This window comes from Elephas maximus, chromosome 15 (assembly GCF_024166365.1).
Source record: "Elephas maximus indicus isolate mEleMax1 chromosome 15, mEleMax1 primary haplotype, whole genome shotgun sequence".
Classification (NCBI taxonomy): Eukaryota; Metazoa; Chordata; class Mammalia; order Proboscidea; family Elephantidae; genus Elephas; species Elephas maximus.
This window is the reverse complement of record NC_064833.1, coordinates 25,354,875-25,426,963: the sequence shown is the minus strand read 5'-3', so window position 1 is coordinate 25,426,963 and position 72,089 is coordinate 25,354,875. Positions and strand designations below refer to the sequence as shown.

Here is a 72,089-nt window from a genome sequence, read left to right as displayed (position 1 = left end):
CTTTGAATTGTGCAATCATTCTCACCCTCCTTTACTGAGTCGTTCCTCCCCCATTAACATAAACCCACTGCTCCCTAAGTTGCTTATGTAATCTTTTGAGTTGCTGCTGTCAATTTGACCCTATAAGGATAGATCTTTAAAGAGCACAATGCTCAGACCCATACTTTCTGATTAAAAGTTTTCCTTAAGTTTACTCTGCCATGGTATAACATGGCTCTCTGCTTCTATTTGTCTGTAGTAAAAACACCTACCTCATGTTCTAATGGACTTCTTTTGAATAAGATAAATGAGTTGCCTAAATAATTTACTATTCCATAGCCTTTCATTACATAATTTATCTCTTTTTTATTCTTTCTGGTTTACAAAAGATCTAATGTTTTTAGTCTGTTTTTGTATAGCAGTTTCTCCCTATCACCCTGGTTACTTGGGATACTTTTCTCTATTCCTTCCTCATTTCCAGCTTCTTGTTATTTTTTGTCTTCAAGCTGATTCCAACTGATAGCTACTATTTATGGTATAGTATAATGGCCCCATAGGTAGGGTTTCCTAGGCTGTAATCTTTACTGGAGCAGGTCTTTTCTCCCATGGGGTCACTGATGGGTTCACACTACCAATCTTTTGGTTAGCAGGTAAGTGCTTAACCATTTCACCACCAGGGTTCCTTATTTCCAGTTGACCTCTCCTAAATCGCATAGAGCAGAACTATACGTGGCAGTCCAGGTGTGGTTTCAGCAAGATTATAATAATGGAATAGGGTTTTATTTTCATTTTTCATATGCATGCATCCTTTTTTTCAGTTGTTGGGCTTTGTTGGGTTTGTATTGGTTTTATTCATTCTCTCGTTCATTCATTTCACAAACATTTATAGAATACCTGTTATGATCAGTAGGCTCTAGGGGATGGAAATTCGTTTTTACAAATCAGTGTTTTCTGTAATGATGGAAATGTTCTAGAATCTGTGCTAATACAGTAGCAACTAGCACATCTGGCTGTTGAACACTTGAAGTATAGCTAGTGTGACTGAGGAACTTAATTCTAATTTTTATTTAATTTTAATTAATTTAGATTCAAATTAAAATACCCAAATGTGGCTTGTGCCTATTGTATTGGACAATGTAGTTCTAAATTACTGGGTTTATTTTATTAAGATCCAGGGACAAATTGTGTTCTGATCACTGCTTCGGAGGATGTCAGAGTAAGAAGGGACTTGAGGGGTCATTTGGTCAACCTCCTTTCCTAACGAGAAATCGGAGTTCAGATGAGTTTCAGAAGCTCAGAACTTGTGTAATAGCAGCTCAGGACCTAGAACTTGAATCAACTGACTATCGATTCAGTGCTTAGTCCCCTACACTGTACTGCCTCCCCATCAAATTAGGTTTGATTTTCTACTTGGAAAATATAATCCACTTGGATGATAAGTAACAAATGCCTGTAAAAGTGGAATTTGACCATGCACATAGTTTCAGAATGATTACATCTTCCCTGTACCATGGGAGAATGATCTGGCATTTTCTCTTTAAGAAGCCAGTTGGCTTGTGATACACCTATCCCCTCTGCAATGACACTAATGGGATGTTTTCTCCAGCCAAGTATGGCCCCATATGCTTTACTGGAGAAAGAAAACCATTTTATTTGCATAACACTTAGTCGTCAGTATTTCCTTGGAGGAAAATGCCACTTGGCCCACATGATGCAATTTTTGCCATAGCATCTTTCTGCATAGATTGCTAGGTGACAGACAGAGAGTGAGCAGAGCATTCTAAGACTTTCTCATAGGGCCATTGATCTACCTTCTTGCATTATGAATCTTTATTTGTTCATTTGCACTGTACAAAATAAACAGCTTTTTACTACCAGGGCACCTTTGCTAGGGCACTGTCCTTGTTAAAATGAATGTGAAGCCACTTCGCACTACACCAGAAACCAGATGTCATATTGACTGCGCATTTAATTTACTATCGAAGGATAAAATATAGACTGTGAAGCACTCAGAGGAAAGTGTGCCTTTGCTCTTTTTAGATAAAGTAACTTTAAAGAATAATGGCAATTGGTTGCTGAGTGGAATGGACCTGCATCTTGTTATGTGTGCTGGGCTTGAGGAGCAGAGGGAAAGTGTCTCTGAGATGAGAAAGATTGAATAACATAATTTTAAACATGGTTTGCCAACAACAGGTTTTCTGTCACACTGATCAATTATTGAAGATGAAATTCTTATTCCAGCTAGAAATGGAACTTATTATTTAAGGGAGGGAGATGATACCATCTCTTGCACAGAGTTTTATTATTTGGGGCCAGATGTCCAAACCACTATCTGTGATTGACACAATGATCCAAGTTCCATCATTCTTATGAGGGGTGGTGAGTCATCCATCCTTTGCTATCAGAAGCCCAAATTTAGATTGGACGTCTGAGCCATAAGCCCAACTCCTCCAAATCTGCTGAGCTAAAAAAACAGCATTAACCAACACTGAAAAGTCTGTGGAATAAATATAAACCATTACAAAATCAACTATAATTCAAAGATAGTGATTTGATGGTAGGAAAATTGTTTTTGCTCTGGAAAATCTCTAAGTTATAGTAAGTGCAGCAAAAACAAGCGAAGCCAAATGACCTCTCTTTCACTCTCATTATCTTAACCACCGCATTATAAACCAGCTTGTTCTAAGGTATATAATTAATGAGTATATGGTACAGGGTCCTTGGGGCGGTGGTGGGTTCAGTGGTAGAAATTTCACCTTCCATGCAGGAGACTGAGTTCCAGTCCTGGCCAGAGCACCTCATGCAGAGCCAGTGCCTGTCTGTCAGTGGAGGTTTGTACACAGCTATAATGCTGAACAGGGTCCAGGGAAGCTTCCAGACTAAGGGAGAAAGGCCTGGGGATCTCCTTCTGAAAATTAGCCCGTGAAAACCCTGTAGATCACAACAGTTCGATTCCCAAGCTATCATGGGGATGGTGCAGGACTGGGCAGTGTTTCGTTTTGTTGTGCATGGTGTCTCCACAAGTCAGGGGCCAGCTTGAAAGTAGCTAACAACAAGGCCCTTAGCATCAATTTTTTAGGAAAAAAAGTTGTAGGGGAGTTTATTGTTCAATATTTATTAGTATCATTTATATTTGTATAATGCTTTATTTTGATTAATAAAATTGTGTTTTTCCTGTAACCAGCCTTGGGGTACCAGTGGGGCAATTAAAACATTAAAAATCATCAGCAGCAGTATGAATAAAATATCAGTGGTCTCCTAACAGTATTTCTTGTTTAAAACTTTCATGAAAGTAAATGGAAGTTTTGCCTGAACAAGGACTACTGGGTGGGAAATCTAGAGACGAAGTCAATGTTTAAATGGGTAAGTTAAAACCAGATGTTCCTAGATGACAAGAATAAGCAGAATGGTGTTTAGAGAAATATGTAGTGATAACCACAGCAGGCCTAACATGCTATATTCAGACTTTTCCAATTTTATTTGCAGAGTTTCTGTCCAGAAATGGCCTTAAATAGAGAATTTCAGTGCTACTTTAGCAGGGTTATATCCTTTCATCATACTTATTCAACCTGTATGCTGAGTAAATAATCCGAGAAACTAGACTACATGAAGAAGAATGGGGCATCAGGGTTGGCGGGAGACTCATTACCAAGCTGCAATATGCAGATGACACAATCTTGTTGCTGAAAGCGAAGAGGACTTGAAGCACTGACTGATGAAGACCAGAGACTAAAGCCTTCAATATGAATTACACCTCAATATAAAGAAAACCAAAATCCTCACAACTGGACCAATAAGTAATACGATAAATGGAGAAAAGATTGAAGTTGTCAAGGATTTCATTTTACTTGGATCCACAATCAGTGCCCACGGAAGCAGCAGTCAAGAAACTGAACTGTGTATTGTGTTGGGCAAATCTGCTGCAAAAGACATCTTTAAAGTGTTAAAAAGCAAAGATGTTACTTTGAGGACTAAAGTGTGCCTGACCCAAGCCATGGTATTTTCAATCAGCTCATATACATGTGAAAGCTGGGCAATGAATAAGGAAGACTGAAGAAGACTCGATACCTTTGAATTATGGCATTGGTGAAGAATATTAATATACCATGGACTGTCAGGAGAATGACTAAATCTGTCCTAGAAGAAGTACGGACAGAACGCCCCTTAGAAGCAAGAATGGCGAGACTTTTGCCTCATGTACCTTAGAGATGTTATCAGGAGGGACAGTTCCTGGAGAAGGACATCTTGCTTGGTAAAGTAGAGGGTCAATAAAAAAGAGGAAGACTCTCAATGAGATGGACTGAAACAGCAATGGTATTACCTAGCGATGATTGTGAGGATGGCGCAGGACTGGCCAAGGTTTTGTTCTGTTGTACATAGGGTAGGTAAGAGTTGGAACTGACTTGGTAGCACCTAACAACAACAGCAATAGCAGGAAAAGGAAGGAATAATGATGGGCAGGGGAATCCCTGAATGGTATGGAGGGTTAACTGAAAGGATGGAGGTTCAAGTCCACTGGGGGTGCCTCAGAAGAAAGGCCAGGCAATCTAATTCTGAAAAATCCGCCCTTGAAAACCCTATGGATCACAGTTCTGCTTGCACACATATGAATTGGAATCGATACCACAGTAACTGGTTTGTTTTAATGATGGGCAGAACAAAGCAACAACTATCTTCAACAGATAAGTTAAAACGACCTCCATTTCACGAATGAGAACACCGAGGCTCAGAAAGGTTAAGCAGCTTGACTAAGGAAAGGGCGGTGATGAACAGTAGGGATGAAATTCTTAGCCCCTAAGCCAAAACCCATTGCTGTCGTGTGGCTTCTGACTCATAGCGACCCTGCAGGATAGAGTAGAACTCCCCTACAGGGTTTCCAAGGCTGTAATCTATGGAAGAGTCTGCCACATCTTTCTCCTATGGAGCGGCTGGTGGGTTCGAACCCACCGATCTTTTGGTTAGCAGCCAAGTGCTTTAGCCACTGCGCCACCACGGCTCCTCCTTAATACCTTGTTCCTGAGAAAAATCTTCCTAGACATCTATCACATCTTTGGTCCCTGAGGCCAGGAAAAAGTGTCCCATTTGCCTTTCAAATCCATCCACTGCGAATAGCAAAATATGAGAGAAATAACCAGGCAGATTTTATAAACTCCCCAGAGCCCAGAGTATATTTTGGCTGAAAAGTTGTTTGCTCACTTGTGTTTAATGAATGGCCCTTTATCTGACAATCCTGAAACACACATTTAAACTACAACATCTGTATTTATATGTGCTGAAGACACACTGTTATTAAGTTGAAAAATTGCCATCTCAACAGGCTCACGTGTTTTTCAACTTTGTCTACCAAGGTAAGAAGTCTTTAATAAAAAGCCTTAGTGCTCTTAAGGACAAATACAGGGAACTAAAAGAAGAAATCCTTTTGAGGGGATGATCTAAGAGAAATTACCACCTGGATACCAATCGGGAAATGGTTTCGTGCTAGAGCCAACTCAGCATTTACAGTGATTAAAATGCTTAGAGTTACCCTTTCTTTATTGACTTTTCCATGCCCCTCTCTTTTAAACAAACTGAAGTGAAGTGCAAAGCATTTTGTTCATGTAAAGTAGAATTTCTGAATTCCTTTTATATCCCCATTAGTCCTTATCAGACAGATATTCTTGGTAAGATTATTAAAATAAAAATATGTTGATTTAAAAAGCTCTCCCTCAGAAGATGACAAGAAGCCCTGATGGCACCATAGTTAAGTTCAAATAGTTGGCAGTTTGAACCCACTCAGTGGCTCTATGGGAGAAAGACCTGGAGATCTGCTCCCATAAAGATTGTTGTGTTGTTGTTAGGTGCTGTCCAATTGGTTCTGACACATACCAACCCAATGTACAATGGAACCATAAGAGCCTAGAAAACCCTATGGAGCAGTTCTACTCTGTCACATGGGGTTGCTATGAGTCAAAAATTGATCTGACGGCACCTAACAACAGCCAGATGACAGAAGATGTGGCTGCTATTTATATTTGGGGTGGGCTCCAGAGAGAAACATGGAGGCTTGTTCAAATTCTTTTCACTCCTCTGAGTTTTATAGGGACTCAGCAACAGTAGTTAAAAAAAAAAAAAAGGCATCATGTAGGTGGACGTTGTAGTCTAATGCTGCATTCTGTCACTTACTTTCCTGACTGTCAGAGCTGAGAACTTCTTTCCAGTCCTGTGGGTATATTTGCTGAAAAATGAAAAGAGTAAAAGCAATGACACAAGGTCACTACATGTCATGGTGTACTGGGTGGGGAACTGTGACACAGAGAATGACAAGATGTTCCCCCAGAGGTGGCCATCAGACTTGCAGAGCAGGATGGCAAAAAACTGAAAATGAGGTGTCTGCTGAGGTCGCCGGATACCAGGACATGCATGAGGCAGACAATGAAGCTTCTTAGACAGACTAGGAAGAAAGACCTGGCAGTAGAGTTCTGAAAAAAAATTGGTCATTGTAAACGTTATGAATACCAACGAAACATTGTCTGGTATAGTGCCAGAAGATGAGCCCCTCGGTTTGGAAGACACTCAAAATACAACTGGGGAAGAGCTGCCTCTCCAAAGTAGGGTTGACCTTAATGATGTGGATGGAGTAAAGCCTTCCAGACCTTCAATGGCTGATGTGGTATGACTCAAAATGAGAAGAAACAGCTGTTAACATCCATTAATCATCAGAATGTGGAATGTAAGAAGTGTGAATCTAGGAAAATTGAAAGTCGTCAAAAATGAAATGGGACGTATAAAAATCAGTATCCTAATCATTCAAAAAAAAAACCCAGAGCTGTTGCTGTCGAGTCAGTTCCGACTCATAGCAACCCTATAGAACAGAGTAGAACTGCCCCATAAGGTTTTCAAGGAGTAACTGGTAGATTTGACCTGCTGACTTTTTGGTTAACAGCTAAGTTCTTTTTTTTTTTTGTGCTTTAGATGAAAGGTTTAGAGAAAAAACTAGTTTCTCATCAAACAGTCAGTGCACACGTTGTTCTATGACACTGGTTAACAACCCCATGACATGTCAACCTTCTCCCTTCTCAACCTTTGGTCCCCTATTACTAGCTTTCCTGTTCCCTCCTGCCTCCTAGTCCCTGCCCCTAGGCAGGTGTGCCCCTTTAGTCTTGTTTTGTTTTATGGGTCTGTCCAATCTTTGGCTGAAGGGTGAACCTCAGGAGTGACTTCATTACTGAGCTGGAACATTGTCCGAGGGCCATACTCTCAGGGTTTCTCCAGTCTCTGTCAGGCCAGCAAGTCTGGTCTTTCTTTTTGAGTTAGAATTTTGTTTTACATTTTTCTCCAGCTCTGTCCAGGACCCTCTATTGTGATCCTTGTCAGAGCAGTTTCAGTGGTGGCCAGGCACCATCTCGTTGTACTGGACTCAGTCTGGTGGAGGTGGTGGTAGATGTGGTCCATTAGTCCTTTGAACTAATCTTTCTCTTATGTCTTTAGCTTTCCTCATTTTTCCTTGCTCCTGAAGGGGTGAAACCAGTGGAGTATCCTACATGGCCAGGCAGTACTCACCAAAGTAGAATGTAGAACGCTTTCTTTATAAACTATGTTATGCCAATTGAGCTAGATGTTTCCCAAAACCATGGTCCCTACAGCCCTCAGCCCAGCAATTCAGTCCCTCAGGGAGTTGGGATGTGTCTATGGATCTTCCATGGCCTTGCCTTGAACAAGTTATGCTGGCTTCCGCAGTAATGTGTATTGTCTTACCCTTCACCAAAGCAACCACTTATCTACTGTCTATTTAGTGTTTTTCCAACCCCACCCCTCCCCACCCTCGTAACCATCAAAGATTGTTTCTTTTTATGTATAACCTTCTCATGAGTTTTTACAGTAATGGTCTCATGTAATAATAGTTCTTTTGTGGTTGACTTATTTTCCTTAGGATAATGTCCTCCAGATTCATCCATGTTATAAGATTCTTCACAGATTCATCATTGTTCTTTATCATTGTATAATACTCCATTGTGTATATGTACCACAGTTTGATTATCCATTCATGTTGATGGGCATCTAGGTTGTTTCAAAAAAAAACAGCACATTTCTTCAGGATAGATCCTGAAGTATAATGCTGTCAGTGATAGGATATACCCACATGCCTACAAGAAACACCAGTTAATACGACTATTATTCAGATTTACTAATGCCAAACAAGAAGAAATTTAAGATTTTTAACCAACTTCTGTAGTCTGAAATTGATCAAACATGCAAACATGATGCATTGATAGTTACTGGTGATTGGAATGTGAAAGTTGGAAACAAGGAAGAGGGCTGAGTAATTGGAAAATATGACCTTGGTGATAGAAATGATGCCAGAGATCGAAGGATAGAATTTTGTAAGACCAATGACCTATTCATTGTAAATACTTTTTTTTCAACAACATATATGGCGACTATACACATGGACCTCTTAAGATGGAATACACAGGAACCAAATTGATATACATCTGTGGAAAGAGACTATGGAGAAACTCAACATCATCAGTCAGAACAAGGCCAGGGGCTGACTGTAGAACAGATCATCAATTGCTCATATGCAAGTTCAAGTTGAAGCTGCAGAAAATTAGAGCAAGCCCATGATAGTCAAAATATGACCTTGAGTATATCCTACCTGAATTTAGAGACCATCTCAAGAATAGATTTGATGCATTGAACACTAATGACTGAAGACAAGATGAGCTATGGAATGACACCAAGGATGTCATACACGAAGAGAGCAAAAGACGGGAATGAAATAAAAGACCAAAATGGATGTCAGAAGAGACTCCAAAACTTGTTCTTGAACACGGAGTAGCTAAAGTGCACAGAAGAAATGATGAAGTTAAAGAGCCGAACAGGAGATTTCAAAGGGTGGCTTAAGAAGACAATGTGTTATAACGACATGTGGAAAGACCTAGAGTTAGAAAACCAAAAAGGAAGAACACACTCGGTATTTGTCAAGCTGAAAGAAGTGAATAAAAAATTCAGGCCTCAAGTTGTATTATTGAAGGATTCTATGGAGAAAATACTGACTGACACAGGGAGCATGGAAAGAAGATGGAAGAAATACACAGGGCCACCGCAGCAAAAAGAATTGGTCGATGTTCAACCATTTCAGGAAGTAGCATATGATCAAGTAGCATATGATGGTACTGAAGGAAGAAGTCCAAGCTGTGCTGAAGTGAATGGTGAAAAACAAGGCTCCAACTGATGGTTCAACAAAACTGATGCAGCAGTGGAGGTGCTCTCTCGTCTGTGTCAAGGAATTTGAAAGGCAGCTTTCTGGCCATCTGACTGGAGGAGATCTATTTTGTGCTCATTCCAAAGAAAGGTGATCCAACAGAATGTGGAAATTATCAAACAATATCATTAATATCACACGGAAGTAAAATTTTGCTGAAGATCATTCAAAAGTGGTTGCAGCAGTACATCGACAGAGAACTCCCAGAAGTTCAAGCTGGTTTCAGAAGAGGATGTGGAACCAGAGATATAATTGCTGACGTCAGATGGATATTCGCTGAAAGTGGAGAATACCAGAAAGACGTGTACCTGTGTTTTATTGACTATACAAAGGCATTTGACTGTGTGAATCATAACAAATTATGGATAACACTTGGAAGAATGAGAATTCCAGAACACTTAATTGTGCTCATGAGGAAACTGTACATAGACCAAGAGGTAGTTGTTCGAACAGAACAAGGGCATACTGCATGATTTAAAGTCAGGAAAAGTGTGTGCCTGGGTTGCATTCTTTCACCATACTTATTCAATCTGCACCCTGAGCAAATAATCCAAGAAGCTGGACTATATGAAGAAGCATGTGGCATCAGGATTGGTGTAAGACTCATTGCTGTGATGTTAAGTGACATCGAGTCGGTTTTGACTCATAGAGACCTTATTTATAATAGAACTAAACACTGTCCAGTCCAGCGCCATCCTCACAATTGTTATGCTTAAGCCTATTGAGGGTCTTCCTCTTTTTTGCTGACCCTCTACTTTACCAAGCATGATGTCTTCTCCAGGGACTGATTCCTCCCGACAATATGTCCAAAGTATGTAAGACTCAATCTTGCCATCTTTGCATTTGGGTCAATTCTTGGTAACCTTCCTGAACACAATAATAACAACAGCTGCTTGTTATTGTTGTTGTTAGGTGTCATCCAGTGGGTCTTGACTCATAGCAATCCTTTGTACGACAGAACTAAACACTACCCAGGTCCTGCGCCATCCTCACAATCCTTGCTATGCTTGAGCCCATTGTAGCAGCCACTGTATCAGTCCATCTCGTTGAGGGTCATCTTCTTTGTCGTTAACCCTCTACCAAGAATGATGTCCTTCTGCAGGAACTGATGTCTCCTGACAACATGTCCCAGCATGTGAAATGAACTCTAGGCATCCTTGTTTCTAAGGAGCATTCTGGCTGTACTTCTTCCAAGACAGATTTGTTTGCTCTTCTGGGGAGTCCATGGTATATTCAGTATTCTTCACCAACATTGTAATTCAAAGTCATCAATTCTTTTTGGTCTTCCTTATTCATTGCCCAGCTTTCATATGCATACGAGGCGATTGAAACTACCATGGCTTAGGTCAGGCACACTTCAGTTCTCGAAGTGACATCTTTGTTTTTTAATATTTTAAAGATGTCTTTTGCAGCAGATTTGCCCAATGGAATATGCGGTTTGATTTCTCGACTGCTGCTTCCATGTGTCAGAGTAGAACTGTGCTCTGTAGGGTTTTTTATGGCTGATTTTTCAGACGTAGATTGCCAGGCCTTTCTTCTGAGATGCCTAGAGAGCCATTTATCAGAAATGAGGTTCAAGTTAGGGACTGGGTTTATCAGAGCCTATCAAAAACCTACTTATCAGAATTTAGACGAAATGTAAGACAATGCATTACTAGTAGGCTTCTCTTATTTGCCTATTTACCATCCCTTCATTGCTCTTTCAGTAACAGCTCCCCAAGTTTTCTTTGTGGAACTAATCCTTCTACAAATCTTCAGTGGGGTTCCACTCCCCCATGCAGGAGGGGGACTCAACCAGGCCTGGCTGTTTATAGCACCACACTCCCTGGTTATTACAATGGGTTTAGCAATGGCCAAGTAGACTAATCTAATTTAATTGGAGTGAATCCTGGGGCTTTTGTGGGAACTACTAGTGAGGTAATCACTAGAGTGAATTACCTCATCACAGGTTAAGCTGACCCCTGTCAGCTTTAAATGCCTACCCATTGCTTTTGAGTAGATTCTCTCATTCATAGTGATCCTATGAGACAGAGTAGAACTGCCCCGTAGGGTTTCCTAGGCTGTAGCCTTTAAAGAAACAGACTGCCACATCTTTCTCCTGCAGAGCTGCTGGTGCGTTCAGACTACTGACCTTTTGACTAGCAGCCAAGCGCTTAACCACTAAGCCACCAGGGTTCCATCTGAGATCCCTAGCTATCCTATAGGGTTGCTATGAGTCGGAATCGACTCAACAGCACTGGATCTGGGTAGCCCTCCTGTTACACAGTGTTTCATTTTCAAAAGTGAATTATTTAAGAAGTACAGCTGCTAACCAAAAGATCAGCAGTTCGAATCCATCAGCCGCTCCTTGGAAACCCTATGGGGCAGTTCTACTCTGTCCTATGGGGTTGCTATGAGTGAGAAAGATGACAATGGGTTTGGTTTTTTTGGTTTTTAGTGAGCTAGGCTGGCAATTTCTACTCCTCCTTTCCCAGCCGAGTCGCAATTACATGAGACTTAGAGATTAGGAGTTACTGAGAGAACAAGTCAGGGGTGTGATAGTCTTTTTTTTGGTAGGTTAAGTTTCCTTGGCTGTATGATATTCCATTTAAAAATAAAAAAAGTTGCCACATCAAGTTGACTCCGACTCCTGGCGACCCCACATGAATGTCAGAGTAGAACTGTGTGCTCCATAGAGTTTTTATTTTATTTTTTCTGATTTTTTTCCTTGTACTTTAGATGAAAGGTTTATAGAAAAACTAGTTTCTCATCAAAGTCGGTGCACACATTTTTCTATGACGTTGGTTAATAACCCCACGACATGTCAATACTCTCCCTTCTCAACCCTGGGTTCCCTGTTACCAGGTTTCCTGTTCCCTTCTGCCTTCCAGTCCCTGCCTAGGGCTGGTGTGCCCCTTTAGTCCTGTTTTGTTCCATGGGCCTCTTCAATCTTTGGCTGAAGGGTGAACCTCAGGAGTGACCTCATTACTGAGCTGAAAGAGTGTCCAGGGTCCATACTCTCAGGGTTTCTCCAGTCTTTGTTAGGCCAGCAAGTCTGGTCTTTCTTTTTAAGTTAGAATTTTGTTTTACATTTTTCTCCAGCTCCGTCCGGGACCCTCTGTTGTGATCCCTGTCAGAGCAGTCAGTGGTGGTAGCTGTGCACCATCTCAGTGTGCTGGACTCAGTCGGATGGAGGCCATGGTAGATGTGGTCCATTAGTCCTTTGGATTAATCTTTCCCTTATATCTTTAGTTTTCTTCATTGCTCCCGAAGGGGCGAGACCAGTGGAGTATCCTAGATGGCCACTCACAGGTTTTATGACCTCAGATGCTATTCATCAAAGTAGAATGTAGAACATTTTCTTTATAAACTATGTTATGCCCATTGAGCTAGATGTTCCCTGATTCCATGGTCCCCACAGCCTCCACAGGGTTTTTAATGGCCGTTTTTCAGAAATAGATAGCCAGGCCTTGTTTCTGAGGTGCCTCTTGGTAGACTTGAGCCTCCAAACTTTTGTCTAGCAGATGAGCACATTCACTGTTTGCAGCACCCAGGGGCTTCAGGGTATTCCACAGCTATGTGAAAATGGCCAAGTTAGCTCTCCAGAATGACTGCAGAGAAGTGGGGGCAGCCTCAGAAATGAGAATGTGGGGATCTGAATTATATTTCAAACTCTACAAGATAATCACCTTTTTTTTCTCCAAATGGAAAACCAGCAAAAGGAATTGATCAAGTTAATATGTGATGCAAGCAATATTGTGAATAGCTGGAGGTTATCTTTGCCAAGTACCATCCCTGTCTGCCATTCTGCCCATCTCTTCTCCCATCAACCTTCTGTTCCAATTCTCTTTGTTTCTTTTTGCGGTGCTTACTTCTTCCTTTGGTGCCCTCCATCCTGGCTCCCCTTGACCATGCCCCCAATCCCTTCACCAGGTTTGCATTGTTTTTTAATTGCAGTAAGTATTGTAGTTACATTCATTCTTTCATTTATCATTTCACTTAATGAGCAGACATTGAGTGCCTGCTATGTGTTAGTCAGAAGACAATGCAATAGTTCTTACATGTATTATTTTCTGTGTTCCAGGCACTGTTCTGAGCACTGTACTTGTATTAACTCATTTAATCCTTGCAACAACCTTGTATGGTGGATACTGTTGCATCCCATTTTGTGAATGAAAAAACAAAGGCACTTATGCTAAATTCACACAATCTTGTACATACATGGATACTCTGGAAACTCTGAATATGTGACGCTGCCTCAATAAGAGCTTCAACCATGGAGTCAGATCCCAGATGACAGGATCTGTTAATCACTAAACTCATTTCTGCAGAGTGTGCCAAAGGCTTCCACTGTTGGGGAGGAGAATGCCTTATCAAGAAAATTTATTCTTGCTAGAGAGTGTAATAAAGCTATGGAGAGGTTTTCAACTTTTAATTATTAAACACTGAAATAGAATTGCAGATGAGCCCCTCAGATGTAATTTATATTGTAATGTTTTATATTGCTTTATGTACAGATGTCAGGAAAGATGGTTCTAAATGAATTTTACAGGACTAAAGGGAGGGCTCGTGGCCCCAGCTCCAGAGATGAAGGTCTGCCTTGTTCAATAGGGATCCTCAAGCTTCATGAGAACCGTGACAAGGAACCTGGCATTGAATCCAGAAAGTTCCGAGATAAGAAGCCTTTTCAGACTAAATATTTGGCTTACAAGGTAAAATTGCAGGTTAATGCTAACACCTGGTCCTGTCTCTTCTTTTTCCTCTTTTATTACATTTGCTTTTTCCTTAACCAAAAAAGAAAAAAAACCCAAACCCATTGCAGTCAAGTGACCCTATAGGACAGAGTAGAACTGCCCCACAGGGTTTCCAAGGAAAGCCTGGTGAATTTGAATTGCCGACCTTTTGGGTAGCAACTGTAGCTCTTAACCACTATGCCACCAGGGTTAAGGACATGCCCAAGAATCCATTTCTTAGAGGTCGTAAATTGTGTAATCCCTCTTATCCTAACTTCTTGAAGACTTTCAGCTGATGCAAAGTTAACTTGGAAATATTAGGAGTTATTTTTCTAGTTCAAATGCCATACCTTTTTTTCCTCCCCCCAAACCCCGTCTCAAAAAAAAAAAAAAAAAAAAAGCTTTACAAAACAACAGTTGTTCACAAATAAAATACAAACAGCTGCCCATCTGTCATCACTGGTCTTTTAAAACTAAGAGTTGTTCTTTCTAATTTTTCTTCAATTTTTGCTAAACCACTCAAAACACTTTTTCCACAGACAGGTTATGTGGTTATTTCAAATACTGTCTAAAAACTGCATAAAGAGATTTGATTAAATGGGAAGTCCAGATAAATGATACACTTAAAATAATTGCTGTCTTAGTGATTTGACATGTGAGCCCTGTCATTTTTTACACTTTTAAGTAAATCTAAATTAAAGTCTTCGAAGATCAATAGCTCATTTTTTTTTTTTTTTTAAACCGCAGAGCATTCTTAATCATTGCCTAGGCCAAATCAGTCATATCTTCAGAACCTCAAAGTCTATAGCAGCCTACAACTAAAGTCGATTGGGAGTGATATTTTACAGCAAGACCCTTTTATTTTTTGCACAAATGTCATATTAAGAAAGATCAGCCATCCCAAGTGTAAACTTCTCTAAACATATTCTTTTCCTCAGCATACCTTCTCACTTGAAAGGCATTATCTTTTTTTTTTTTTGATGTGGAGAATCAGCTCTTTAACATGGTCTATTATTACTTGAACAATGATATGAGCCATTCATCTTTGTAGTGCTATCAGGTGGTGGCAAAATTTTGGTGAATTTATAGACAGAAAACAGTGTAAAGAATTCAGCTTATGTTGAAACTCCCCTGAAGAATGTGATATCAGGGAAATGCCTATGGGGCGTTTGACTCATGACTTCCGTAAGGGAGTCAGACTTGGAAGCAGTCAGACATGGCTGTGCCGTTCTGTATGGCTTCCATGCCAAGGAACACAGAACCCTAATTTGAAAAGGACACATCCAAATTTTGACCACTTGTATCAGTAGGAACATTCTCGAAAACATTCTAGGCAGGCTGTACTTATAGGCTAAGGGAAACTTGAATGTGCTGCTGATAAATGTGGTGCTGATAAACGGTTGAGGTTAGCAGTCGAAGTTGCTTTCTAAACAACAATCTCAGAGTTCCACTATGTTCACAAAGCAATTCACAGCTTTAGCTGTTGTCTCTAACACCTTTAGCTCATCCACTTTGTGTTAGGGAAATATTTGAGTTTCACCCTGGGCTAGAATTCTTTGGAAGTCAATGCACGTTGTCCCTTTTCCATCAATGTAATTTAGACTGAGTTTGCAAAAGCGACTCCTGATGAAGGCCAAGGTTCTGGCTATTGAAGGATCCCTCCCCATTTGCCACACCTACTTTAGTCACATAATCAGCCGTTCTTCCTTCATCTATGCTGCAACCTCTCCTCCCCCTGCTCCTATATCTCATCATCTGGTCATAAGTAAGGTCATTAAGACTGCTTCATCCTGCATGGCTAGTGTCCTATAACACCCCATGCTTAATATGCTCTCAGGAGGCCTAGAGTTTGGGAGGTGGAAGAAGCTACAGTACTGGGAAGCACAGTACTATGTTAAGATGAAATGCAAAGTGGTCTTAAAGCATTACCTATGATATGTGGAATTTTACTCAAGTGGAAACCAGGGTATTAGAGCGGTCATTTACATTTGAACTGCTTTATTATTTACCTTCAAGCTTCTTCTCACTTACTTTGGACATGTTATCAGGAGGGACCAATCCCTGGAGAAGGACAACATGCTTGGCCAAGTAGAGGGTCAGCGAAAAAGAGGAAGGCCCTCAATGACACAGTGACTGCAACAATAGGCTCAAACATAGCAATGATTGTGAGGATGGCGCAGGACCGCACAGTGTTCTGTGGCATGTGGGCTCATTTTGAGTTGGAACCTACTCAACGGTATCTAATAACAACAACAGCACATTCAAGCTAATTACTTTTTTGAATTATTAGTGTTTTTGGTGAAAGCTTACACAGCAAGTTAGGTTTCCATTTAGCAATTGCTATACATATTGTTCAGACATTGGTTATATTTTTCACAGTGTTTTAACATTCTCATTGTTTATTGTTACCCTTCTGGGTGTTTCAGCTCTAGTAATTTGGTTTCCCTGTCCCTTTATCCTTTCATTTTTGTTTTAGAGTAATTGTTGACCATTTGGTCTCATATGGATGATTTTTTAATGTGTGGTACTCACTGGTAATATTCTTTGTTTTGTAAGCCTGTCTATTATTTAGCTAAAAGGTGCCCTCAGGGGGTAGTTTTGGTTCAAGGTTTATGGAGTATCTGAGGACGTTAGTCTTTGGGAGGGAGTTCTGTAGTCTCAACTGGTCCAGTAAGTCTGGACTTTTTAAGAATCTGAGTTCTATTCCACATTTTTCTCCCCTTCTATCAGGATCCATCTATTGTGGTGTTGATCAGAATGGTCATTAGTGGTAGCCATGCACCATCTAGTTCTTCTGGTTTCAGGGCTGATGAGGCTGTGGTTTGTGAAAATTGTTAGTCCTATAGATTAGTTTCTTCTCTGAGTCTTTGGTTTCCTTCTTTCTCTTTTGCTCGAAGCTAATTACTTTTAGTAACTATTGCTAAAAGAGGCAGTGATAGGACTGGCTTTTGTATGCCTGTAGAATCAATCTAATTAGTTTACAGTAGGATCTTATGTGGGAAAATGAGATTAATAAACTAACTTGCAGCTACAAAGGTGAGGCCCTGGCATCCTTTAATAATAATTGCTAACATGTGCTGAGAGTTCCTGGAGGGTTAGGTGATATTCTAACCACTGTTTGTGAAATGCCTCATTTAATAATCACAATAATATAATAAATTAGATACTATTATTATCCCCAATTTACAGATAAGGAAAACATTTCAACCAATTGTCCAAGGTTGCATAGCTCATAAATGGCAGAACTGGAACGCAAACCCAAGTCATCTGTCACCAGAGTTTGTGCCCTTCACCACTGCTGTCGAGCCTCTCCCTGCCTGTACTTCACAGCTTTCCACAGCTGGGCTCACCATCGTCGAGAATGCTCCACATGAGGTGAGGGCTGACATCTGCCTTGGGCGCCAGATGAATACAAAGTTGAGGCAGAGAATTTTAAACATTCTCACACTCTGATTTAGTAGCACTGGGTGCTAGGCCCTACACTATATTTGATCTCTGGGTGTTCCAGTGAAGACCTCTGAACTGCCTGATCCCTTGCTGAAGCTTAAGTCCCCTTTCTATAAGTTAGGACTGAAGAGCCTTGTGGTGTCCATGGAATCTTTGTTGATGGCCACCCTCTGCCTTTACTCCATGGAAGACTTCAGTCTCTAATCCCCTCCATGGAATTTTGCTCCTCTGTTTGGAAATCTTTGAGTCATTTGTTTCCCAGATTGAGATTGAACTTGCTATGGCTTTTGATATTGTACTGGGCATTCCTCTACACCTTTAGAAGTTACACTCCACGGGCTTCTTCACTATGGTAGCTTTAACACTGAGGGCATTACTTGTCATCGAGTAGGCAATGGACTAATTGGTGGTTTCTGTCTCACCTTCAAGGGCAGGTCTCAGTCCAGGCTCCATCTCCTCCACCTTCATCATTTCCTCTTACCACTAGGGAATTAATCATCATATTCTTGTCCTGTTTTAACACACTACAATAGTCAGAAAGTCATAACATTTAGACCTTTCCATTTACTCAGATGACACAGAGACTAAAAGTCTATTCCCCTGACCAGAATCCTTCATGTTTTAAAAGTATGATCTTCTTGATTTTATGCAATGCATGAACAGACATCAGACTGAGGCTACTGATGACATTTACAAAAACAGGCTAACAATATTAAAATAACATAATGGAATCTTTGAATATAACATTAATTAGAAACCTGAATGAACTTCATTATTAGCCATTAATACCCTGGGATTGTAATAATACTACTTGAAAACTGAAATGAAAGCTATGAAATACGTTTTATGTTTGTAGACTAAGATGAAACTTCATAATAAAAAAGCAATATTTTATTTTTAAAAAATATATTTTATTTAAAGCAATTATATATTTCAGTTTATCCTTTTTAAACAGTTGTATTGAGCTGTTATTTATCTACCATAAAAATCATTCATTGTAAGTGTATAATTCAATGGATTTTAGTAAATTTATGGAGTTAGGCAACCATCATTACATTCTAGCTTTAGAACAGAATGTGTCCTTCTTAAATGAACTTCGAACACATAATAACTGCTTACTTTAATTTCTTAATTCATGTCCAGATGTGTATAAACCACATACAGGACACTGAAGACATTGGTAACTATTGATGAAGAAAATCAAACAAAGAACCTGAATTGGGTATTGACTGGTACAACTGGTATGGTGACCTGCTGTGAGGAAACTTCCTTTCTTTCGCCTTCTGATCCTGTCCTTGAGAAGTAAGAGTCTGGTTAGTTTCCGATCCATAGACTCTTAGTATAAGATGTCCAAAGCAGAGGCAAAGCTGGAATGGAGAGTGGATGGACAGGAGGAACCAACTAATCCTTATGATTACATTCCCCCAAAGTGGTACCTTTTCAGATTTGAAGACTCAAAGAGATCATTGTCAAAGGGCAGAACTGTTTTAAGTGCCTATTCCCCTCATAGTGAACCTGATCTAAGGGATGCAAACTTCTGGCCACAGGCAGAGGAGAGTAAAGAATTGTGCCAGTCCTTTGGGATAGGAATATTGTAGTAGTCAGAAGAGGCTAGATTATGCTGCAAAAAAAAAAAAAAAAAAAACCGAACAAGCCACTTAGATGCTTATAACAACAACTATTTCTTTCTCCTCATGTTACAAGTCAAATGCAGGTCATCAGGGGTGCTTTGTTTATTCATTGTTGTCATCTAGGGACCCACACTGATGCAGGTTCAATTTTGACACATGCTTTCGAGCTTGCCACGGGAAGGCAAAATCAATGCTGGGGCATTTCACACTGGTATTTAAATACCCCAACCAGAAAGAGATTCACATGACTTTCACCCTCCACCCATTAGGAAGAATTATTGACATGACCACATCTAATCTCAAGGGGTCAGGGAAGTACTTCTAGTGCCCAGAAGAAGAACTGAAAATCAGTGAATAGCAGTGAAGTCGGCTACATATACAGCACTATTTAAGGATATTAAATCGGTGGAGAAGCCAAAATCCTAACATCGGAATTCTTTTTGGTCAGAGAACTGTTTTCATTAGGAGGCAAAATACCTTGATAAACATCTTAGGTTGCAGGATAAGAAATAACAACACACAACAGAAGATTATCACTGAATTACTCTGTGATAAGTTTAAGCACTGGCTATGATTCCAACAGGAAGAAAGAGACAAAAGAACAACGACAACAAAAAAGAATGAAGAGGTAGAAGTCAGCAAGGAGAGACCGAGAAAGCATGGGTGAAAGACTGATGAAAACCTCAAACCTACAGGTAAAATGACTGAAGTTCCTTGTCAGAACAGTGATGCCCAATGTTCCCTTTCACATTGCTCACATGGTTGCAGTTTAGCTCCCTCCTTCATCTTTGCCCTCAATCTTTAATAAAGTCAGTTATATTCGTCAATGTACTGTGTGCATATATTTCTTCTGTAAAGAAACTAAGAAGAGTTTATCTTCTGGCTCGGTGTTTCTAAATGATGGTAGCGTACGTAGAAGAAGTCCCAGAAGCAGACATTTTCTCACTCCTTGTATCCCATCATGTTTCCCAAGCAAAGTGCCAAAATACAGGGAAGACCAGATTTCCATAGACTATTTTTTTATGGAGTTTAGGGTTAGAGCCAAACATCTTAAGGAGGAAGGAGACCCCCCAAATGGTGATATCAGAATATATCCATGCTTTTTTTTTTTTTATCAGGATAAGGAATTTTGGTGTTCAAGAAAGCTTTTTGTTGCTTTTTATTGAGACTCTTAAAGTCTAACCCCCCACATTTGAAAATGTAACTCTGTCTTATGGGCTTTGGTTCATTTCTTTTTGATTTTTCCATTCTCTTATACTTTCCATCATTTCTTCTCCATTTCACACAAACAGACATCAGCCCAAAATTGTGTGACACTAGTATAATCAGTTCATCTTAAGTTCATCTTCCCCCTAGGCTAGAATGCGCTCAAAGTATGACCGGGGAAGAGCTGCCTCAACAATGGACTCAAACATACTAAGAATTATGAAGATGGTGAAGGACTGGGCAGTGTCTCGGTCTATTACACGTAAGGTTGCCGTGAGTCAGAGCCAACTCAACAGCAACTAACAATAACAAATGTGGTCAGGAGTGGAACCAGGAGGAGTTTATCGTTCCTCCTTCTGGAGCTTCAGATAATATAACCAAGAAGAAGAAGAAAAAAAAAAACCCAAACCCATTGCCATCAAGTTGATTCTGACTCATAGCAACCCTATAGGACAGAGCAGAACTGTCCCATAAGATTTCCAAAGAGGGGCTGGTGGATTCCAACTACTGACCTTTTGGTGAATGGAGAAGGGCATGGTCAACTGAGCCATTAAGAGGGTGGCATTGTGGAGAGTAAGGGACCTCTGTCCACAATGGGCTCCTGAGACTTGGAAAATCAATGTGGCCAGGATGCTTGGATATGCATGCTTCCTACTCCAGATTTTGCCAGGTGGTTGTTGTGCCCTTTCCTGATTTTAGCTGCAATTATAAGGATGATAAAATAGAAAAATAAATGTTTGTGCAATGACTGGGAAAAGCCAATTAGCTTTGCACCAGTGAGAAATAACACAGAGTTCCTCATGTCTCATAATAAGTTGGCTCTCCCCGCATATATTTTAAAATGCGTCTTTACTGCCCAAATGTACTTAGAAGTTTAAGCAGGACTAGAACAAAGTGCAGTCTGTAAAGAAATAAGGCAATACAATTTCTGTATTTTAAGGAGAAAATAGTTAAAATGGTATCTAGGTGTGTAATAATTTATCTGGTAAACTCTTTCCCTGTAAGAGTTGTCTTTTTTTTTTTTCTTCCTTTAGAATGTATCAGCTTGCATTATCTCCTTATCTGTCTAGCTGTCTTTTCTCCCCCTCAAGGAATCAGAGCGATAGCTAAGAGATGCCAGTTAGCATTGCAATTTCAAGCTTAATATCCCTGCCAATTCCGGATGTTATTTGTTTACTTTTTTAAAGGCAAAAAAGTCTAGTTGTATAGTTTTTTCTCTGTGTTAACTGACTCGACAATTACATCTGAAAGAACTCTGTGATTTTTTTCATATTTGATCAGGCAAGTGCACCTATCTGATAACAGGCTGGTTTTCATATACTGTAAAAGGTATTAATGTGAATACTCCTGATTTATTGAGCAATTACTGTATCCTTCATACGTGAAATTCACTTTATATAAATATTGCATTTATGCTTTATAGCAGTACCATGAGAAAAATATAATTATCCTCATTTTACAGATAAGAAAACAGATTCAGAAAGCTTACGATAATACAGCTAATGAGCAATATCCAAGTCTACCTGACTTTAAAGGCTTTACACTGAATCACTGCATAATATTTTTTCATGAGTATATTCCCTCCATCCATCCATTCATACAAACATTTATTGATTTCTTAAAAAAAAGTGTTATTCGTCTGTGATATACTAGACACTATATATCAGGAGATGGGGGTACAACTGTGTGCAAAGAGTCAGAGCCACTGCCCTCCAGGAGCTTACATTCTCATAAAACATTATCATCTCTTAGACTGAGTTCTCTCAGATTATAAATTCTCAGGGAGCAGGAGCTATGTGCATCTATTTTGCTGTGGCTCACTCAGCTCAGTGCCACGGGGAGTAGGAACTTCATCCAGTTTGGAAGAAGGAGGAGGAGGAGGAAGAGGAAGGTAACAACGCTGTGCCAATTTTTAGGTTGATGACTGAGCTAAGTTCTCCCAGGGCTCCTTGTTTCTTCTTTCACTTTTCTCCCAGTGAAAAGCAACTATTCTGAAATTTAACCTGTTTAGTTTTCTAGCAAACAAGAGGTGGGAAGTGGAATTGTGCTGGCTGGCTCATGGGAGAGTGATGGAACAGTGACCACTGCCCTCAAAGAAATAACAAACACAGAAATGAGGAGGTTAACACAGATAGAGGTAACACTGGCTGTTTTAAAGGGGAGAAACTGGAAATGGCTGTGATCATATTGCTTTATCAGGAGAACTGAGAAGACCTCTCTGAGGAGGTGCTATCGGAGCTGAGACCTCCGGAATGAGAAAGCAGCCAGCACGCGCACAGCCAGAGGGAGAGGGAGTGTTCCAGGCAGAGAAAGCTGTACTGGGGGAGGAGCTGTCTAAGAGGGTTATTTCCATATAACTGACATTTACTCCTTTGAGTGTCAATCTTAAAAACAAAAGAAGTAGTTCAGTAGAAACTATCTACAATCAATTATAGGCTATAAACCAAAAAAAACCGTTGCCATAGAGTCAATTCTGACTCATAGTGGCCCTATAGGACACAGCAGAACTGTGCCATAGGGTTTTCAAGGAGTGGCTGTCGGATTCAAACCGCTGACCTTCTGGTTAGTAGCCAAGCTCTTAACCACTGCACCACCAAGGCTCCAGTTAGGCACTATACTGCTCTCTGAAACAGAGGCCACTGGACGTGTCCTCTGGTCTTCGTTGATTATATTAAGACACTGTTATATTCTCAGGTGTTCATTTTAGTAAACATCTCTAAAGTCTAATTATTATGTGGACCACATTTATTTTTGAAATGCAGGAGAAAGAAATCTCTCTTGTGGAAGTTCTGAGGGAAAAATGATGGGCATGTTTAGTTAAATTACTTCTTTTGGGAGCCTTCTCACTTCCTCTCATCTACTGAATAATAAGTTGCTGAGTGTTTGTAAACACTATGCTGAAGAGTAATAACTGAAACCCTCTGTAAGAGAGATCTGCCTTGTAGAGCGACAAGGATAATTTTGCCCTGAGGGTGTTGGAAAAGATATTATTTCTTGTGCGCTACCATTCCTTCCACAATTAGACTCAGCCAGAAAGGATTCACCTTCTTGTGACCTATCCCTGCAAGACTGAAAAATATTTGGATTCATGTGCCAAAGTCGATGCTTCATTTTAAGTTGTCTAACTGTTCAGAACAACATTATAAGCTTTAGTGTCTATAACTTCAGGCTCTAGAGAGTGAGATTTTTTTTTCAAGCCATGAGAAACTATAAGATAATGTGTGATATAGTTTTGATTGACAGACTCGTATCTAATAGTTCAAGGGGATAAAATAAGAGTTTCTAATGTCTAGTAGTTTTTTTTAGTGTTGGCACTGATGGTAACCGGGCTAGAGAAATTCACTTGTCCTCTCTCACTTTGTCCAGGCTTTGTGCATGAATGCTATGAATATGTTGGCTGTACTGTGATATGTCTGCTGGTTTGTGATTACTATGGTATTTTGGAGCCCTGGTGGTGCAGTGGTTATGAGCTCGGTTGCTAACCAAAAATTCAGCCATTCAAATCCACTAGGTGCTCCTTGGAAACACTACGGAGCAGTTCTACTCTGTCCAATAGGGCCACTATGAGTCAGAATCGACTCTGTAGCAATGGGTTTGGGTTTTTTTTTTTTTGGTGGAGTAAGTTACCCTGTACTGAATGCATTGCTTTCAAACTCAGTTCTGTCTTAGACTATAAATTCTCAGAGAGCAGGAGGTATTTGTGTCTAAATCGCTAGAGCTTAGCACAGTGACATGGAGAGGTAGCAACTTCATCAAGCTTGGGAGGAGGAGGAGGATGGTGATGACGTACCAATTTTTAAGTTGATGACTGAGCTGAGTTGTTTCCTAGGGCTCCTTCCTTCCTTCTTTCACTTCTCTCCCAATAAAAAGCAACTCCTGCAAACTTTTACTGGTTCAACTTGCTAGTATACAAGACATAGGGTGGTAAGTGGAATTGTGCTGGCTGACTCGTGGGAGAGTGATGGAACAGCAGCCACCGCCATCAAATTCGCCTGGTCCAGTAGCTGGAGGACAGGCCTGGGAGTCTCGTAGCAACAATACTGGCAAAGGAAACAGCTTCATTACTGATGCTAATTTAGGAGCCACCAGAAAGCAGCTTCACACAAATCTGTCAAATTTGGCTTAAAAAAGAGTGTGTGTGTATGTGTGTGTGTGTGTGTGTGTGTGTTTGCACACGCGTGTGTGGGCCCCCATAAATGCACAAAGAATTCTGTAAAGATATTCAGTGTATTCTTAAAATTGATTGCATTCCCTGAAACGGCCTAGGGTTTTAGGTCAGAAAACCAAACGAGCTGCCATTAAGTCAACTCTGACTCGGGGTGACCCTATGTGTTTCAGAGTAGAACTGTGCTCCATGGGGTTTTCAATGGCTGACTTTTCAGAAGTAAATTGCCAGGCCTTTCTTCACCTCTGCATAGACCTGCACCTCGAGCCTTTCATTTTGCAACTGTTTGCAGCACTCAGGGACTCCTTATAGGTGAGAGGAAGACTTACTGTTCATTGTCTACCTTTGTGAATGTTAAACACATATTGCTGTGCATGTTCTGCTTTTTTAATAAAAAAGTTAAAAATTTATTTAGATAGTGTTTATCTAATGGTACTTTTTTTTTCATATTATGAATATACATCTTCTCTAGCTTTAACGTATTTAGCAATATTAAATTCTTGGGAAGTGGTTTGTTCTTCTAAGGAAGAAAGGGATTAGTTTTACTCACGAGAGTCCTCTGAGGTGGCTCATCACAGTCATTCAAATGTTTCCAGGTAGGAATTTTGGCAGAAAGAAGCAAACTGACTTAATCATTGACACATGGAAAATCAAAAAGATAAACAGAAATTAGAACTTGCAGCCCCCAAATTCACCAACTGGGGTCATTTTACGTGAAAATATGATCAATTCAACAGTAGTAACTGTTAAAATGGATGGCTGGGGCTGGATTCAGGTGTCAAAGACAGTACTCTTGAGGAGAAATATCTTTAGAGAAGAGTTAAATACACGGAAGTTTATTATATTGTCTGACACATTAAATACCAGAAAAATAAAATCCACTACCATTGAGTCAACCCTGACTCATAAAGACCCTAAAGGACAGGGTAGAACTGCTCATGGAGTTTCCAAGGCTGTAATCTTTATGGAAGCAGACTGCCGCATCTTTCTCCCATGGAGCAGCTGGTGAGCTTAAACCGCTAACCTTTTGGTTAGGAGTCAAGTACTTAATCACTGCACCACCAGGGCTTGGAGAGATATTGGATAAAAACCAAAACCCAGAACTTCCATAATCCTATCTACCTAGCAAAAAGAAGTAGTCTTGAATTGGTAGCTAATGACCACGTGGATTAGAGTAGAACTCTTAAAGCCATCTAATCTAGCTGGTCAGCCGTATAAAGAATGTATTTGAGCAGAATAACCCATCGTGTTCAAACCTCAGGACTAAGCAGTATACTTCACTTTAGTTGGGGGTCTGGCCTTTATTAAAAAGCGAAGGAGAATGATGAAGTAGTATCAAGGAGATCAAAACGCACTGTTCCTCATTTGTTGACAGCAGCAACTAAAATATGGATGATTCTAAGAAGTGATGGAGGATTCGTTATTCACTGGGACATTGCATTAGCCATAGAATTGATTTCTACTTCCCTGTTTTCTTCAAGAGAAAATGGCCAAAGGGTGTCTGAGTTTACTATTTACCAGCTTTCTTGGAAACTACCTTGTGACAAGGAATTTCAGGTTGTCCCAAATCCTAGCCTAAACCAATTCCTATGAAAACCCATCACTTACAGTTTTGCCATATATAGGAGAACATTCTCATTATCTTCAGCATATTATTTTTTATATCAGTTTAACTTGAACTTTTATAATGTTTAAAAGGAAGCTGTCATTCTGTGAATGGTGATGTATCACAACTTTGGGGAAGACTCAGGAGAATACCTTATTTTTAGATTCTGAGTACTAAAAAAAAAAAAGCCAAAGCAAAAAACAGAAACAAAAACCCAAACCTGTTGCCATCAAGCTGTTTCCGACTCATAGCGACCCTATAGAGTTTCCAAGGAGTGCTTGGTGGATTCAAACGGCTGACCTCTTGGTTAGCAGCCATAGCTCTTAACCACTATGCCACCAGGGTTTCTCTAAGAACTAACGGGGAATATTATCCTAGGCACATAAAGCTTTTTAAAAACCTGTTGCCAAATAGGAAACCCTGGTGGTGTAGTGGTTAAGTGCTATGGCTACTGACTAAAAGGTCAGCAGTTTGAATCCACCAGAAGCTCTTTGGAAGCTCTATGGGGCAGTTCTACTTTCTCCTTTAGGGTTGCAGTGAATCAACATCAACACAACGGTTTGGTTTTTTGTTTTTGTTTGCCAAATAAAATATTTTCAACAATGCACCCTGTGTGTGTTTGTTATAACTGAACATTTTTCTTATTCTCCAGAGAGATCTGATGACAAAGGAATTGGAACCTTCTGTCGTCTGCCCACTAGCCAATATCTGGGTGATTGGGGAGAGAGCTTATGGTGGCGAAAGGTAATACGATGCCTCACTTATCTGCTTTGGATGCAAATTCAAAGAACTAGTCCCCTGATGGTGGTGGGGAGATTCGCTACAATTGGATTAGAGGCACTTTTAAATGTAGATGCACAGAAACAAATTCATTAATACCAAAAGGAAAGATGAATCAGTTGCAATGCCTTGTGGCTGTGCTTCCAAGCAGAAAAGACAGCTGCCTTCCCTTGATGATTTTTGGATCCGATATAAAATGCAATGGCTCAGTCTTTCAGGAGAAAGCACTGAGGCAGCCTTTGTCTTGTCTCCGGGACTTTCTCCTGAGAGGCAATCTTGTCAGCCAGGAGTCAAGTAAATCCAGACTTGGAGAGTCAGAGGAGAAGATGAGCTATGTCTTTGCTCTTCTGGCACTCATCTGGGGATTCTCAGTGAAAATCCTTCCCCCTAAGGCCTTTCACTAAAGGAAAGTAAACTGTACTCATGAAAATTAAATGGTGGCATTCCAGGTAATGACAAGAAGGCTCTATTTCTTTTCTTTCTCTTTCATTCAGGAATTCAGTGTTTTAGTTTTCAGTAATTCTTTGCACATTTTTAGGCCAAGGAGCTGGAATACTAGAAGTACATTTTTGTCTGTGTTGTTCATTTTAATGCCTAAAATCATGCTTTAGCTCTGCGGAACTCTCTTTTTCTTGCCTACATAAAACAAAAATAGAGAAGCATATAGTTGCGTGAATGAGAAGCCAGCAGCCAACCACTTTGGAGTTTGCAAGACACAGTCAACCGAATCTAACCGACAGGTTACCTTGAAGGGCTAATCAGCTCAAGTTTGTAGACTGCTTGGAAAAAGAAGTGTGATTCATGTGAACTAATCGAAAAAATATAGCCTTTATAAACATTTTAACTATCTTGTGCCAATATTTTCCTCTTATCAAAACACAGCTAGGGGTTCTGTTCTGACTATGTCGTAGGTGGGTTCTGACATAAGTCGAATACCTCATTTTTTTCATTGTCATTATTATGCCGTTTGTTATCAGTATCTTAATAAATCTGGCACTGTCTTGAACAGTAAAAAAAAAAAACACAGCTAGTCCTGTTTTTGTATTATTTATTTGCATCTGTGAAGCTTAATAAATATTTCTTTTATTATTCTAGTATAAATATTGTATCGTGTCTTTCTTTTCTCAGCACATACTGCATCTTCACTGAAACATTTCTACAGCTTGATCTCTTTAAAAATAAAAATGTTAAAAAAGTTATATAGTCCTAATTTATCAAGAAAGAAAGAAGAATCAAATGTCTTTCAGTCCATTTTCAACTAATGTGTGAAATATCAGAAAATGACTTGTGTTTTATGCATGTGTACTTTAGATTAAAATGAAAATTTCATAAAGTCCTCTAAAATACAATGCAATTAAATTTCCAAATGTTTTTGTTTTTAGGTTCTTGGATGGAACTTTTGAAAAACTCACTCTATAGTAATAACCACAAAACCACCTTACTAAGAAACTGCTGGCCAGCTTGGAATTAATGAGCTCTTTTTTTTTATAGTCTGTGTAGGAATACATAAGTCTAGAATCTTTAGTAGGTAATTATGCAGGTCGAGTTGTTGTAAGAGAAAACTACTTACTGAGGATGCATTCTGAATGGTACTTCTTGCTAAGGGGGTAGTATGAAGCAGGCATAAATCTATTCTTTGCAAAAGTTGAGCTCAGAATGGTTAAGGGATCTACCCAAAGTCATACAGTTGATGGCAGGTCCTAGTCCCCAGGTATTTCTTCAATAACCTATGCTTCCTTAATGGAGCCTCCTTTTCATGGGTAATTCTTAGACTTATGGTAAGGCTGGGACCAATTCCCCAGGGACGGGCAAGACATATAGGGCAAGTATATAGGCAACGCACATCTATTGAAAACCAATTACATGGCAGAGATTATACTAAGAACTTTTATAGGCATGATCTCTTTTACTCTTCACAAGAACTCCATAAGATGGATTCTATTAAAGCCCCTATTTTATAAACGAGAAACTGGAAAACACAAAGGTCAGGTAACTTGTTCAAAGTCACACATCTAATGAAGTGATCAAAGCAGAAATTGAAACAAAGTCTAATTGGAAAGCCCATGTATTATACCACTTCACCACACTGCCTCTGCAAAGGGACAGAAAGATCCAAGCATGGTGAAAATGTACATTTATTATTTAGAAATAAGTACACCTCTGTGTCTCTTTTTAGAGATAGTTACATGCAAATAACGGCAATATGACGTATTTCTGGAGAAGGGTTGAAATCTGGAGAAACGCAAATTATGCGGACACTGCACTTTAGTGTCTAGGGATGATCATGTTGGTTTTGCATAAACACACACATCCTAGCTGCAAGTGAAATATCAAAAAGTGTTTAAGACAAATGTGTAAATTATTTCTCACACAAGTAGTAGCTACTGTTTGTAAAGCTCTATTCAGAAATCATGGCCAGCACAGCTAGCACTGAGGAGCCAAACCAGTCCTTCAGTTGTGTCAGTGGTGTTCGTGTGGCTGACAGAATATTTATTCCCAGAGGTAACTGCTATGAATCGCATTTTGCCCCTTCAGTTGCTACAAGCTTGTGATGGAGAGTGGGCGGAGAGGACAACCTGCAATTCAGGATGGTTGCCTAGGAAACCGGAATGAGCAGCATAGTGCCCACCAAAACCAACTGTCCACAAGAGAGGAGATTTGCTTTTTTTGGTCTGTATTGCTTTGTAAATACATATTCTGTGCTTCTTGTGGAGCCTGACTAGGGCCATTGGCCATTGGTGTGCAGTGCATGTCAAACTGGGCCAAGAGTTAGTCAGGGAGGATGAAATATTTTTAAGAAACATTGTGCTGACAAAATATCAGGGGGAGGGAAAGGGGTGGGACAATGATGGTGAAGTTAAAACGAGTTTGTAAAAGGATAATGTGATCAACAGGTGTGCAGGCCATTCTTGATCACATCTTACCTGCATCTAAATTTGTAGAGGCAAAACTTACTTATTTTAACATAAAAGTTTTCTCCCCTGCAATCCGCTGTTCCCTGCTCTACTCACACCAGAAGCTATGGTTTATAGTAGTTATCTCCAAGGGTGGCACTTTGAAATTGACAAATGTTTGATGCAAATGGTGCCTAATCTTTCCCAATTGCATTTAAAATATACACATTTAATATTTTATTTTTAAACTTATCATATGTGTATACACATATAGTTATAACTTCATAGGTGTGCATATATGTGTGCATATATATTTAAGTTGAACTATATGAAATTGCTGATGTCAAATAATATTGATCCTATAAAAGTAGCAATTTCATATAGGTCAACCTGTAAATAAATAACAGATCATAGAATACACTTTTTTTGTGTGTGTCTGTGTGTGCAGTGATTCTTGTCCTTCTTTGGTTGGATCCCCCATTCCTTCTTTTCTCATCTCTACCTTTGTTGCTGTTGTTGTTAGGTGCTGTCAAGTTGGTTCCGACTCATAGCGACCTTATGTACAACAGAAGGAAACACTGCCCAGTCCTGCACCATCTTCACAATCGTTGTTATGCTTGAGCCCATTGTTGGGGCCACTGCGTCAGTCCATCTTGTTGATGATCTTCCCCTTTTTCACTGACACTCTACCAAGCATGATGTCCTTCTCCAGGGACTGGTCCCTCCTGAAAACATGTCCAAATTATGTGAGATAAAGTCTCGCTATCCTTGCTTCTAAGGAGCTTTCTGGCTGTACCTCTTCCAAGACAGATATGTTTGTTCTTTTGGCAGTTCATGGTTTATTCAATATTCTTGGCTAACACCGTAATTCAAAAGCTGAACAAAGAATAGGGGAGACTGAAGAATTGATGTCTTTGAATCTCTACCTTACCGTGTCCTATATCAGCCTTATCCTATTCTCATTCCCAGGAAACCCACATTAGCAATCTAGTATGTATTCTCAATACTTACAGAATTATAGACTTCAGTTAATACAGACTTCAGTTAAACAGATATAAATATGTTGGTGCATCCATATTTGTACTCGTGACAAAATTCGTGGTGCAGAATCTCAAACTCCCAGATTGTCCCGCTGGTATCTATAGCCACATATTCTCTTCCCTGCATTTAAATACTGCCTTTCTTCTCTTCTTTGCACTTCTCCATAATGGTTTTCAGCCTGATTTGGACTAGTTTTCTCACTTTTTGACATTAACTCACCTGAATTCTGTTTCTCTTACAATGTGCTAAAAATTACTCACAAATGATTCAAGCTGTAAATTATGGCAATGTGTTGCATGGTTTGATCAGTAATTCTTTTCTGGTTTCCTTCTTTTGCCTCCACAGAATGACCTAATATTTTGCAAAGTTAAGAGTAAGGATCCGTGAGAAAGAAATACTTTCATTTTTATTCTGCTAACGCTAGACCCAAAATTTCATACCTTCTCCTGCAAGGAAAAATCTTTTTTTTTTTTTTTTTTTCCCTTGTGGACCTCTCCAGAGTCATTTCTCAGAGCTATGTTAATGATCAGTTAGACAACGGGATAGTAGGAGAAGACTTTAGAATTTATATTACAGATGTGAATATTTGAAATCTTAAGCTCCACGACAGCCTGTTCTCCTTCCGGGGACAATATTTGGTTTAGTATTTGCTCAGCAAGGTGGGCAAGTTTCCATGATGCGGAACCACTGGGCTATGCTTGGGACTAAACTATCATGAATGAAGTTTAGTTAAGGAGCCCTCGTGGTGCAACAGCTAAGCGCTTGGCTGCTAACTGCAAGGTTGGTGGTTTGAACCTACCCAGCTGCTCTGTGGCAGAAAGACCTGGCGATCTGCTCCTGTAAAGACTACAGCTTAGAAAACCTTACGGGACAGTTTTATTCTTTTACATGGGGTCACTGTGAGTCAAAATAGACTCAGTGGCACGCAACAACAACAAACCACCCTGAAAGAAGTTTAGTTAGTTTAGCTATCAACAGAGGAAGAAAGAAAATGAGGACTGTGTTTGGATTCACCCTCTTTTCTTTACTCTGTCCACACACATTCTATGCACCTGTTTAAGACTCAGGCACTCTTTGATAAATGCCTGCCACTTAGCCAGCCTGACGCCATTATGCTACAGCCACTTGCCTTATGTGGAAATGGAAGAGCTTTGTAATGAGGTCAAATGTTAACTCCTAGGAGTTTGGGGGTTGATGTTCTCTTGGGAGCATCTCCTGAAGGCTCCATTCCCAACAGTTGTGATTTGCTTGATAGAGTTTCCTTTTACCCTCAGCAGAGGGTATCCTGGCCAAAGAGAAGGTGGATCATTCTGGTTCTTGCATGATTGAGGACCGTTATTTATTTAGAAGCTGAATCTGCCCTTCTGCTACCTGTCACAAAGGTTTTAAAGCAGCTGAACCAGAAACCGTTTCAGATTACAGACTTCGGTTGACTAACGACCCTTGTCCTTCACTTCAGTAGTGAAATCCCAAAACAGTCCTAGAGGAGGAGGAGTAAATCCTGACAGCTGCTTAGAGGTCATTTTAGAGCTAAATCCCAGGAGTAATTCTTTTAGGTTGTGGGAGAGGCAAAAAAAAAAAAAAAAAAAAAAAGATGAGAATGAGATTAGTGTACAAAGGGTAGCTGTTTGCAGTTCACCTAGGCGTGCTCTGATCTGAAGGCCAAACCCCTACATCAGCAATTAGTAGATAACCCTTGAGCTCCTTTGCCTCTTGGAAAGCACAGTTGAATCAGGTAGCATGGGAAACACATACACACGCTCACACACACACACACATACTCACACACACTTCATCCGACCCACCTACAAATCTTCCCAGGAAAGGAGTCTCTGTGGGTGAGAGAATGAGGCCAGGTGATACTTCAAAGAGTCTGTAAAAATTTTAGCAGACCTACCAGACACTGTTGTAGGAAGCTTGTTATTTTGTGTCCTAGAAGACTTTTTATTTTTTTTTTAAATAATTTTTATTGTGCTTTAAGGACTTTTTATTTTTTATCTGTAAAAGCCTGTGAATAATTGTGGTGCTCCTTGGCTTCCCAACTGGGCAATGAGTTAAAACAACAAAAGCTCTTATCCTGACTGCCATGGAGTTTCTTGAAAGAACTTATCTGGTGAATGACAAGGCCACCAAGATGTATGCCTTCACGCTGGACAGGTAACGGACATCTATATCTGCCTCACAATTTTCTGTGCTTTGTATATTCAAGAAATTCCTAGAAGCCACTGCTTCGGAATTTGAAACTTCTGCTTTGCAACTTCAGGGCATTTTGTAAAATTTTATGAGTTGTTGACTGAGTCGTCAAATTTATGTCCTGAAAAACGCAAAGCCCTATGCCGTTGATTTGATTTCTCGAATATTCTAAGTACCTGAAGGAAACAGTTGATTAATGTGTTTTTTCTCTGTAGTTTCTTTTTTGGTAAAATATACACGTACATGCTAATATGTTTTCCTTTCTCTTCTCTGTTAAGATAGGCAGTAAATTGTATTAAATTATATTTTTTAAAAATAGGCTTTTCAACTATATGGGAAAATTGTGGTTAATTGATCTTAAAATTACTTGCTGTTTTCTTAATCATAAAATACCAGTCAGTATGCACATATACAATAAGTATAACAACAACAACAAAAACAAACCAAACCTGTTGCTGTCGAGTCTATTCCGACTCATAGAGACCCTATACGGCAGAGTAGAACTGCCTCACAGGGTAGCTGATTTAAATGTTCTGTAGAGTTCTAGTTCCTTTTAATGTGTCCCATAGTGCCACCTGCAATTATTTTATTAATTTATTTGTATTTATTTAACAATTATTGATTGAACATAGTTGTGCTAAGTGTTGAATATCTAATGCAGAAGAAAATATTCCCAGTCCTAGATCTCTGTCTTCCTGAAGTTTAGGGTCCCAGAAGAAACTAGGCAATTATAATAGAGCATTTCATTGTAATGCTGGGGGTGTTCAATGAGAATACTGTAACAGAACCTGGATTTCACCTGAACTTTGGGCATCAGAGAATGCTATTTCAGAAGAATGATGGCTAGGTTGAGAGCTAAAACAAAAAGCCGTGAGAGTAGGGTTAGGGAAACCTCCATAGAGCATAGGGTGATTTTCCAGGCTGAGAGAATTACATGGTAAAAAAGTAAACATGGAAGAGTAAGTGCTTGGTATGTTTGAGGAGCTGAAAGTGGCTCATGCCAAGTGGGAAGCAAAGAGGAACACACTGAGTACATATCGATGAATAAATAAAACTCTGCAACGAATTTATATTGGGAGCAGAATATGAGAGATTACTTACCCATTAGCTATGTGTGTAACTGTTTTTGTTGGTTTCATGGAAACAAAGTCATATTCTAAAGGGCAGCAACATTGTATTTGATAGTATCATGTATTTGAGTGACCACAGAGAGACTTTTTCTTGGGAAATTTGTAACTTTGCTTAAAAATGTATAATAAAGGCTCTAAAACACCTATTATCTCACATTACAGAATTACTTATCTTTGAAAATATTAGAGATCGTAAACATTAACAAAATCTCATGCTAGGTCAAGCAGAAATTTTGGATCATGAATTGCTAATACTATGGATAATATTAATGGATAATCTCCATTATTGAAATAACAGTATATCCCTTCTCATTAAAATGTTCTTTTAACATTTTGATATAGAAATAAAGTCAACTATTTCTAGTTACAGATATCATTCACTTCATAATGGGTATGGTTTTCGGGACAGAATGCTGATGAAAACTGTCAAATTCATTTTTCTTTTAAAAAAAAGTTAAATCTGGAAGAGATTATTTATTCAGATCCCTCATTTTACTGTTAGGAAACTGAATGCCAGAGAGGATAAATGCCTTTCTTGGGGTCAGATGGTTAACTGTGGCTGTGCTGGGATCTGGATCCATGCCCTGTCTTTGTTAATGTAGTGTCTCCTTTTCCCCTCTACCACCTCATCACACACATTTACACCGTACTGTTGTACTGTTTCCTGACCCCTTGATCTATTTCCTCCTGAGGCCATAGATATCTTGGTGCCCTCACTGGTTCACTTCCTTCCCTCACCTGCCTTGACCTCCTTTCTCATGGATTTTTTTTTTTTTTTCTATTTCATAGACATCAAACCAAAAAACCAAACCTACTACTGTCAAGTCGATTCCCACTCATAGCAACATTGTAGGACAGAGTAGAACTGCCCCATAGGGTTTCCAAGGCCGTAATCTTTATGAATCTTTATGTAATCTTTATGAAAGCAGATTGCCAGATCTTTTCTCTTGTGGCATGGCTGGTGGGTTCTAACAACTAACCTCTCGGTTAGCAGCCTAGTGTGTAACCATTGCGTCAACAGGGCTCCTTCATTTCATAGATAATTCTATTTCATAAATAATTTTGTCCACTGATATTTCTTCCCTCCTCTCCCTCCTCTTTTATCTAAGAAGCCCTCATGGCACAATGATTAAGTGCTTGGCTGCTAACCAGCAGGTCAGCAGTTTGAACCTACTAGTGGCTCCACGGGAGAAAAGACCTGGTGATCTGTTCCCATAAAGATTACAGCCTGGGAAACTATGGGGCAGTTCTACTCTGTCATATAGGGCACTGTGAGTAGGAATAGACTCTACAATATATGGCAACAACCACTTTTATCTACTCATCATCAGCTTTTTATTTAAATTGCTACTAACTGTTGTTGTTGGTTGCAGTTGTCGATTCAGACTCATGGCAGCCCCATGCGCGCAGAGTAGAGCTGCTTCATAGGGCTTTCAAGGCTATGACATTTCAGAAGCAGATTGCCAGCCCTGTCTTCCAAAGTGCCTCTGAGTGGGTTTGAACTGTCAATGTTTCAGCTAGTATTTGAATGCTTAATTGTTTGAATGACCTAGGGACTCCATTTAAGAAACTTAACCTGCAGGCAACTTTATGACCTAATTCCACAAAAGGAGTGTTTCATTTATTTATTGCTTTTAACAAACTACAGCAAAACTTAGTAGCTGAAATCACCATTTTATTACTCTTGATTCTGTGGGTCAAGATTTTGGACAGGGTTCCATGTGAAGTCATCTGGGTTTGTTCACGAGATTGCAGTCTGCTGGAGGCTGGCCTGGGCTGGAAGGTTCAAGATGGCTTCACTCACACGTGTGAGGTGTTCATGCTGGCTGTTGGCTGGGGTCTTCGTTCTTCTTCCCGTGGAATTTCTCTGTGTGGTCTCTCATTCCACTGGGATAGCTTGGACATCTTTAGATGACACTTCAGAGTAGTAAGAGAGTGAAAGTGGGAGCTGAAGGACTCAGAAAGCATAAACCCAGAATTAGAACAGCATCAGTTTTACCACATTTGATTAATTAAAACAAGTCCCAAGGCTCAGATTCAAGGAATGGGGAAATAGAATCTTCCTCTTGATGGCATGTACATACAGGCATGACAGGAATTGTTGGAAATCATCTTTACACATTAAGTTACCATGTGGAGTACTTCCATTGAGCCCTGTAGATGCCATGAACACTACCCCGTAGCCTCTCACCTTTTTCCTTTCTACCCTATCCCCATTTCAATGATGTGATTTCCCGTGCTTTGGACTCATGGTAGCAAAAAGACACTTGCGTGAAGTTGATCTACACATTCCTTATGGTTTTCTTAGAGTGGAATGGAAGGTGTTTGGTTTCTCCTTTTCCTAAGTCATACCTATATTTAAAAGATCCCAGAGGAGTGAAGGAATGGGGAGAAGCTACTAGAATTTCTTTTCAGTATGAAGCACTAAAAGTGATGGCGGAAGAGACTTTCAGAATGGTGGTATGAGTAGCTTAATGGAATCTCTCCCCAACAAAACAACCATTTAACTGATGGAAATTATTAAAAATAATAATAATAAAGCTCTTTAAAACCTGTGGGGTTGTCTTAAGGTCATACAGCAAATTGAGAGCCATATATTTAACAAAGCCTACTAAATTTCAGTAAGAAGAAAGTCTGTGGCATTTGAGCCACAACTCACTAAATTACCTACTCCCCATCCTCTGAGCAGGTGCAGTCAAAAAGACAGACAGCCTTTCACCCTAGCTGTCAGTCAAGAGCTATGACTTCACCTCCAGAGGGACAGGCTGCTGTAATCCTTTATCCTCCCAGCTCTGTGTTTCAGAAGTTCTATTTCATGCAGACATGGCTACAAGGACTGGGACACACTTCTACCACCCAGTCCCCTTGTTTAGGGCAGAATCTCTACTCTAGGGACATCAGGGCCCCAGCTCACTTGCAGGGCAGGAATTCTATGCCAGAAAGTGCAAACCAAGAAGACCAAGGGCTACTATACCTGCCCGGCACCCTTCTTGCAGAGCAGGAGTGTTACTTCCAGAGAAATTGGCCACAGCCCATTTCCCCACTTCTGCTGCAGTGGCACAGAGTTTTTGCCCAGCAAGACAGAAAAGCTATAAGAACAGAGAGTTATGCCGTTCTCTCTAAGGAATTGATGGTACACCAGCTAGACGTTTACTTTGCAGACAGATAGAAGTTTATTTAGAAGAAAGTTTGGGGGGATTTCAAGCCTAGTGCACTATTAAAAACAATGAATATTTTAGTGCTGAGCAATTAAGAGGAGACTGTTCCAACTATGATAAAACAAGTGAAATGGTAGACCAACTAGAAGTTTAACAGAGAAAATGAGGGAAAGAGACAGCTAATAAGAGTCTTCCTGGAGCTGGAGCAAGCTGAAAAGACTGGCCTCAAAGATTACCCTTGTAAAGCAGTCCAACTTTAATTGGAACAGTTTGTAGAACAACTTAGGGCTCTCAGAATTGTTGAAAACAATAAAGAAACCAGCAAGAAATTAGTGGAGGCTAACAGTTGGGTTGCTATGAGTTGGAATTGACTCGATGGCAATAGGTTTTTCTTCTTAACAGTTGGGTGTGATACCAATACAGTCAGAACAACCAGATATTTACCAATGAGACAAAAGAAATAGGCAAAGAGAACGTGTCTAAAACCACTATCATCACTAAGGGGGGGATGGGTAAGGGTGACTGTGCATGTGCCCAAAAACGTACTTTCTGAGGAACAACAACAGAGGCTGTACACTACAGAGGAAACCAGGGAAATGGACCCCACTTACATGGCCCAGATAAGTCACTAAACAAACAAGTAAACAACAACAGCACCAAAAACAAGACCTGAGGGAGATCAGTACCCAAAATTGTTACAATACATTATCTTAAATGTTCAGTTTTCTACAAAATATTACAAGACATGCACAAAAACAAAAAATTGTGGCCCATACAAAGTAAAAAGGGCAGGCAATAGGAACTTCCTTTCAGAGGGCCCAGATATCAGACATAGCAGACAAATACTTCAAGGCAGCTATAATAAATATGTTCAAAGAACTAAAAGAAATCATGTTTAAGGAATTAAATGAATGTGATGAGGTATGATGTCTCATCACATAAAGAATATCATTAAAGATATAGAACCTATATTAAAAAAAAGGGACAAAATGAAAATTCTGGAGTTGAAAAGTAAAATAAAAATGAAAAAAATCGCTAGAAGAGTTCAAAAGTCGATTTGAGCTGACAGAAGAATCAGCAATCTTGAAGATAGATCACTAGAGATTAAGCAATACAAAGAACATAGAGAAAGAAAAATGAACAGAGCCTCAACAAAATGTGGTATACCATTGAGCCTGCTGATACACATGTAATGGGAATATCAGAAGGTGAGAAAAGAGAGAAAAAGAGCCAAAAATATTCAAAGAAATAAGGGCCGAAAACTTCCAAAATTTAATAAAAATATTAATCTACATATCCAAGAAGATCTACAAACTCTAAGTAGAATCAAAGCAAAGAAATCCACACCCTGACACATCATGGTCAAAATGCTGGACTTAAAGCAAGGAGAAAATCTTGAAAACAGCAAGAGAAAAAAGATTTATCATGTACAAGGACATCCTTTGTCTCAGAAACAAAAGAGGCCACGAGGCAGTGAGATGTCATATTCAAAGTGGGAAAAGAAAAAAATAAAAGATAAAACCAGCAACCAAGAATCTGATGACTAGCAAAACTACCTTCCAAAAAAAAAAAATTTTTTTTTTTTTTTAGTGAAGGTTAAATGAAGACATTCCCAGATAAACAAAAACTGAGGGAATTTGTTGCTAGCAGGCCGGCTTACAAATAATACTAAAGGAAATTCTTTAGGCTGAAAGCAATTGACACTATACAGTAATGTGAATTAACACAAAAACAAAGTGTACCAGTAAAGGTAAATTAGGTAGGTAATTATAAAAGACAGTGTATATTGATATACATGGATCAAAAGAGAGCTAAAGTGCCTATACTAATATCAGACAAAAGATGCTTAAAAACAAAAAGAAGTTACTAAAGGTAAAGAGGGATATTTTATAATGATAAAAGGTACAATCTAACAGGAAGCTATAACAAGTATAAACATATACGGACCTAATAAGAGAGCCCTGAAATACATGAAGCAAAAACTGACAGATTTGAAGGGAGAAATTGACGTTCCAGCAATAACAGTTAGAGACTTCAATATCTCACTTTCGGTAATGGGTAGAAAAACGAGGCAGAAAATCAGTGGGATATAAAAGGTCTGAGCAACGTTATTAACCAACAATACCTAACAAGCATATACAGAACACTCCATCCAATAACAGCAAAATACACATTCTTCTTAAGTGTGCATGGAACATTCTCCAGAATAGACCATGTTTATTGGACTGGAGAATTTATTTAGGACACACCCACACAAAAAGCCTCAATACATATAAAATGATTGCAACCATACAACGTATGTTCTCTGGCTGTAATGGAATTAAATTAGAAATCAATAACAGGAGGGAATCTGGAAAATTCTCAAAAAAATGGAAATTAAACAATACACTCTTAAATAACTAATGAGTCAAAGAAGAAATCAAAAGGAAAACTAGAAAATATTTTAAGGTGAATGAAAATGAAAACACAACAGTGAAACTTATGGGATGCAGTGCTTAGAGGAAAATATAAAGCTGAAAACGTCTACATTTTTTAAAAAAGAAAGCTATCGAATCAATACCTTAACTTTCCACCTAAGACTAAAAAAAGAAAAAGAAATAATAAATAGTAGAGTGGAAAAATTTAAATGGAAAAATAGAGAAACGAAACAACAAAAACAAAATAGTTCCTTCTTCAAAAAAATCAGCAAGCTCTTAAGCTGTTGTTGTTAGATGCCCTTGAGTTAGTTCCAGCTCATAGAGACCCCATGTACAATAGAATGAAACTCTGCCTAACCCTGTGCCGTCCTCACAATCATTGTTATGCTTGAGCCCATTGTTGCAGCCACTGTGTCAATCCATCTTGCTGAGGGTCTTCCTTCTTTTCGCTGACCCTCTACTTTACCTTGATATCCTTCTCCAAGGACTGATACCCCTGATAACACGTCCAAAGTAGCCTCCGCCATCCTTGCTGCTAAGGAGCATTCTGGCTGTACTTCTTCTGAGACAGATTTGTTCGTTCTTTTGGCAGTTCATGGTATATTCGATATTCTTCACCAACACCACAATTCAAAGGTGTCAGTTCCAGCTCTGACATCCTATAATCTCTGGATGACTCTAAGTAACATTTGAGCAGAACCGATATATATTGTTTCAGGAAGAATAAATAGGTTTCTAATATTATTATAACTTCAATTGGTTGGTAGAGATTGCCTGCAAAGCTGTGTTAAGAAGGTCTGAGGGTCCTTATGGACTCAGCAACAAAAAGTACTATGAGCTAGTAATGATGTTGCCATGGGGAAGAAAGGGAGAGTGAAGGCATACAATCCTGGATATTTAAATCCTCAAGCTGGCTGGTAAATGCACATTCTAAATCCTCTCCCCACTTTTTTTTTTTTTTTAAATGGGGGCAGTGGTGGTTCAGTGTTAGAAATGTCTCTTTCCTTGTGGGGACCTGGGTTGAATTCCGGCCAATGCATCTTATGCACAGCCACCACCCAACTCTTGGTGAAGACTTGATTGTTGCCATGATGCTGAACGAGTTTCAGTGGAACTTCTGGACTAAGACAGGCTAGAAAAACGGGCCTGATGTTCTACTTCTGAAATCGGCCAGCGAAAACCCTATGGATTGCAACCCCCAGAATCGGGCAGCATTTTGTTCCATTGTGCATAGGGTCGCCATTGGGGGGGATCTCAACAGCTGCTAACGACAACCTCTCTTATTGGTAGCACCCATACCCACTGCCATCGAGCTGATTCTGACTCACAGGGACCCTATCGGACAGAGTAGAACTGCCCCATAGAGTTTCTAAGGAGTGGCTGGTGGATTCAAACTGCCGACCCTTTGAGCAGCCGAGCTTTTAACCACTGAGCCATGAGGGCTCAGTGCCCCCCAAATTTTCATTGTTAATTAACTGGGAAGGAAATATATCAAGGTGTATCTGCTTCCTTTCTCCTTCTTCTTTGACGTCTCTCAATCACCAGTCCTATAGACTAAATAACAGCCTGATTGTATAACAGCCAAACTTTTAGTGGTAGGAACTTTCTTGCCTGTTGAAGGAGCTGTGGATTTTGATTTCGTAGCTAGTTCGCAAATGTCCTAACAGTGGTTCTAAGAATGGGTAGAGCTGCCAGGGAGGTGTTTGTTTGCAACCATGTTCATTTCTTTCTTCTGTCAAACCCATCTACAGAGCGGGACTCCGACAGAAGCCCCTGAATAACGATCAATGTCCTGGAGAGAAGCCAGAGGAGCTGGAGACAGGAGCCTTCTATCACTGTCACAACAACTTCAAGGCCACTGAGAACAGGGTAAAGGAACAGGGCCACGCCAAGTGGAAGCTCTGTGCTGCTTCAGCAGTATGCTTGGTTTTCATGATTGCGGAGGTCGTGGGTGAGTACTTCTCCAAAAGACTTCTCTGATTAAACAAACAAACCAAACTCTGCAGCATTACAAGAAGGTCACCTAAGTTCTTCTTTTAATCGAAGCTTTCGTGTTTCCTGTAATTAGAAAGTAAAAATAGCTTGTTGTTGACTACTTGGAAAGCAGAGGGAAACAAAATAAATTTCATCACTATTGACCGATGACCTCTCACTGCGTGCGTATGGAGTATTTTCATACAATGTATTTTCTACTCATATTCCATAGTTTTTTACATGATTGAGAGCATACTGAATGCTTTTGACCATGACATTAAATACCCTTCAAAAACATTTTTGTTGCCTGAACAATATTCTATAGCGTGCTCCACTGTGAGTTACATAACCATCTCTGTATTGTTAGAAATTTAGGGAGTTTTTTCCTGCTTATGGACAATGATACAATGAAAAACCTTGAATAAAACTCTGCCTGTCTTGCTGGTTATTTCTTTTGAAAAGATTCCTAAAAGAGAAAATAATCGGTTGAAAGGCATAAATATTTCTCAGTGCTTTTTGATGCAGATTGCCTAACTGCTATCCAGACAGTTTGAAACAATTCATACGTCCACCAGCTCTGCATGAGAAAGAGTCAGTCTCCAAACCTTTGCCAAAGTTTATTTAAATTTTTCAGAACCTTTGTTAGTATATGGACAAAGAAGATTTATTTTAATATCTATTTATTTAGTTGTTACTGTTATTTTCTGCATGTTTACTAGTGATTGTATTTTCCTCTGTCAATGCATTTTCTCTTTGCCTTTTATTACCTGTTGTTAATTTTTTAAGAGAACCTTCTAATTCTCTATATTGATCTCTGGGAGCTCTTCATGTAGTTAGGATGTTAAACCTTTGTCGTGTTTGTTATCAATACTTTTCCAGTTTGTCACTTGTATTTCAATTTTGTTTAATTTTTGGCTTGACTTTGAAAAGTTTTATATCTTACATCGGTCATTTTATCAAAATTTTCATTTTGATGTGATTTTCTTTTACTATTTTACCACTTTCGTGCTTAGTAATCCTTCCTCATGTAGTGAACAGATATTTTGTTTCTTTTTGCTCAATTTTTCGCATTTAATTTTTAAGTCAGTCTGAAATCATATATTGCATGTTCTAAGGACTAAAAAATCTTTTTCTAAACAGCTAACGAAAACTTCAGCATCATTTATGGAATAGCGATTCTGTCCCCCATTGATTTTTGATCTTTCTTTTTTATCATTTATCAATTATTTGTAAGTAATAGGCTCTAGTCCTAAGGTGCTTTATTGATCTGTGTTTCTAGTCTTCTGCCAGTGACATACTTAACCTAATTAATGTACATTTATATGTTATAATGTCTGTTGGTCTCTCCTCATTATTATTTGTTGAATAGAAAAGGTGACATAACGGCTATTTATCCCCGAATATTATCCGAATTAAACATGAGAATCATTTTGTTCAGCACCCTTTAAAATCTAATTATGATTTTTTATTGGCATATAAATAAAGTTATTTATCCATTTATTCATGTCTTCTATATCTCTCAGATAAGTTTTGTGGTTTTTGTTTGTTGGAAAACATGGACGGCCTATTTCTCGTCAGAGTTATTTCTGGTTATTTTATATGTTTGGCTTATTCTTTCCAGGGATGAATGGGGTCTTTCTTTTCACATTACCTATTTTCTAGATAGTTACTCCATGTATTCTGTAAAGTTTTGATTTTAGCATATTCATTTTTGTACTCAACAATGTACTTGAATTATTGTCCCTTCTAAAGGTTTTTAGTTCATTTTCCTTGTATCTCATCCCTCTTTCCCACTCAGGAGATAACCTACTTTTGTGCCAAAACATATATTTCTCTTAATTTTTAATAGTTACATCTCTTCTCTCTGTTTCATATTTTTATCATATTTAATAATTTCCTGTGCTAAAAATATCTTACACTTAACTATTTACCTGTTAAGCAAAATGTTACCTGAGGATTTAAGTATTTTTAAATTATGTTAATGAAATATTTCCTAGTCTTAGGCTTTTAAAAAAAATTAACAAATAATTAAGGATGAATGTTGATTTTTGTGAAATACACTTTCTTTTAAATGTATTTTTTTTTAAATTTTTGATTCATCATTGGGATGTATAATATTAAGAGATTATTAAGAGATTTTCTAATATAATCTTTGCATGACTGGCATTATGATGATAGAGAGAATCAGCTTGAATGCAATGGGTCTTATTCCAGGAACTTATACTCATGATTTATGTAGGATCACTATGAGCTGGAATAGACTCCACAGCAATGGATTTTTTTTTTTGGTTTATGCCAGGAACTAAAAAAAAAAAAAAACCAAACCCATTGCTGTTGAGTCGATTTTGACCCATAGCGACCCTATAGGACAGAGTAGAACTGCCCCATAGAGTTTCCTAGGAGCACCTGGCAGATTTGAACTGCCAACCTTTAGGTTAGCAGCCGTAGCACTTAACCACTACACCACCAGTGTTTCCAAATGTTCCTAGGTGGCACAGATTGTTTGAATTGACTGGTAACCTAAAGGTTAGTGGTTCAAATCTACCCAGTGGTACCACGGAAGAAAAGGCCTAGTGTCCTGCTTCCATTAAGGCTACAGACAAGAAAATCCTATGGAGCAGTTTCACTTTGCACATATGGGGTCACCATGAGTCGGAATCGACGTGACAACAACTAACAAGAGTATGTCGGGAAGTTGATGAGTGTTTCCCATGTATTACCTACCTAATCCCGATGCAATACCTAGGAGGTAGGTTCTATTACTAATCTCACTTTACAGACAAGGAACCTGAAGTACAAAAAGTAAAGTAATTCTGCTAAGGTAACATACCTGTAAGTGGCTGGCAGTCTGGTTTGTAGGGCTCGTGTTCCTAGGCTATCACTATGGTGCCTCTGAACCTCACCAGGGTGGCTATTCTTTTAATGCTTTGCTGAATCTAAGTCACTAATGTTTTCTTTAGGATTTTTACATCATTATTAATAATTATGTATAATAATTAAAATCTGATGGCCTATCTATCTAAGGCAGTGGTGTGGGTAGGGGGTGGGGTGAAATCTAGAATTGTAGGTACTGGCAAGAAGGGCTTGAAGACTCAGCTGGGGAATCTGAATTCATTCTGTAGGCCTTGAGTAGTAATTGATGTTTAGAACTGGGGTGAGGCAGGTCAGAGAGCTGTGCTCAGAGAGAGATAATTGGCCATAGGGTGCAGAGTAGATTAGAGGAAGGAACAAAAGAAGGCTGTAAGCATCAATGCATCCACTGTTAAGGGGCCTTTGAACCTATTGAAATGTAACTCTTGCTGATTGCTTTAAACATTCCTAACTGTAGAAAAACCATAAAGAGGAGTTACAGTGCAGATGTAAATAAGTATCTTTCTTTCAAAAGATAAACATACAGACATGATAACTCGGAAAAATATGCTTAAGTATGGCCATTAGTAGAAAAAATGTGTAGTGTTCCAGGAGAGGCACCTGAAGCAGGGCTACTTAGAGTTAAGCAATGATGGAGGAAACTCCAGATCACTAGACTAAAATACAGAGCTGGGGAGTAGGCTGGGGAAAACGTTAACTATCTCAGAAGGGAAAAGTTCTTAATGCCACTCTCTTAGTGAGAGAATGGTATAACTAAGGGGTGGCATAACCACAAGCTTTACTGTTAGGGGTACTTACCTTGTGCTAGACCCAGAGTGTCCCAAAAGTTTATGTCACTTATATTTTTTTGAGGTTCCTAATATTAAAAATGGAAGAAATGTAAAAACGTGCCAATAAAAATTGTGGAATATTTTAAATACACGTTAAATAACAACTCAATGTGTCTTTTGCATAAGATATAGTATAAGGAGCCCTGGTGGTGCAATGGTTAAGTGCTCAGCTGCTAGCTGAAAGGTTGGCAGTTTGAACCCACCCAGGGGCTCTGTGGGAGAAAAGACCTGTAGAGCTGCTTCGGTAAAGATTACAGCCTAGAAAATTCTATGGGGTAGTTCTCTACTCTGTCACATGGGTCGTTATGAGTCAAAAATTGATTCAACAGCATGTAATAATAATGTTATAATAATGTTATTCTTAAGGTAATTAAAGAATTTTTAAAATATGAATTAATAGTCTACAAAAGTGTAGTACAGTAATTGTGCACAACATTAATGTTGTCAAGTGAATATTTACTTCTTTTACTTTTGTCAGTATGTATCTGTACTCCATGGAAAACATCATTTGGTCTTAATATCGACTGTCTAGATCTGAGGTGATTTGTGAATATGAGACCCAGTCCTAATGGCTCACTTCCCTTCCTGGTATCACCTTCATCCCACACGCCCTAAACAACAACAACAAAAAAAACCAAACCCAGTGCCATCGAGTCTATTCTGACTCATAGCGACCCTATTTTATAGGTAGGGTCTATTTCCAAGACTTAGTCCTTTCTGTTCCTCTCCTGTCTTGTTACAAGGGCACTGCTCTTCATGTCTTGCCAAGAAATCCAGAAATACATCTGTAACTACCTTAGTTCATGCCTCCGTCATAATTTCCTGGAGACCATTACAGTAGCCTCTTAACCTCTAGCTTCTCCTTCCTCCAAATCATCATCCAAATTGCTGGAAAGGTGCCTCTCAAAATCTTAAGTAGATCTCCTTAGACCATGGAATAACATTCAGATTCCTTAGCCTAACATATAAAACCCAACACCAAGGGCCCCCAATCCACGTTTCCAGTCTTATTACCCGTTATTCCCCCAATACTCCGCCCCTCTGCCTTTCCTCAAAGGTGCCATGTTCTTTCATTTCTGTGTTTTTGCTCGTGTACTTCACTCTTCCTGAAAAACTCTTTTCTTACTAGTTCCTGCCTCTCTCTTTTCTAAAAAGTTCCTCTATGTTCCCAGCAAGTATGGCTCTCTGACACCCTAGTCCATCATACATAGCTTTAGTATAGTGAGTTTTAGACAGCGAGATCATTACGGAGAGGGACTGTGATTTATCTTTGTGTATCTTGCCCTGGGTACCAAGCATGGTAAGGGCTCAATAATACTGGCTGAATGATTGAATTAATTGTCAAGAATACCCCATGCTTTCAGAAGCAAACGCAAATTTAGTTGCAAACTACCTCTTACAAACAATTTGCTCCACAGGAGTCAGCATGATTGGCCACAGTTTTCTGGATCGTTCTAGTAAGTAGCCCTGATGGTTGCAAAATGGTTCTCAGTTCCATGTGCCTTCCATATTAACATGCTCCCTCCAAAGCAAGCTCTTTTTCTTTCTTGATTTCCTGCTGACTAAGCTGAGCCTGTTGAACAAACCCTATAAGGCTTCATTTCCTTGACTTAGGCCACATTTTCAGCCCGGCACCGTGGAATTGTCACCATCAGTCATTGCTGAGACCACGGCAGGCTGCTTATCTACATGTAGCCATTCTCTGGGCAAGAAATAATGCATGATTAACACAGCTTTATCATCAGGCCCAAGCCTGGCAGGTAGAGCAACACTAGAGGATAATTGGAAGGACAGCTGATTTGTTAGCAAAATGTTGCTTTTTGTCTCATGAATCATTCCGATTTTTGCGCTGACAGCTCAGTAAAAAGCTTGAAGACTACTTTGCTTCAGACCATTAAACTTTGACAAACCAGTTATTAACTACATTTAGAGCCAGCGGTCTGTGGGGGTTATTGCAATTATGAGCCATATATGTAATTTTTTGTAATCATTAGGCAAGACAAGGTAAGCCTGATGATGGAGGGTCTGGTGACTGACAGTGCCCATCGCTTGACAGCACACAAGGCAATAAACAGTTGCTGGGAAGATGAATCAGTCAGCAAAAGCTCTTTGCTGGCAAGCTGTAGTAAGAGCAATAAAGGTTATTGCTCTCCAACAACAAGTTTGGTTAGGGAAAGAACAAACAGGGTTTCTTTGACTTCTACTTTGGAGGTTCGGCCTAGTTATCTAGTGCTGCTATAACAGAAATACAAGGAGGTGGTTTTAAAGAACAGATGTTTATTTTCTTACACTTTAGGAGGCTGTTTTTGTTATTGCTAGGTGCCGTCGAGTCCATTTTCGACTCATAGTGGCCCAATGCGACAGAGCAGAACTGCCCTATAAGGTTTTCTTGGCTGTAATCTTTATGGAAAGATCAGGTCTTTCTCCTGCAAAGTGGCTGGGTGGGTTTGAACCTCCAACCTTTTGGTTAGCAGCTGAGCACTGAAACTTGTGCCACCAGGGGTCAGAATTCAGGGCATTGGCTCTAGGGGAAGGCTCTGTCTGCTCAGGGGGAAGATCTGCCCCTTTTAGCTTGTCTTCCTTTGTTCCTTGGTGATCACCACGTGTCATCACTCTTCCCCTATTTGTGCTTCCTTTCTTGTCTGGCTAATTTGCTGCTTTTATATCTCAAAAGTGACTGGCTTAAGCCACCCTACACTGGTACTGCCTCATTAATATAACAAAGAACACCCTATTCCCAAATGGGATTACATCCACAGGAATATGGGTTAGGATTTACAACACATATTTTTTGGGAGCACAATTCAATCCATAACAAGGCTGGAGGTATTTTCTCAAAAAAGAATTAGAGAAAAATAGGGAGAGCACACCAAATGGAGAGAAAAGTAAGGCAAGACTTACGTAGCTTGAATTGTTGTTGCGCTCAAAAAGCCCATTGGGAGGTATTCGTCCTTTCTTCTTTCTGCTCCACACTATTTACAACAGTGATCGCAAACTCAAAGGTTTAGGAGCTAGGTAACCCATTGGCCATTGCTGTCAAGTTGATTCCGACACATAGCAACCCTACAGGACACAGTAGAGTTTCCAAGGAGCACCTGGTGGATTTGAACTACCAACCTTTTGGTTAGCAGCCATAGCACTTATTCCACCAGGGTTTCCTTAGTGGCCAAGTGGATAACAAATTAATAAAACAAAACGAAGTGGTGAAAATGATGGTAGGATTGCAAGTCAAATAAAAACACATATGTGGGCCAGGTTATGACCTCTGTTTTATAGACAAAAGTCTAGATTCTCGGCCTTTGAACATGGCATATACATTTCCAGCTTCATCTTCCTATATTCCTTTATTATGCATCCTTGTGGCCCAGTCTAACTGGGATGTTCTCCAAATGTGACTCTCACACTTCCCAATATCTGAACCTCTGCTCTACGAGGAATGGCCTTTCCCTTGAAATGTCTACATGTTCAGATCCTACCCACCTTCTGGGTCTTGGTTTCTTTACTTGTCATATTTGGAAGAAGGGTGGATTAAATAAACTTTAAAAGTCCTTTCTGTTCTAAAGTTTTGTGAGTCTTAACCCCGTGTAACATTCTGCATCCCCCAGGTGGACACGTTGCTGGGAGTCTTGCTGTCGTCACAGATGCTGCTCACCTCTTAATTGACCTGACCAGTTTTCTGCTCAGTCTCTTCTCCTTGTGGTTGTCATCGAAGCCTCCCTCCAAACAGTTGACATTTGGATGGCATCGAATAGGTACAGTTTGCTGACTGAGCATATAACAGCAGATTAGTAGTGCAGTCGGAACAAGGGTAAAAATGGAAGGTACAAAGCAAAACCTTGTCTAGAAATTCCTTAGAGGCACATCTCTGGTGCACAGACTAAAACAAGCCTCTGTGTTGAGATGTGTCTTATCAACATTAATTCAAATAATAGGCAGCTAAGTTGCACTAACTCTACTCCTACTAGACAATAGGAACATGAGTATCCCTTTAACAATCCCTTCTCCTCCAGGGTAACAGCCTTGATATTCTCCACTGAATTACTCTGTATTCCTGGGAGAGAGGACAGGGGTAAGACTTCTGCCACATTGCAAAGTAAGGCACAGAGAGCCTAAGAGAGTTGCGGAGATCGAAGCGCTTCTTACAGCAGATTTGGGAACAGAATATGGGTTTCCTTACTCACACCACACCACTTAGCATGCACCAGAGAATGGCTTAGCTGATTAGCTTGTTCAATTATATAAAAAGAAGAAGGAGGAGGAGGAGAGGAGAAAGAGAAAGAAAAGAAAAAGGAGAAGAAAACAAGGAGGGGGAGGGGAAAAGGAGGAGGAGGAAAAGTAGAAGGAGGAGGACAGAAGAAGAAGATTCACACTGGTTGAGAAATTCAATGTGAAGGAGACCTGAGGGCAGAGTGAAGGTGGCAGAAGATGACCACATGGCCCATGTTTACTGAAAGGAGCCGCTAGACCCAGACCCTAGTTTGCAGATTGACAGCTGTGGATTTTGACTTTCCAAGCTTAGAATGATGGGATGTTCTAATTTCAAAACAAACAATTTCTCATCAAAAGTGTTTTGAATTGCCTAACCTTGAACATTCAGAGAGAGATGAGTCAATAAATAGAAACAAAGAGTTCGCAATGTTATCAGAGCATACTTTTGCCAGTGCCTTAACAGAGCTATACTTGGAAACATGGACCCTTGGCTGCGTACTTGTCATTAGTCTGTATAAACTTTTACACTCAACCCTTTCTGATACATTGGTCAAAGCTCTTTCGTGAACACAGGTTGTTTTGTTAACATAGGGTGGACCGGAACATAGATCACTCCTTGTATTTTCTCATTCTGGCCATGGAAATCTATGAGCATTGGCATTCTAGAAGGCCAGTGCTGTCCAATAGAACTCTGTTATTAGGAACATGTTCTATATTATAGAATATAATATGGTTGTTGAGCATTTGAAATGTGTCTAGTGCCACTGAAGACTTGGATTTTAATTTAAATTCAAACAGCCATATATAGCTGGTGGCTACCATATTGGACAGTGCCACTATAGATCTACAGGTGAGCTCAACACGTTCACAGACTGGTTTGGCTATCCCGGTGACCTCTGTTATACTAACAGGTTTCTTAGCAGTTATTGTAGCCCATGTCAATGCTTCCAAATGTGTTTCTTTTCCTAACTAGTTGCTTTTGGATTCCTGACTCTTTTTGTCTTTGGGTTTTGACCCCACTCCTGCCTTTGGACTTGATATTTAGGTTTTGTCCTCCCAGGTCTCACCATACCTCTCTGGTCATAGATTTAGATTTGGATATGCTCTACTTGCTTGCCCCAATTTAGACTCTCTAGGGTAGGAAACATACTAGTTGACTTCTGTAAACCCAGTCTCTCTTCCTAGCTAATCAGCAATTCTCGGGCCTGATTCACATACCTTCTACAAAGGGGGATTTTAAATAGCCTGGCCTGACTAACGATAAATATTTCTTGAGTGCTTGCTATATGCAACATATTATACATTAAATGCCATTACTATACCTCCAACACTTAACTGATTGTACCACCCATGGACTCCACAGATAAGGAAACTCAGGCTCAAACAGGTTAAGTTACTTGTCCAAGACCACACAGCCAGTAACTGACAGACCACACATGACTGACACTTAAACTCTTGCCCTAACCATCTGGACCAGCATTTTAGAAAGTGTGAAAAATGTACACTGGTGGTAAGTTGGATGATTTAAAAAGTCACTTGGACCATAATTTTTTTTTATTTTTTAATATGTGTTAGAGAATAAACTAGCACATCAAACATTTTCATTTCAAATATTTTCATTTAGGAAAAAGCTAAGGGTAAAACCCGAATTTATTCAAAGAAAATATTAAGTGGCTATGAGACAGTTGGCATGCGGATGTGATAAAAATCATGAAAGTTATATGCAAATGACTGAAGTCTGGGAAACAATGTGTCACATTCAGCAAAATAGTATGTTACACTACTTGGCTGTACACGAGACTAGTATATAGGATTAATTTAAGGGGGGGAAGGTAAAAACGATTGAACGTGCCTGACCACTGGTTTGAAGAATACTTTTGATCCTCCTGGGCTTTTTGAATCTATCTATGAGGCTGAGTTCAAGACCAAGGTGTGGTGTTAAAGAACTCCTAAATGAGCAATGGTACTTTTCTGGATGGGCAGGTTGAACACTATCCTATCTTTAAATATTGATGTTAATGTCTCCATTCCAATGCTAATTTTCCTTCCTGTTACTTTAAAATGCAGTTAGAGTGTTGATGAGCCTCTGCACTCGCCTCTGTTTATAATATGTTGGGTTGGCAAGTCAAGTTCATTTTCATCAAATACCCCCTGAAGCCTTCTCTTATGACTATTTTATTTCACTGGAGGTGCTGGTACTGGCAAGTTGTAAATGTTTTATGGTGAAATTAAGAGTTTCTAAACACATTTTACTCTTTGTGCCTCGTTATTTCATCTCCTAATAATCTTCCATCATTTTAACTCCTGTTTAAATTAAAATCCCTAGGGAAAACATCGAGGGCAGGCAGCAATTAATATGCTTTAAAAATTTGCTGGAATATACTTAGTGATATGGAGCATAATGAACTCAAACGCTGGTGTTTTATGAATGCCATATTAAAGTGCCTGGTATTAGTCCTGAAATCCGTTCACACTTTGGCTTCGTGAATCACTAAGTGAACCAGTTTGAAGCTGTTTTTTGGGGGTGGGGGCAGGCACGAATTACCCAATAAACAAGGTACACAGGGACACAATTAAGCCTGCGCCTTGCTTACTTTAAACCGGTGAATACTGTGCTTACTGGTAATCTGCCACTAGGTGGGGGGCACCCATGTCTTATGACTCTTGGGAAGGTTAGGGTGATCTGGGAATTTGCTGAGTGTGGGTGTCTTTGCATGTTTGAATCCCTAGAAATCCTCGGTGCCCTGCTGTCCATCCTGTGCATCTGGGTGGTGACTGGCGTGCTGGTATACCTGGCATGCGAGCGGCTGCTGCACCCTGATTACCAGATCCGGGTGACTGTGATGATTATCTTCTCAGGCTGTGCAGTGGTGGCCAACGTCATGTAAGTCAGCCTTACATACCGCACATGATGTTATCTTTAACCTTGTCTGGATGGAGATTTTTTTTTTTCATTCCTTTATTGTAAGGATAAGGAGCCCTGGTGGTGCAATGGTTAAAGTGCTCGGCTGCTAATCAAAAAGTTGGTGGTTCAAATCCACCAGTGGTTCTGGAGGAGAAAAGACCTGGGGATCTGATCCTGTAAAGATTATATCTGTGAAACCCTATGAGGTATTTCTACTCTGTCATATAGGGTCACTGTGTCAGAATCAACTCTACATCACACAACAACAACATTGTGAGGATAGGTCCCTGGGTGGGGCAAATGATTTGCGCTCAACTGCTAATCTAAAAGTTGGTGGTTCAAATGCATCCAGTAGTACCAAGGAAGGAAAGGCCTGGTGATTTGCTTCCATTAAGATTACAACAAAGAGAACCCTATGGAGAAGTTTTATTCTGCAATACATGGGGTCGTCATTAGCTGGAATCAACCCCATGGAAGCCAACAATACAACATTGTGAGGACGGAAGAGACCAGACGGGATGTTCAAATGGCTCTAAGACTGAAAATGAAGCTAGTTGAGCCAGCTTAAGAAACTGGGCAGGAAAGCTGCAGGGTGTTTTAATACTGATTCCTCATAGCTAGCAATTTTGAATACTTCCTATATGCCAGAGGTCGGGCTAAGCTCTCCTGATATACATTATCAAGTTTACTGTTCATAAGATCCCTACTTTACAGTTACAGCTTAGGGAACTGAAGCTCAGAGAGATTAAACAATGTGTCAGTGAGGAAGCGTAGAGCCAAGGTTTGAATCCAGGTCCTCTGAACTCAGAATCAAGCTCCTAGTCACTCTGCTCTTTCATGTATATTGTTGGTTCCATATGGGACAGGACTTATTTCTGTTCAACTTTTGTTAGGGAGCAGATTATGGGCTATCCAGAGAGATGGGTCCTTAAAGCTAATTTCATTTAGTCCCCTTTTTACTCTTGTAGCCCTGGAGGTCAGGGGTGAAGAAGTCAAGCTACTAACCAAAAAGGTCGGCACTTCAAATCCATCAGGTGCTCCTTGGAAACCCTATGGGGCAGCTCTACTCTGTCCTATAGGGTTGCTATGAGTCAGAATCAACACAATGGCAACAGGTTTGTTTTTTTTTCCTTCTCTTGAATTATCTTTTGCAATATCCTCAAAAATGGCCATTTGTTTCGTACATTAAAACAAGACTAATACCAGGGAATTTTTGTTAGTTGCTGTCAAGTTGATTCTCACTTGTGTAGACCCCATGCATATAGAGTAGAACTGCTCCATAAGGTTTTCAAGGATATGATCTTTTGGGAGCAGATTGCCAGGCCTGTCTTCTCAGGCACTGCTGGTGGATTCAAACCACCAACCTTCCTGCTAGTCAAGTGCTTTACAATTTGCTCACTCAGGAAACCTAACAGGGAATTGATTACCCTCCAGAATAGCCTCTTTTGTCTTTGCATCACTGTGACTGTAGGAAAATTCTTCCTTCAGCTTCTTGGCAAAACTCTCTCTTTAGTTCCCACCTCTTGATCCTATTTCTGTGTTTGTAGCTAAGGAAGACAAACCTACATCTACCATGTAACCGTTTTTCAAACATTTGAAAAGAGCTAGTGTTCCTCACCTCCTGATCCATTTGATTATTCTCCTATCCAGGCAGCCTTAAACCTTTCTTGCAGAACATGGTCTCATGTCTCCTGCCAGCTTGGTCTGCTATGCTCCAAAGGAACTACTTAACTGCTCACGACAATGGGGTTTTGAAGCCAGGGCTTTAATTCTTTTGGGTCAGTTTCTTCCTTCTCATTTTGTTGTTTTGGAGGGGTTTGAAGTGATTCTTCTTATTTATTTATCTTTTATTGTTGTGTGTGTATATATATATACATATATCTATCTATCTCACAACATTTGCCAAGGCAATGTTTTTCAGGTGTATATAAATTACATTAATCATGTTGTACAAATCCTTCTCATTTGATGATCTAGTTCTGGGTAGCTATACCTAAAAATGCCTGCCTGCCTGCCTGCCTGCCTGCCTGCCTGCCTGCCTTCTCTCTCTCTCTTCCTTCCTTCTGTTCTCCCACCCCTCCTTCTTCTTCCCTCCTCTCCTCCCTTCCTTTCTTTTTCTATCATCTCTATCTATCTATCTATCTATCTATCTATCTATCTATCTATCTATCTATCTATCTATCTATCTATCTATCTATCTATCTATCTATCTATCTATCTATCTATCTATCTATCTCTCTCTCTCTCTCTCTCTCTCTCTCTCTCTCTCTCTCTCTCTCTCTCTCTCTCTCTCTCTCTCTCTCTCTCTCTCTCTCTACCTACCTACCTACCTACCTACCTACCTACCTACCTACCTATCTATCTATCTATCTGTCATCTATCTATCATAGAGAGAATAATTGCTCCTCAGAGACATCCATATCCCAGTTTCTGGAATCTCTGAATATGTTTCCTTACATGGGAAAATGGAATTTTCAGATGTGTTTAAATGGGCTCTTGAGGTGGTGAGATTATCCTGGATTATGTGGGTGGGCCTGATATAATCAATCTCAAGAGTCCTTATAAGAAGGAGGTGTGAGGTTAGAGAGGAAAGACATTGCTACACTGCTGGCTTTGAAGATGAAGGAAGTGGCTATGATCTAAGGAATGTAGATAGACTCTAGAAGCTGGAAAAGGCAATAAAATGAATTCTATCCTAGAGCCTCCAGAAGGAATCCAGCTCTGTGGACCTATTCTAGATTTCTGACCTCCAGAAATCTGTGTTGTTTGAAGCCACTATATTTGTGGTAATTTGTTACAGCAGCAATAGAAAACTAATGCACTGTCTGTCCATCATCTATGTACCTTGCAAAGCAGCTTGATACATGTTACAAGGTAGGTTTATACATGCACTTGATGAAGACAATGAGAGAAGCATGGAATTTTAAACAGTAGTTTTTAAGAGAAGGCACAATGGAATCTTTAGAAAGAGGAAAACTGAGCATGAGCTCTTTGAAAATGCTCCCCAGGTCATTATAAATCCCTTGCTCTTACCTACCTCGGTCTCCAACCTCTCAGTTTGTGAATCTTTGCTCCAAACCTCTGAGCTAAACAATTAAAAGAATGGTGTTTGATCTGCTATCACTGACTAGATCCCTATCTCTACCCAGTTAACTTGAAAGTGTAATTCAATTGGCACTGAAAGAAAAAATGTGGGCAGATCAATGTAAATCTATCACCACTAAGAGACAAATCACCCAGACCACTTGTCTGGCTGACTAGGAGTCAATAACATCATCTCTGAATAAAGAGAACAATATGTTCACAAAGCAGCAGAAAAATAAAAGTATTAATTTCCGAGAGCTGTATGTTACAGAGGTTATGTCAATGCTAGAGAAATATGAAGGATATACCTAGCCAACTACCACATAAATCTGGGGCCCTTGATGATCAAGTTGGCTTGCTAAATACATCCACCCAAATTTTCTCTTTACTGCAACCATTCTCGACCCTTGACATTAATACTGCAGATATTTTTCGCACTTAGAAGGACAAGGTGATTGAAAAGCTCTACCCTCCGTGTGCAAGTAGGTCTTTATTTATAGATAAAGATATTGAGTGACTATAATGTTCTCTCCAAGAGACAACACAGCCAGATGCTGTGTTGTCTGACTATAGAGATATCAGAACCATGGTTTGAGAAACTGAAGTCAGGACAGAAAGTCCTAGCAGAAGGATGAAGATTATAGACAGAGACAAGGACTTATGCATGCTAAATTTTCTCTGCCTGAAACATTCTTCTCTCCATCTTTAAGCTCCTCAACTCCAACATAAGTTTTCGAATACAGCTCAATTGCTATGTCTTGCTAACTAAATCAGGCTCTCCTGTTGTACTATTCATAGTACCAGATCTTTGTAGAATTTATTATAAAGTTTTATGTTTATTTGCTAGAATTTTACATTTATTTGTATCTTTATTTAATCTCTGTCTTCTCCAACACATTTAAAGCTTGGGAAGTGTCTTAGTTATCTAGTGCTGCTATAATAGAAATACCACAAGTGGATGGCTTTAACAAAGAGAAATTTATTCCCTCACAGTCTAGGAGACTAGAAGTCTGAATTCAGGGTGCCAGCTCCAGGGGAAGGCTTTCTCTCTGTGTCAGCTCTTGGGGAACACCCTTGTCATCATTCTTCCCCAGTTGAGGAGCTTCTCCATGCAGGTACCCCAGGTCCAAAGGGTGTGCTCTGCTCCTGGCATTATTTTCTTGGTGGTATGAGATCCCTCTGTCTCTTTGCTTGCCTCTCTCTTTTGTATCTCAAAAGAGATTGATTTAAGACACAGTCTAATCTTGTAAATTGAGTCCTACCTTATTAACATAACTGCCTCTAATCCTGCCTCATTAACATCATAGAGGTAGGATTTTACAACACACAGGAAAATCGCATCAGATGACAAAATGGTGGACAGTTACACAATACTGGGAATCATGGACTAGCCAAGCTGACACATATTTTTGGTGGGACACAATTCAATCCATGATAGACAAGGGCCATGTCCACTTTTGTTCTCCTTTATGCCTCAAGCGTTTGGCAATGTCTGGAATATAAGTCTCTAAGGTTTGTTTGTTTGTTTGTTTTTAAATAAAATAAGTAAAAGAATGAATGACAATGTGATGAGCCCACATGGCAGTTCTAGAAAGTCTGTTTGCTACCATATCGGCCTTATTAAACTGTCTAAAGAGCTTTAATTGGCAACTCGTAATTTTGGGAGAATTTAGGGAGAATGTTGGAAACCCTGGTGGTCTAGTGGTTAAGAACTACAGCTGCTAATCAAAAGGTTGGCAGTTCGAATCCACCAGGCACTCCTTGGAAACTCTATAGGGCAGTTCAACTCTGTCCTGTAGGGTCGCTATGAGCCAGAATTGACTCGATGGCAACAGGTTTGGTTTGGTTTGGTTTTTAGGGAGAATGTTAGCATTACTCAAATGCTAACAACCTGAGAACTGTACATTTTGTAAATATCAAATATTGGTGGGTAGCTATCATTTCGATTTGTGGCCATGGCCTGAGATTTAACAGACAGTTTGCCTGGAAATAGACTAGGTTTTATAATGGTGAACGATAAATTTGTTTTGTTAACCTTTATCTTTAGTCTTAATACCTCATGATGTTGTATATAAATAGAATCATATACATAATCTAAAGTGCCTACTACTTATCATTTTGACTTCCACAGGTGCCATATTTGGCAATATGTTGTATATGTATAGGTGCACGTATAAGTGTATCTATAATAATAATACATTCATGTATTTCAGTCTCTTGGTAAGTAGCTACATATATGTAAACACAGCCCTCTCTTCGCTGGCCATTGGGCCATTGGGAGATTACTCAAATTTCAAATTACTATGGAAATGAGCATAATTAGGTAAAATAAAAGATAAAAAAAATCCAACCCTGATGAAATTCACTACTTATTTTGTTTTATCTCTTTTTGCAGCTTGTTGCTTTTGAAGCCAGTATGTTTAATTAACTTCCCACCAAAGCTCTACTTTATACCTAGTCCAGTGCCTGACATTTAGTAGACACTCAATAAATGATATTTCCCCTCTTCCTAGTCAAATGCTTGGCATTCATCTAAGAGGTGATGTTTCCTTTGAATGTGAAAGAGAATAGCATTAGCTGAATGAATGGGAAAACTGAGATGAAGCTTTGTAGTCTGGCATTGTGTAAAAACATCAAAATTCTAAGGTACATTTGTGTTCAAATAATAGTCTAAAATAGCACATTTTAAAACATAAGTATTTCAACTATCCATGATTTTGGGTAATTCATGGTATTGCGCACTCCTCCCTTATGCTGCATTATGATTTGTAAGGGTTAATATCATTAAGAACATTACTCTCTCTTTCAGACTAAGCGTGGTTTTACACCAGAGGCACCCTGGCCACAATCACAAGGAAACCCAAGCTAATGCCAGTGTCAGGGCAGCTTTTGTGCATGCCCTTGGCGATCTCTTTCAGAGCATCAGTGTGCTAACCAGTGCACTTATTATCTACTTTAAGGTGAGTGGGTTTGAGTTTATCCACCTTCATAGTAATTACATGGGCCAAGTAATACAAAAGCTGACCCTCCAATATTAGCTTGAAAGAGGGTAGTCAGCCTATATTTGTCTACCCAAACACTTTGCCAGTTCTCAAACAAACAACAAACATCCAAAACTTGAAACCTTTGACTTTCTCCAATTGCTAAGAGCTATGGTTCTGGGTTATGTCTTTAACTGTAGTGCTACCATCTTTTTCAGAAAGCAGTTCTTTTTGTCATGGTGTTACGATGGACAGCAATGGAACCGTGATTAAATTAGGATTTTTGGGTTGTAAGCAACAGAAAAGATATTTGGCTCACTTAAGCAAAAAAAGAGATTTATTGGCAGAAATTCATGGATGTACCACTAGACAGAAATCAGGGTAGAAATAAGGGGATTAGTTTTAGGGACTCTTCAACCTCTGTCTGGTAATACCGACAACTAACAGAGTGGGTTAAGGTTGGTGTTGGGGAAAATGAAAGGGAAGAGTGTTTAGCTCTGTCTGGTTGTGTCATGATTCTCCAACTTTCAGAGACTTTCACTATTTCCCCTCCCCCCCAAAAAGAAAGAAAACATGTAAGTAAAAAATACAAAGACAACACAACATCTGATTCAGTTGAGCAAAATGCTCACTGAAAACTTCAAGTCTAAGGCAAAAATAGCTCAAAATTGTAAGTGTTAGTGGAGTTTGAGAATACCCTTGAAAAAGATAGGTTAATGTTGACTTTCTTAGACGTGATGGGGCACAGACTCTTCTTTTTTATTTTTATTTATCAAGTTTTATTGTACTTTAGATGAACTTTTACAGAACAAATTAGCTTCTCATTAAACAGTTAATATACATGCTGTTTTATGACATTGGTTAACAACCCCACGATGCGTCAACACTCTCCCTTCTTGACCTTGGGATCCCTATTTCCAGCCTTCCTATCTCCCCCTATCTTCTAATTCTTGCCCCTGGGATAGTGTCCCCCTTTAGTCTTATTTTGTTTTATAGGCCTGTCTAATCTTTGGCTGAAGGGTAAACCTCGGGAGTGAATTTATTACTGAGTTAAAAAGGGTGTCCAGGGGCCATACTCTTGGGGTTCCTTCAGTCTCTGTCAGGCCAGAAAGTCTGTTTTGTGTGTATGGGGCGGGGTTAGAGTTTTGCTTTACATTTTCTCCAGCTCTGTCTGGAACCCTCTATTGTGATCCCTGTCAGAGCAGTCAGTGGTGGTAGCTGGGCACCATCTAGTTGTAGAGGACTCACTCTGGTGGAGGCTGTGGTGGTTGTGGTCCATTAGTCCTTTGGACTAATCTTTCCCTTGTATCTTTAGTTTTCTTCATTCTCCCTTGCTCCTGAAAGGGTGAGACCAGTAGAATATCTTAGATGGCTGCTCACAGACTTTTAAGACCCCGGACGCTACTCACCAAAGTAGAATGTAGAACATTTTCCTTATGAACTATGTTATGCCAACTGAGCTAGATTTTCCCTGAATCCATAGTCCCCAGAGACCTCAGCCCAATCATTTGGTCCCTCAGGGAGTTTGGATGTGTCTATGGAGCTTCCATGACCTTTCCTTGGACAAGTTGTGCTGACTTCCCCAGTATAGGGTACTGTCTTACCCTTCACCAAAGCTACCATTTATCTATTGTCTTATTTTGTGTTTTCCCATCCCCACCCCTCCCTCGTAACCATCAAAGGTTGTTTCTTTTCGTATGTAAACCTTTTCCTGAGTTTTTACTGTAATGGTCTCGTACAATATATGTCCTTTTGTAATTGACTTATTTCACTCAGCATAATGTCCTCCAGATTCATCCATGTTATGAGAGGCTTCACAGATTCGTCATTGTTCTTTACCTTTGGGTAATACTCCATTGTATGTACGTACCACAGTTTGTTTATCCATTCATCTGTTGATGGGCATTTATGTTTTTCCATCTTTTTGCTATTGTGAACAACGCTGCAATGAACCTGGGTGGGGCACAGATTCTTCTGAGGTGAAGCACTTCATCAAGGGCAGAGTAGCAGGTGGTTTAGCCTGATACCACGACCTCCAGTGGAGAGAGAGGAAGACTGATGCCTTGGGTCTTGTCTTAAGGACTATGTCAGAGATGCTTATCTCAAGTATGTTTCATACTTGGAAGGGGAGGAAATAATCTAACCCTAGTGAGCCAAGGAAGCCCTGGTGGTGTAGTGGTTAAGAGATCGTCTGCTAACCAAAAGGTCAACAGTTCCAATCCACCAACCACTGCTTGGAAACCCTTTGGGGCCGTTCTACCCTGACCTATAGGGTCATTATGAGCCGGAATCAACTTGAGAGCAACAGGTTTGGCTGTTTTTTTTTTTTTAGTCAGCCAAGACCAAAGTCCAGTTGTAACTTGGCTTCATGCAACCTGTAAGCTGATGATACCTTTTCTTCTCCTCAACATAATTAAGGCCCAGAAGTCATTGGATATTGTGGGCATATGTACTTATTTTCATGACATACTCTGTGCTTCTATTAATTTGAGCAAAGTTAAAGCAGACCACTTGAGATGACACTCAAATATATTTTCCCCTTTGGTTTATAAATGATGGGGAGAGCATCTCCTGTAATCTCCCCTCTTTAGTCACTGGTAGTTTAAAGGCATAAAGAAGGACAGCAGTGCCCGAGTCCTTAGAAAGGGAGCCTTGCCTCTAAATACTAGGAGAAGGAATGGATGATAGAGAAAGAAGGAGGGAGGCTTACTTATTTTTTCAATCAGGTTTTCCGCATGGGAAGTATGGACTGAGTTAACCAAGGTCCCTGTATTTTCTAGCCAGACTACAAAATAGCAGACCCAATCTGCACATTTGTCTTTTCCATCCTGGTTTTGGCCAGCACCATCACTATCTTAAAGGACCTCTTCATCTTACTCATGGAAGGTAAGAGTGATTTTATTCTTATTCCCAAGATCAATGTTTTCTCTTCCCCATGGTCACACAAGAGGATGCCCCAAGGCATGCTCACTGGTAATTTGTGTTATAGGGAAAATTTAAACTGATCGGAATTTTTCATTAAAATAAATATTGGATTTTTATTCACATGGGAACAAATAAAAAGAACTGGCTCCTCTTCTCCTTCCAGCTACTTCTAAATAATATTGCAAGGGGTAAAAACAATAAGTATAATCACTAAAGATAAGGACATTGAGGGAGATATTACCAAATAATAATAATAAATTTATCCCTGAAAATACCTGGAAAAGGCCTAAGAAAAACTGAATAAATCTATCCCTTTGGCAGCATTACAACCAAACATTTTAGTCAGTTGCGTCTCATAGTGTAAGAATACCATGGTGATTATTTATTTGTGCAACAAATGTTTTATAAGCTACAACTCTGTGCCAGTTAGTATGGTTGTAGCTAGAATTACAGAATAGAGCAAAGCAGAGATCATCTGTGGCCTCACTGGGTTAATTCTGAGTAAAGGGGAGAAAGATTTTTTAAATGATTATACAGAGATAGAACAGCAGTAAGTGCTACAAATCGGTCTTAGAAGAAACACAAACAGGATGCTCCTTAGAAGCAAGGATGGCAAGACTTTAGCTCACTTACTTTGGACCCATCATCAGGAAAGACCAACTGCTAGAAAAGGACATCGTGGTTGGTAAACAGTTAGTGAAAATGAGGGAAACCCTCCATGAGCCACAACAATGGTCTCAAACATACTAATGATGATGAAGGTGGCACAGACCTAGGCAACATTTTGTTTAGTTAGACATAATTTTGTCAGGAGTCCCAGCTGACTTGATAGCAACTAACAGCAAAAACAAGCGCTTAAAGAAGAGGTGTGGGCCCTTAACTGGGGATTTTGACTTGGCCAGAGAATGGGGGTGGGTTGTCACAGAGGCTTTTCTGAGGAAACGATGTTCCCTGGGACCTTTCTTAGCTGAGAGTAGGTTCTCAGGCTTATTAATTTCATTCCCCACAGCCAGAGTCAAGCTTTGGCCACTTTCTTGGGCTCATGGAATCTCTGTCTGGATCCATGGTCTTTTATTTGTCTAGTAATAGATGACATGAATAACCCACACTGTCAAGAAATTCTTTCTTATGCCTAAACCTTACCTCCTCATGCACTTCTACGTGTTAGTGGTATTATTTTTTAAATTTGGTATAGAATGGCTGAAGAACTGCTAGTTTCTGACCTTTTTTGGCTATGTCCTTATTGACTGACTTAGCTTGGGAAGATACACCTTGGAGTAGGAAAAGCAAAGTCTTTGTGCTAAATGAACCTCAGTTCAATTCTGGTCATGGAAGTTACTAGCTGTGGGACTTTAGACAAGAGCCTTAACTCTTCTGAACCTCAGCTTTCTCAACTCAAAACTGGAAGTACAATATCCGCCCTACAGTGTGGTTGTGAGGAGTAGTATGGCATAATGTTCAGAACACAGTGGAAATGCAGTAAGTATAAGTTCTCAGCTACTCTTTCAGTTGACTTGAATATGGGAACTATGAAGCCAGGGTGTGGATATGAACCCTGTACTGCCTATTTATTCTCATACTGAGAAATTCCTGACTATTGGCAACAGACTGTGGCCATATCCTTGGCCAGCCACCAGTGCAGATGGCCTCAGGAGGACCAGATTAGAGAGTCTTGATCAGAACAAATCCATCTTCATTACCAAAAAAAACCCACTATTAAATGGCACCTGAAGTGGGAGAACTACTGACTCACAGCAGCATTATTTTTGCATATCAAAGTATATTAAAGACATAAGGTGCTTGATTACATTTTGCAAGATGATTTATCAATGTTGTATCCATTTGCAGTTGACTCAAATGACATTATTTTTTATTCTACATTCCAAGTAAATAAGTACCAGGAAGGTCTGGGTGACAACCGAATGGGCTAACAGCTCTTAAACTTTAGGGGCATCAGAGTCACTTGAAGGATTTGTTAAAACGCAGATTGCTGGGCCCACCTTCATGGTTCCTGTGTTAGCAAGTCTGGAATAAACCAAAAAATCAAAGCTGTTGCTGTCAAGTCGATTCCGACTTGTAGCGACCATATAGGGCAGACTAGAACTGCCCCGTAGAGCTTCAAATGACCACCTGGTAGATTTGAACTGCTGGCCATAGCACTTAACCACTATACCACCAGGGTTTCCAAAGAATTTGAATTTCTGACAAGATGCTGATGCTGCTGGTCTGGGGACCAGATTTTGAGAACCACTGGATTAGGATTTTCAGAACACTTATAGGGATTCCTACATGATGGCACAGGAATGTTACCTAGAAAATTCAGTCAGAACCAGAGATTTGCATTATATCAAACATCCAGGTGATTGAAAATATCCAGACATTGGCTGAATTTTTTCTTTTTTGCCCAGCAACTTTTGATGTAATGTCAACACACTTTCAGGGCAGTTGCCTTCAGTGATAGCTCACATTTCATTAGTGTTCAATACAGAGTATGCAATTAAGGGTTTTGTTCTTGGTGGACATGGTAATTGTTGACATTGTTGAAGACAGTGAAACAGATAATGGAGTAAAACATCACTGGGTAGCAAGTGAACTTTCCAGTTCTGAATGCAAGAATATTTGGCTTGTCAAGTCACAGATATGTCTATGTTCTTTCCTGGGACCAACTGCTGAGCTGCAGCTGTTTTTGCTATTAGAGATGCCATTGGCTTAAAGGGGAATAAAGGTCAAATTGGTGTAAAATTTAAGATGACTGCATTCCACGCTTTCTGCCTGTCACTTCAGCTTTTCTCTGGTCTTTATCTCTATTATTTTATTTAAGGAAAAGCACAGGCACCAGGGCTACCTCAGCTAATTATTGAAACCGGCAGGTAACTTCTTTCTGGAAGATGGTTGATTTTTAAGTTACATTAGTATAAAATAATGCTTATCCTTGGTAAAAATTTAAAATAGTACAGAAAGGTATAAAATGAAAACAAAAAACCTCCCCATCTCTCCGTCTCCATAACCCTCGGTCCCATTCTTCAGGGATAACACCTATTAATAAGTTGACATGTATATTTCAAAAAGTATTTATGCATTTGCACATATATGTAATATATATGTATGTGTATATATACACACATGGGTAGTCACCTTTTATATTGTTGAAAAAAGATACTTGCAATGAGTAAGGCATTGGCCTTGCAAAATTCTATTATTCAATCTCTGGCGTAGTTTCTATCACCAAGGCCATATTTTTCAACTACTGATCCTTCTTCCCTTTTTCAACTTTTGAATTCCAGTCACCAGTAATTATCAATGCATCTTGACTGCATGTTTGATCAATTTCAGACTGGTAAAAATCTTCAATTTCTTCATCTTTGGCCTTAGTGGTTGGTGTGTAAATTTGAATAATAGTCATATTATCTGGTCTTCCTTGTAGGTGTATGGATATTATCCTGTCACTAACAGCGTTGTACTTCAGGATAGATCTTGAAATGTTCTTTTTGACAATGAATGCAATGCCATTCTTCTTCATTTTGTCATTCCTTGCATAGCAGACCATATGATTTTCCAATTCAAAATGGCCAATACCAGCCCATTTCATCTCACTAATGCCTAGGACATTGATTTTTATGCCTTCCATTTCTTTTTGACAACTTCCAATTTTCCTAGATTCATACTTCATACATTTCACATTCCAATTATTAATGAATGTTTGCAGCTGTTTGTTCTCATTTTGAGTATTGTCACGTCAGCAAATTATGTCCCAAAAGCTTTACTCCATCCATGTCATTAAGGTCGACTCTACTTGGAGGAGGCAACTCTTCTCCAGTTGTATTTTGAGAACCTTCTAACCTGAGGGGCTCATCTTCCAACACTATATTAATGTTCTGCTGCTATTCAAAAGGTTTTCACTGGCCACTTTTTTTTTTCAGAAATAGATCACCAGATCCTTCTTCCTAGTCTTTCATAGTCTGAAAGCTCTGCTGAAACCTATACACCAGGGATGACCCTGCTGGTATTTGAAATACCAGTGGTATAGCTTCCAGTGTTACAAACTTGCTTACTGAAAGTGAAGAAAAAATTGAAGCAATTACTGATGAAGATCAAAGACTACCCCTTCAGTATGAATTATACCTCAACATAAAGAAAAAAAATCCTCACAACTGGATCAATAAGCAATATCACGATAAACGTAGAAAAGATTGAAGTTGTCGAGGATCATTTTACTTGGATCTCCAATCAGCTCTCATGGAACCAGCAGTCAAGAAGTCAAATGATGTATTGCACTGGGCAAATCTGCTGCAAAAGACCTCTTTGAAATATTGAAAAGTAAAAAGGTCACTTTCAGGACTAAGATGCTCCTGACCCAAGCCACGGTATTTTCAGCTGCCTCATATGCATGCAAAAGTTGGACAATGAATAAGGAAGACTGAGGAAGAATTGAAGCCTTTGAATTTTGGTGTTGGTGAAGAATATTGAACACACCATAGACTGCCAGAAGAACAAACAAATCTGCCTGAGAAGAAGTATAGCCAGAATGTTCCTTAGAGGCAAGGATGGTGAGACTTCATCTCATGTATTTTGGACATGTTATTAGGAGGGATCAGTCCCTGGAAAAGGCCATCATGTTCGTTTAAGTAGAGGGTCAGCAAAAAAGAATAAGACCCTCAACAAGATTGATTGACACAGTGGCTGCAACGATGGGCTCAAACGATTGTGAGGATGGCGCAAGACCAGGCACTGTTTTGTTCTATTGTAGATAGGGTGGCTGTGAGTCGATACTGACTTGACAGCACCTAACATCAACAACATATACATATGTGAAGTGTGTGTGTCTTTTTATGCAAATACATTACACATTGATATATTTTTTTTCTGCACCTTGCTTTTTTTCTTGGAGATCTTTCCTTGCTAGCACATTTACAGATACACCTCATCCTTTTTCATTGCTACAAAGTATTCCATCGTATGGATATACTTGCTTATTTATGGACATTACAAACAATGGAGTAATTATCATATAAATGTTTGTACTTCTGTAAGTTCTTATGAGTATTAAATGAGATAATTGCTATAAAGTTGGTAGGCTGTCAATAATAATATTTATTATTACAATGCGATAATTATTACATGTGACTTCATATGCATTTTATGGTCAATCTGAGACAAGAACTCCTTTAATTTGCTCTTCATTACTTCCATAAAACAATAGAAAGTGAGATTAAACCTAAGCTCACACTGTAGAGAATTATCAAGGAGGAAATCCCTCATGAATAAGGTACTTAAATCCTTTAAATCCTTGGTTCTAGGCTGCTCATTACAAACGTCTAGAAAAGGTTTAAAAAACACTTATGCCCGGGCCCCACATACAGAGATTCTGACTTAATTGTTCTGGGACGAGGTCTGCCTTTGGCACTTTTTAATGTGCAGTCAAGGTTGAGTACCATTCCGAGGTAGAGCTGCTCAGTGACTTATAAAAGTTAGTGCAAGGGTTCTCAACCTTAGCTGCACACTAGAATCAACAAATAAGCTTTAAAAATATTGATGGTGGGTCCCATCCCCAGTGATTCTGATTTAACGGGTCTTGGGTGTAACCTGGTCATCAGGATTTCTAATACCTCCTCTGGCAATACTAGTGTGCATCCATGGTTGAGAACCGTGCTGAAAGCCCGCAGAGTTCAGAGTCTTATCCATAGAAATTTCCTTCAGGAGTTCTGAAATGGAGCCAAGAAATATGTATGTGCAAAGAACACCCTTGTTTGTGGTGTGGGTGGTTCTGGCACCACCCTTGAGAATAACTGAAGTACCCATTGCTGTTGAGTGGGTTCCAACTTGTAGTTACCCTATAGGATAGAGTGGAACTGCCCCAAAGGGTTTCCAAGGAGCAGCTGGTGGATTCAAACTGCTGACCTTTTGGCTAGCAGCTGAGCTCTTAACCACTGTGCCACCAGGCCTCCAAAATAAGAGTAGTACTTTGAAATTCCGTCTACAGCATCCTCTTTAGATTATCTTTAGTTGACTGGAATATACCTTTCCCATCAAATGGCTTATCCATTGTTATGCTGGTTGAGTTGATTAAAAAACCAACCAAACAAATACATTTAGATTGAACTAATATCTGTTTTAACATAGCATCAGACCATAGGTGCTGCTTCTGTCTCTGGAGCTGCCAAAGCCTATCTCCTCTCATCTTCTGTATGACAATCCTTGCAATTTTTTGAAGGAAGTGATCATAGTTCCTTAGTCTTCTCTTCTCCAGGCTAGAGATGCCTCAGTTCCTTCATCCTAAAAAAATGACTGATTGATTATCAGGATTCCCACCTTCCTGTGTGCCCCACACTGTCCCTTTGGAAACAAGAGTAATAGTTGGACGGTTAGGTTCTGTAACATGGACATTGAACCCTGACGGATGTAGCTAAAATAATAGAAATTTTACAAAGCAAATAATAGGATGGCATTGCAAAGTTGAGATCCCCTATTAACACAGTTCACAAAGAAGTGACCTACTGCATAACTAATACTTGTATAGCACTATAGTTTACAAAGAGCAGAGATTTTCTGAGTTGATCCTCCGAGAACTATGTGAACAAGATATTGTTCTTATCACCCTGAGTTTACTATAAAGGTGCTTATGATCAGAGAAGTTCCAAGCTTTGGGAAAGTTCACAGTAGGCAGAGCCAGAATGCTCACCTAGATGGTTTGTTACTAAATCCCATGTTATTTCATTTTTTCTTTTGAGAATGTATGCAAAGATAAATAGGGAAAAGCACAATTAGATGAATAACGCCCTAAAAACTAAGGGTTATTATGATCGTTGGTTATTGCATTGGAAATTCTGTGACTATTATTTGTCTGTGAACTTTTGATTGACGGTAAACCCTTTGAAATAAAAAAAAAATCTAATTTGTAAACATTTGAAATAAGAAACATAAAAAAAGGGGAGGGCAAGTTGATACTTTGGTCAAGACTGCTGCCTTTTTAGCCATCTCAATGAGCTATTATATAGCTGAATAACAACACCTTCCCACTCTTTCCTTTCGTCAGGTGTGCCAAAGGGCCTGAATTACAATGCTGTGAAAGAGCTCATCTTAGCTGTTGATGGGGTGGTATCTGTGCACAGCCTGCACATCTGGGCTCTAACAATGAACCAAGTGATTCTCTCGGCTCATGTTGCTACAGGTCAGTGCACGTTGTACACTCCACGGACAAAAGTCAGTCCTTGTCCTGTCAAGTCAGTAATTTCTCTGCTTTTGTGGAGCTGCCCTTAGTGACTGTTGCCTGTAAAACTATTGTAAAGTGTTTTATGCTACCACGGGCACCGTCTTATCAATGTTGTCATAGCAATAATGATACTAGTGCCATCCCTTGAGGCAGACTGCAGAGGATAGCAGATGACAGAACAGAGGGCTAAATTGCTACCCAAACTCTGAAAATCTGATGTCACTTAGTCTTCTTGGTACCCTAGCGGTCAATAATAGGAAAGAAAAAAAATTTTTTTAAATTTTTTAGTCAACAGTAAATCTTAATTGAGTATCTCCTGTGTGTAAGATGCTGTGCCTAGCACTGATGACAGAAAGGTAACTGAGACACGGGTCCCATCCTTAAAGTTCTAACTTGATGGTTTAGGTGCTAGTAGGGATTAATGGAAGTTCCTTTACAGGATGATTAGAAATTCTGTAACCATGTCAGAAAATTCTTAGAAGGTTGGGTTTATACTAAAGTCTAGTTTCTAAATTAGAGAATGGCTCTGTTCATGATGTGTCCTATTGTTAGTAGCTATCAAGTTGGCCCCTGACTCATGGTGACCCCATGTACGATAGAATGAAACACTGCTGAGACATCCTGTGTCATCTGTATGATCGGTTGCAGATCAGACCGCTATGAACCATAGGGTTTTCCTTCATTGATTTTTGGACATAGATCACCATGCCTTTCTTCTTAATCTGTCTTAGTCCGGAAGCTTTGCAGAACCAGGTCCAATATCATAGCAACACGCAAGCCTCCACTGACAGATGGGTGAGCGGTGGCCGTGCGCGAGGTGCACTGGCCAGAAATCAAACCCAGACCTCTGGTATGGAAGGTGAAAATTCTACCACTGAACCAACATGGTCCCCATGACATGTCCTAGGGATGGGAAAATAGATAGTGGGAGTCTTTTCATGGCTTCAGGAGAGAACTCAGGCCAAGGATGATGGTGATGGTAGGTTAGAATGCTAAAAATAACTCAAGAAAGTTACGAAGGGGCAGGGTACAGAAATGCCAGTAAGAGTTATTTTAGGACTCCGCTTTCTCAGACCTCAGCTTCTCTGAGGAGCTCCAATCTGCCTGCAGGGAATTTACAATTCACTGCACCAATATTTCACTGCAAATAGAAGAATCTAGTAAACAATCAGGTTGCTATTGAGGGAAATTTACAGCCTCCTGATACCATTTGGGACAGGAAAAAAGATGGCAGTGAGGGTTACTGCTCTAAGAAAGGTCTGTAGGGAGCTCTAAATGCTTCCTGGGTCCTGTCACCAGTTTGATAAAAATTCTGATTAGATACAAGTGCTGCAACCCTGAAATCCCTGGGGACTGGTGAGAAGGACTGTGTGAGAAATCAAAGTTCTGACACAGCTTTTCTCGGGGCTTATCTCCACTTCCACACTCAGCTCTTAGGAGTGCCAGACCCCAGGGAGAGCTGTGGGCAGGAGGAGTTTCCATAGTGACAGCACACTTTGCTGCACTAGAATTCCCCCCTACGTTGTCTGGGTGAAAGCAGCTGAGTGGCAGAGCCACCCTGTTTTCTTTGGAGCACTCTGTCTGTGCACCACTCCACCAGGTCAAAGACAAAGGACTTGGAGCTGGAATCTTAGCGGTCGACTATGTGTGTATAATCAGTGCTAATCCTGCTTGTGGTTCTTTATCAACAGCAGCCAGCTGGGACAGCCAGGTCATTCGGAGAGAGATTACTAAAGCCCTCTGTAATAATTTCACCGTGCACTCTCTCACCATTCAGATGGAATCTCCAGCCGACCAAGACCCTGATTGCCTTTTCTGTGAAGATCCCCGGAACTAGCTCAGTCATTCTGTCAGCTTTCCACTTTTGACAGACAACTATATGCTAGTATGCAGTTTCTGGAACGTAAGAAATAATCAAAGGAAGATATTTGAGAAACTCATGATACAGTGCAATGCACATCTTCTTCTTTATTAAGCTCCATCCACCATGAACGAAGATGCATTCAAATCCGTCAGTCAGTTGGATTATATACTCATCAGTGGCTGGGTTCAATTACAGGAAAGTATGTATAGATTACTCCTGACTGGCACTAAAAAAACAGCTGCTCGCAACAACGGGCAATACAAAGTCCATCTCCCTTAAACAATGCATCCTGAGACCCGGTCAAGTTGAACTCTGAAAAGTCTTATCAGGAATCAGTGACAGGAACAAATTGACAAAAAATTCCCTTGAAGCATTAGAAGCAAAAATAAGAAGAGGCAAGTCAGGGCTAAAAGAGAATTGGGATGCCTAATGGTGGCGCAAATGGTTGCTGCAGCAAGCGGGTTGGGGCAGTAGTTTTTGACTTCCTGTGTATCAACATCTCCACGCGCTGCATAGGGTGGAAATGCCTCCTGTCTGTTTTGTTGACATATTATGTTGTAATACGTCTGAAATTGTTGGATTTTTTTTTTTTTTTTAGTTCACTGGATAAAAGGCCTGGACAAAGGACAAATTAAGCATTTGGACTGAACCACATGACATTGCTGCTTTTTGAGTGTTTTCGTATGATTTAACCTAATAATAATGGAAAACCAGGAGGCACACAACGATGCAGGGTGAATTATCCCAGGTCACGTGGAAAGTAATTTCGTCAGAGTTAAGATGAGACCTCCCAGATCCTGCCTAATGTTTACGGAGCACCTATACTCGCCTACGGGGCAGTTCTACTCTGTCCTATAGGGTCGCTATGGGTCAGAATCGACTCGACAGCAGTGGGTTTGGTTTTTTCTGGTTTATACTAACCTAAAGGCTGGTAGTGTGAACCAACTTGGCGGTGTCACAGAAGAAAGGCCTGGTGATCTGCTTTCATAAGATTACACCCAAGATAACCATGGAGGAGTTCTACTCCGTAGGTCATGGGGTCGCCATGAGTAGGAACTGACGGGATGGCAATGAGCTTTTCTGGTTTACTCTGATCAGAGTATTACGCTGGGCTTTTAGATACGTAATCTCATTTTATTCTAATGACAACTTGTGAAGTTGGAATATCATTATACAGAAGAGGAATTATGACTCAGAGAGACTAAGTAACTTGACCAATTTCATTCATTCATGCTTCCAAAAAATATTTTTTGATGCCAATTATGGGCTTAGCATTGATGAACCAAGTCACCATGGATTTTGACTTCATTTTGTTTTTTTTTTTTTTGCAATTGTCAGAGCCATCGTGACTCTGACAATCACAAAGACAGAGAACAGCATGGGTGACTGCTCACTTCCTTTTGTGGAGGAGATAGGCATTACACTAACAAACAACTAAGAATATACTGAAAAAAGTGGCAAGAGAGGCTGTTTTAGATTGGGGGGAAGTCAATGGAGAGCTTCTCTGAGGAAAGGGAATCCAAGCTGAGAACTGAAAAAAAAAGTAGGTAAATTGTGGGAAGAAGCATGTCCTAGAAGAAACAATAGCATGAGTAAACCCTTTACCATCAAGTCAATTCTGACTCACAGCGGC

At 39.7% G+C, this 72,089-nt stretch overlaps 1 protein-coding gene across 1 annotated transcript; it reads left to right on the top strand.

Moving 5' to 3' along the window:
• Positions 1–32,791: 32,791 nt before the first annotated feature.
• On the top strand, positions 32,792–70,429 carry SLC30A8 (solute carrier family 30 member 8). The gene is made up of 8 exons (XM_049853856.1): positions 32,792–32,862; positions 41,355–41,554; positions 48,884–49,030; positions 52,218–52,371; positions 58,286–58,436; positions 61,238–61,343; positions 68,416–68,550; positions 70,284–70,429. The coding sequence occupies exons 1-8, from the start codon at positions 32,792–32,794 to the stop codon at positions 70,427–70,429; spliced, it is 1,110 nt and encodes a 369-aa protein (XP_049709813.1).
• The last annotated feature ends 1,660 nt before the right edge of the window (positions 70,430–72,089 follow it).

Coding starts and splice junctions, on each gene's coding strand:
- SLC30A8 (XM_049853856.1), top strand. CDS start 32,792: ATGGAGTTTCTTGAAAGAACTTATCTGGTGAATGACAAGGCCACCAAG. Junction 32,863..41,354: donor TATGCCTTCACGCTGGACAG/GTAACGGACATC, acceptor ACCCATCTACAG/AGCGGGACTCCGACAGAAGC. Junction 58,437..61,237: donor CACTTATTATCTACTTTAAG/GTGAGTGGGTTT, acceptor TGTATTTTCTAG/CCAGACTACAAAATAGCAGA.